The sequence below is a fragment of the Hemicordylus capensis genome, chromosome 2 (assembly GCF_027244095.1).
Source record: "Hemicordylus capensis ecotype Gifberg chromosome 2, rHemCap1.1.pri, whole genome shotgun sequence".
Lineage (NCBI taxonomy): Eukaryota > Metazoa > Chordata > Lepidosauria > Squamata > Cordylidae > Hemicordylus > Hemicordylus capensis.
In genome coordinates, this window is record NC_069658.1 from 260,131,810 (window position 1) to 260,192,962 (window position 61,153).

General features: G+C 44.6%; 1 protein-coding gene across 11 annotated transcripts; it reads right to left on the minus strand.

The window, feature by feature from the left end:
- Nucleotides 1–5,963: 5,963 nt before the first annotated feature.
- LOC128348251 (C-type lectin domain family 2 member D-like) lies at nt 5,964–57,631 on the minus strand. Of its 11 annotated transcripts, XR_008318034.1 has the most exons (9): nt 57,596–57,631; nt 49,653–49,829; nt 45,944–46,036; nt 39,834–39,965; nt 36,537–36,736; nt 30,576–30,679; nt 29,352–29,451; nt 8,333–8,455; nt 5,964–6,374 (listed from the first exon to the last, which is right to left on the minus strand). XR_008318034.1 is itself a non-coding variant. In XM_053304017.1 (8 exons), the coding sequence occupies exons 2-8, from the start codon at nt 49,735–49,737 to the stop codon at nt 8,432–8,434; spliced, it is 738 nt and encodes a 245-aa protein (XP_053159992.1). In that variant the 5' UTR covers nt 49,738–49,829; nt 57,596–57,631; the 3' UTR covers nt 8,212–8,431. The 11 variants fall into 11 exon arrangements, 9 of the variants coding, with proteins under 9 accessions (XP_053159992.1, XP_053159996.1, XP_053159988.1 ...); XR_008318036.1 differs by lacking the exon at nt 29,352–29,451; XM_053304017.1 differs by lacking the exon at nt 5,964–6,374 and having other exon boundaries at nt 8,212–8,455.
- Nucleotides 57,632–61,153: the final 3,522 nt, after the last annotated feature.

Consider the following 61,153-nt stretch of genomic DNA (forward strand, 5'->3'; position numbering starts at 1 on the left):
AGCCCCAGGAAGCGGACGCAGACACCAGCTGGTTTTACTCAATCAAGGATCCACGTTTATTTCAGTTAGTTAAACAGCAAGCTAGCTTCTAACTCATACACACACACATACTCACCTAGCCCCACTCCAAAGGTGATCAGTCTTTGAAAGGGGTGTTGGAAGAAGCGTAGAGGCCTCGCTTGGGATGTTAGTGCTTCTCAGGGGTCTTCTGGTTTCCTGCCTGACTTATAAAGGGAAGTTTCCAGTCCAGTTCCGGTTGGTACATTTGCAGTCCACTTTCATCTCTGTGATTACAAGACGTACTCATCCTGTCTCCTTCAGCTCTTTCTTCCCTTGCAACGTCACTGGCAGTCACTGGCAGTCTTCCCTGGTTCTTACCGATTCTTCAGGCCCTTGGAGTCTTTCCAAACATTGTCTGTGTTAGAGAGGGAGTGGGGGCTAGGGGCGCTCTTCATGTTGCTCACTCATGCGTTCCTCCATACATACCGTTTGTAAGTACTACCTAAGCATTCCAATTTGTCAAGATCACATGGCTCATTGGGTTACAGAAGTGAGCTAGTACAAATTGATACATTGTTTAAGAGCTTGCGGTTCAGCCTGTTATTTCAATATTGAACATTAATATATTGTTTCTTGTTTCTTTTCTGAGGTGTGAATTCTCATTCTATCATAGCAAATGAGATTTTTTTCAATTAAACAACTCTCATGACCCCACTTTCACTTTTTCACACTTTCCTTTACTATGAATAATATGAGGAAGTAATCAATTTAGCACACTTCACCTTATGAAGACAAACCTCATACAAATAAATTCACCAAAATTCACCCCTCTGCCCAATCACTCTTAAATTGGGGATGGGTGGTAGCCTCCACCCATTAGGCACTATCTACCAGCCCACCCCACTCCTTTGGGGCAGATCCACTTTCTGCCCCCAAACTGCCCCAAAGTCACTAAAACTTCAAAAATTCTCAAAAAATCACCCCTTTGTCCAAACCCCCTGAAATTGGGGTGGTAGCCTGCACCCATTAGGCACTACCACCCCACCCCACTCCTTTTGCCCAGATCCCATGCTATGCCCCCAAACTGCCCCAAAGTCACTAAAACTTTAAAAATTCACCAAAAATCAGGACTTTGCCCAATCCCCCTGAAATTGGGGTGGTAGACTCTACCCATTGGGCACTACCACCCACCCCAAAATTTTGCCCCTGGTCCCCTTTTTACCCCCCCGAATCGATTTGGATTCAGATTCGGATTAAATCCGAATCCGAACCGAATCAAGGGTGATTTGCGTGACCCAGATTCGGGCACAAAACAGAACAGGGGTGATTCGGTTCAGGTCCGAGCCGAATCACCCAAAAACCCAAATTGCACACCCCTATGCATCACTACTATCACAAAGCTAGCATAATTCTACATATTCCCGCACTTGATGACTGCTGAAACACTGGAGAAGCAGCCATCCATTTTTGGTGACAGCTGTCAAAGGGATTTCCGTCAGTTGCGCAGGACCTAGCACACAGGACCGACAAAGCAGAGGTTGAAATTATATGCAACAGCAAGTAAGTAGCAACATAAAACAGAAAGCTAAGAAACCCAGTAGAAGCGAACGAAACCAAGTGGGACTAGGGAGCCAAGAGGTCAGCCATGACCACCAGTCGTCACCGGGTCCCTCAATGTTATGTTGAATTGAATCATCCAGCAATTGGAGTTGAGATTCCAGAGTTGCATTCAAATAATGAAATACAAGTTTACAACCATTCTTAATCACCTTACAATAGCGCCCCTTCCTGGCTAAGAGGTAGTCCAAAGCCACACGGTGTTGCATCAGTTCTTGATTCAGTTCTTCGACCTCAGTCTGGATGGCACGAACAATGATGCCAGTAGCCTTAACCATCTTTTCCATACGACAATTCAAACCCAAAATGCTCTTTCTGTTTTCCTGGGTAAGGACCCCAGGGTAGGTTCCCAAGGTCAGAAGACTGGTAAATATACCTCCCGCCACCCTGGAACCCTCAGAGGTAGAAAGTTGCTTTCCCACAATAACCTCCCATATAGTGTCCTGCCTCACGACGGCGATGAGGCTCACTGTGGGAATGCAACTGAGAATGATTTTGAGGTAGTACAACCTGAGCGGGGAAAGTCAAATAACCAATAGCTGCACATTGATAGTTACCAGAGTGATAATTTGTAACCCACCCATTAAAGAAGAACCACAAATTGGGATCCCGCATCTGCCAACCCCCACAAATTGAACCCTTTCCCGAATAATAAGGGAAGAGCAAGGGATAGGTGGGATACAAATCTACAAATGAGGTTTCATTGAACAAGACACCATAAACATGAGAAGCATTCCGAGAACCCCACAGCCAAAAATAGTCAGAGCAGTAAGTGTAGTTTCCCAATTTATCCAGGAAAGGCTTAGCCTCCACATAACCCTGTATTTTTGGAATTCCAAGCACCAGTACTGTGACAACAAAACATAGGCCTTTGGTATAAGTGTTAAAGTGAATGCAGCACCATGGGACACTATTAAATTTAGCTGGAGTTTCACTGAAGAGGGTGCCTTCATGAGTCAATCCACCAACGATCACTGAAGGCTCTGTAAACAAAGAAGGTACGAAAGCAAAAGAGGAGACAGAAAGAGGAGACCCATAATAAATCTCGGCAGTAGGTCCATAAAGGTCAAACAAGGTTTGTGCATGTCGAAGCCACCAGTTGCTGAACATTGTGTTCTTATCATGCATAATATAAAGCAAAGTGGGATCATCTTTCTCGGGTTCATCTGAAAAATAAATCACAAGGTTTCGCATGCGCATAGATCACACAATTGATCTGGGGGAGTTCATTCTCTTTGCAGGGTATCCATATGCCTTGGCTTTTATAGAGACTCCCTCTTGCTCATTACCTTATCAATAATCAAAGGGTCTGATGACATCATCACAGATAAGACAATACCAAAGCCCAAAATAAACAAGAGATCAATTTAAACGAGTTCAGCTGTGTTACAACATTGGGACCTTAGAATCCTTCCTAATTTTCTGCTACTACTATGAATAAACACTGAGATATGCAACATCTTTATATATGAACATTGCTAGTCCAGTATTCCTGGTTCTACTTGCAGACTGTTCAAGGGTTAATTTACCCTATTTCAACTTTAAGAGAAGCACAATCATTTACAGAAGAATTATTCAGTAAATGACCAAAGTGTTACCCATCTTCAGAACATAAAAGCTCCCTTTTGCTTCCTCATGAAAGTGCTTCCAAAGAAACAACCTCATACAAAAAATTACAAACAAAAATCCTGAGTGTTTACAGAAAAATGGCCATAAACATACACTGCATGGTATTAACCTATTTTCAGCGGCTATTTATCTTACATTTAATCTTAATAGTAAAATATGCTTTAAATCTCTGGATAAAGACATTATGGGTTTCCAAACCCAAATCTGCTCCGCAAGCCCTTCTACACTTGCCGCCCAGGGTTCCATCCTGATCGTGAGCGGGGAGAGCGGGCTTAGCCCGCTCTCCCCGCTCAGCTCACTAAACCGGGTTTCACAGATCTTGAGACCCAGCTCCTTGTATTATTTAAGCCACAAACTCGAGTTTAAAATGCCAAAGGCTGTGTAAAGGCCTCCCTTTCCTTGACCACTTGTTTTCTATGTTGACTGCTAAAAGGATTTTGCCAATCTTTAATTCTTACAGATACACAGCAGCATGCACAGAGGCATCGGGTTGCTCTAAAGGTCGCCTGTGCTGTGAATCTCATCCTCACTGCAATTTTAATCTTGGTGGCAACTGGGGGTGAGTAACTGAGTCCTTAATATGGGTTTCCCCAAATGTACACATTTGTTTATGAAGTGTATGAATACAGCACAAGCCAGCAAGGAGTCACAATTAAAGCAACCCTTTTTCAGTGCTTTGTATGAGCCCCTGGTGGCGCAGTGGTAAAACTGCCGCCCTGTAACCAGAAGGTTACAAGTTCGATCCTGACCAGGGGCTCAAGGTTGACTCAGCCTTCCATGATCCTGACCAGGGGCTCAAGGTTGACTCAGCCTTCCATCCTTCCGAGGTCGGTAAAATGAGTACCCAGAATGTTGGGGGGCAATATGCTAAAATCATTGTAAACCGCTTAGAGAGCTCCGGCTATAGAGCGGTATATAAATGTAAGTGCTATTGCTATTGCTATTGTAGGATGTCAGAGCATTGATCAATATTCTAGCCCACAACTATGATTTGCCATGGCTGGTCTGAGGTCTCAGGAAGAAATGTCTTAGCTCCACCACATGTGGTTCTTTAAATGGAGATAGCAGGGATCCAGGCCAAAATCAGACTATTTTGCGGCCTTAGCACTCTCTCCCATTCTGTTGTCTGAATAAATTACACAGATTGGTACAGTTTCTCTTATTTTTCACAATTCTGTACTATTTATAATGACCATTAGCAACCTATTTTTCATCTCTGTATTGAAGAATTAAAATAACTAGCACAGTGAGGCTGTGCACACGAGCAGCCAAGCCCTGGCTTTGGCATCCCGGCAGTCCAACTTTGGAGCAGCTCATAGAGGAATGTGGTCCGTACATCCACCAACACACATGGATCATCTGGGGGGGAGATAGGTTCATTCCTGCCTCCCCCAGCACCACCCTCCCCACCAGGCTTCCTGCCCTGTCGTTAGGAGTGGTGCAGTTTGAATCTATTCAATTTGAATCAAACCAGTTCAGTTCAAATCTGGACTGGATTCAAACTGACCCAGCCTGGTCCAGTTTGGCCATCAAACCAGGCCTGAGCCAGTTTACAGGCTGGCTTGGGTAGACTTGTAAAGGGGAATCCTTGAGGACCCCCCTTTACAAATAAAGGGCATATCCTAATGGTAAAGGCGGTGGGGGGTAGCTAAAGAAAGCAGCCTCTGTTGGTCTCCATATCTTTAGAAGCAGCAGAGAATAGGGATGGGCTCGGACCGGTCTGGTGGGGGGTACCTTTAAGAGCGGTGGGAGGGTTTACTTACCCCTCCCGCCGCTTTCCCGCTCTCTTGCCGTAATGTTCAAAGTAATTGGGGCGGCAGGATATCTCCCTGCCGCCCCTTCCCCGACGTTGCTGGGAAAACCTCCCAGCAGTCCTTTGCGCGCACGCGCACACGTCACAGAGACATGAAGCGCACGCTTGTCTCTGTGAGCTCGTCTCCGTGTTGGCAGTTCCATGCACACCCCTAGCGGAGAAGTGGTGGAGGCAGTGGGGGTGGCAGTGCGGGCTCCTCCAAGCCCCCTGCCAGCTTCCCAAATGACAACCTGGGCTGGCTGTGGCCCATTTTGGGCCTCTGTGCGATTTGGGTCTCACAATTGATGGCCTCTGGGCATGTGCAGAGGCCTGAACCAGGCTACAGCTGGCCCAGGCTGAGATTTGGGAGGCCGGTGGAGGGTTGGTGGAGACTGTGCCGCCACTGCTGCTTCTCCGCCACTTCCTCTTAAAATATGAAGGTCGACAGAGGCTGCTTTCTTTAGCTAGCCCCCCACCCGCCACATTTACCATTAGGATTAGGGATGCCCTTTACTTGTAAAGGGGAATCCTCAAGGATTACAAATATATCCAAGCCAGCTCATGAGCCAATTCTTTGAACTGGGGACCAGTCTGGTTGGAAATAGGAGAGGCCCTCCCCTTTGGAGGGCCGATCCGAATTTGGACCGCCTGAACTGAGCCAGCTCAATGTCAAGCCTGGCTTGAAGCAAGCCGGCTTGCACATCACTAGTGGCCATGTGAATAGCCTTAATGTGTCTCAAATATAATTAAGGTGTGATCTCCACCCCTTGATATCCTACTTGTATGACAGTTTTACGTGGCTGGACTGTCCATCATTTGCCAAGTAAAAGGTTGGAGCACATATACTTGTATATTATAGTAGTAGTAGTAGTAGTAGTAGTAGTAGTAGTAGTAGTGATAGTAAGTATTAGTAGAAGAGGCGGCAGAGAAGCATCATGTTTTAGAAATCCTGGTGATGCCCTTGTATTCAAGGATAAACAGAATACATTTCACTCGCTCCAATTCTAGATCTGGCATATATGATTGAAAGGAATTAAATACAATGGCTGACATCTAGACTAAGTTACTCTGAAGAACTTAATTTCAATTCCTATATTACAGGAGTTACACTGGCTGCCAATAGGTTTCCAGGCAAAATACAAAGTACAGGTTATAACCTATAAAGCCCTAAACAGCTTAGGCCCACAGTATTTAAGAGAGCGTCTTCTTCTGAACGATCCCCATCGCCCACTGCGTTTGTCAGGGGAGGCCTGTCTGTTGCTACCTTCAAGTCGTTTGGTAGCCCCTCAGGGACGGGCCTTCTCAGTTGTCGCTCCAAGACTTTGGAATGTCCTTCCTGTTGACATAAGACTCAAGATTCAGGCCTTTTAACTTTTGTAGTTTTAAATATTGTAAATTGATTTTGTTTTAAGATGCTTTTGGAGTTTTAATTGTTTTATTTATTTGTATTGTTGTTTTATAGTTGTGAACCACCCCGAGACTTTGGTGTGGGGCGGTATATAAATGTATTAATTAATTAATTAATTAATTAATTTTAAAACATTTAGAAATAGAACTTCTGCCGAGTAATTTGGTCAGGATATCAATCTAAGCTCTTAGCCATAATCCTGAAACTGTTGTTTATTAATATTGATGTGGGCTTTAAAGTTTTGCAGATTAAAAGAGCACCAGATATCATTAATGGGACCAAATGCCTTCCTGACTCTGAACTGCGGTCACAGCTGAAGCATTTTGTGTGCAACGCTGCAGAAAACCAAGCAGCAGCAGGTAACCTCAGCCACTTGGGCATAACTCAGACAATATTGCTTAGTATCTGTGTGTGTACCAGCAATATCCAGCTGTCAGCCAATTAAGTATCCATGCACCCTCTTCTGGACAAGTTCTTGCAGCAGCATTTAGGACAAAATTTTAAAATGCAGGCCTTGCAGAGATATAGGCTTCTTCTTCTCAGCAAAGCCAGCTCAAGCTCTACTACTGCCCTTGAAAATTAACTTTGCTTCACTTGCTTAATGTATGCAAGCAGGGCAGGGAGACCATTATGTTTCCTCCTTGGGTTTTCCTTCCACATCACTGAATGGAGTATACTCATAACTTGCAGGCCAGTTTCTGAACATGGAGTGAAGAGAACATTCTGAGCCTACAGGCTGGCACCCTGACAGGATAGCAGGATCCCATTAGGGGAGGGTCATTTCTCACCGGCCTCTCATTCTAAGGAATGTCAAGTCTGCTGCATTAAATGGAGTGGGAGAAGGCTCCATTGGACTCAATAACACTACCTTCCTGCATGTATAGCTGCAACTGTGCAGAGACAGATCATGCCCTTGGAGTTTTGTTAACAAGGTCTTTCCAATAATTTAATTTTCTTCTGTAATTTTCAACCGTTTTTTGTATATCTCTTCTTTAGATAGATAGACAGGCTCTGGGCCTGAACCAGCAAGGCTCTGCAAGGCTCTGGAGACTGCTGAATCCTCTAGTAAAATAAGTGTTTGATGTGCAGGGGCAAGCTCTACTCTTCCATTGCTCAGACTGCAAGGGGCTAAGCCCAGAGGATTGGACTGAACAGCAAGGTCGGTCAGTACTGCTTTGCCAGAAACAATCACTGGCCGACATACTGCACAATGTTCAAGCAACAGCGTGCAATTGTGTAAGCCTGCATTTGCATAAACACAAAATTTGTGCGTGGTTATGTGATAGTGCACTCACCATTTCTAATGGACACACTACCACACAACTACATTGTACAATTTTTGCATTTGCACAAGAATGCTCTTGAATAAACACAAGATTATACGGCGTTATTCTAGCATTACGCAGTATGTCTGCCACTGTCAGCAGATGTCACCTCAAGTGGTCACCCAAATAGTTGCATGAGAAAGAACTGTGAAAGATGTGTCATGGTGATGGTGGATTGAGAGACTTGTCTGCTCACTTTCTACATAACTTTGGGGCCAAAACAGGGACAGAAATATGGAACACTTTCAGGGGGACAGTTAATGGCTCCAGTTGCCTCATATACATAGATATGCTGATTCACATCACTTTGTATTCCTGCTATGCATCAGGCTTTTTGTATAGACAACCTCCAGCCTCAGAGGTAAGATACCTCTAAATACCAGTTGCAGGGGAGCAACAGCAAGAGAGAAGGCATTCCCTCACCTCTTGCCTGTGGGCAAGAAGCATCTGGTGGGGCATCTCAGAGGCATCTGATGAGCCTCTGTGTGAAACAGAATGTTGGACTAGATAGGCTTTGGGCCTGACCCAGCTGGGCTGTTCTTATGTTTTTGGTTCACATACCTGTAGGAATGTCAGCTTGTCTTCTGGCCATACTTTTCCTGGCATGGAGGAAACATGATGCATAAAACTCCATGTGTGCAATTTCATTATATTAGTTTTCTAATTAAAAGCACAGCAGAATGGCTGGTAAAAAGAAGAAAGAGAGAGGTAGCAACCACAATTACTTGTCAGTTCAAAAACCCCTTTTCTAATGGTCACCTGCCAAAATCAGCAATAATTTATTTATTTATTTTAACACTTTTTATACCACCCCATATGCAAGTCCCTGGGCAGTTCACAATTAAGACATTAACACAATTAAAACAGTTCAAAATACAGATACAAACTCTAAAACCTAAAAGTTTACAACTATAAACTAAAAGCCTGACTAAACAGGTATGTCTTCAGGTTCCTCTTAAAGACATCCAGAGAAGGGGAAGCTCTAATTTCATTAAGAAACACATTCCAAAGTCCCAGAGCAACCCTAGAAAAGGCCTGTTTCATGTCACCAAGCTGTAGGTAACTGCAACTAGATCTGCCCAGATGATCTTAATAGGTGGTGGGGTTCATGAAGAAGAAAGCATTCTCTTAAATACCTGTTCAGGGGTTTATAGGTAATAACCAGCACTTTGTATTTCAATCAGAAACTTACTGGCAGCCAATGTAGTTCTTTTTAAATGGGTGTAACATGATCTATTTGGATAACCCCAGAGACCAAACTGGCTGTTGCATTCCATACCAGCTGCAGTTTCTGAACTTTGTTCAAAGGCAGCCCAACACAGATTGCATTGCAGTAGTCAAGTCTGGATGTTACTAGCATATGCACCACTTTTTAAATGCTGTTTATCTCCAGAAATGGACTTAACTGGTATATCAGCCAAAGCTGCTAAAAAGCCCTCCTGGCCACTGCCTCGACCAGAGAAATGAGGGAGAGGTTTGGGTCCAGAAGTACTCCCAGACTATGTACCTATACTTTCCATGGGGAATATAACTCCATCCAGAACAAGCAGATCTAAGCCACTTCCTACGTTCTGACTTCCCACAATGAGTACCTCCATCTTGCTTGGATTCAGCCTCAGTTTATTATCCCTCAGCCAGCCCATTACCACCTCCAGGCAGAAATTTAGGCCATTTCTTGATGAAATTAACGTGCAGAAATAGATTTGGGTATCAACAGCATAGAGATAACAGCCTGCACCAAATCCCCTGATGATTTACATTTTTATACTGCCTTTCATTAAAATAATCTCAGGGCAGTTTACAAAACATTTTAAACAATATAAAATCATAAAAACTACACAATAAGAATTAAAATGGAATATAAAAATACAAATCTAACTACAAGTTTTAAAAAATATGTACAATACAACCATAAGATGCAAAGCAGCAGCAAACCAAAACTCATTTAAAAGCCTGGGTAAAAAGCCAAGATTTTACTTGCTTTCTAAAAACTGTGATGGAGACTGGGAAGCAGATGCCCACTGGGAGAGCATTCTAATGTCTGGGGGCAATGACTGAGAAGGCTCTGTCCCATGTGCATAACAGGCAAGACTCCCTCATTGTTGGCACACAGAGCAGCCCCCACCCACCATGACCTCGTCGAGCAGGCAGAAACCCTTGGGAGCAGGTGGTCCCTCGGGTATCCAGAGCCCAAACCATTTAGGGCTTTAAAGGTCAAAAACAATACCGTGAATTGGACCCGGAATTGGATCTCTCCTAGTGGTTTCATGTAGATGTTAAAAAGCACTGGAGATAGATAGAGTTCAGTTTCCCTTCTGAACTGAATTACCTCTTTCTCAAATCCTTTTGGTAACAAAAGAGGACTGCCCTTGTGGAAAAAATGGGAAGCAGGATTGGGTTTATAGGAACTGTGCCCTCTGGTGCATGTTTTCTAATGTCAATTTCTTCATCCTTTAATAGCATCTCTGACTGAGCAGGGGAGGCGTAGCACCTCTGTGCACCCCTCTGCTACCCTGGGATATTCCCTGGTAGTGCGAGGGAAATGCAAAGGCACAGCTTTCATCTCCCTTGTTTTGGAGGATTAGCGAAGTCAGAATGGCACCTCCCTGTTGCACTGCCCTTCCCTCCCCCACCCAGGTTCTTCAACATCAGAATCTTCACACAGACTATGACTTGGGAATAAATGGAGAGTCTGCCTTTATCAGCAGGCATCTTCTTCATCAGCCAGCCACTGAGACCCTCTGATGTTCTTTCTTCCTCCTCCAAAGGAAAGCGCCTGAAATACAGACTAGGCTATCAACTGCCAGACAATAGGCCTGTCCACACAACCATCAATATCAGGGTAGGAGGCCTTGAACCTGGTTTGCATGGTGTGCGAACTCACAAAAATCCCTCCAATCCAGGTTGCTCAAAGCAGGGTAGCCCAGCTTTTTGTACCCTGCTCTTAACCAAGGTTGGAGGAGGAGACAACTCTCCTACCTTGCTCTTCTGGTCGTGTGGATCCACTTACTATTTCTAGGAGCTACCAGGAACTAGCAGAAACTAGCTGTGGCTACAGGGGCTGCCACCTGTGAATGTGCCACTCTGCAAAGCACACTCTATAATCCTATCTTTGCAGCCACTTCAGCAGGACTGGGCCTGCCTCCTGCTTCTTTGTGGCCTGAGTTGAACTGCAGGGGTCTCACTGCTGCACTGCAGCTTCTCCTTGGCACTCAGAACTCCTTTAACCCTTTACCTCCAGCACATACTTTCATTGCCTTAAAACACACACACACTCACATTCATGACTTTAAATCAGTAAGATTTAAAATACATAGATACAACTGTAAATAACCAATACTGAAAAAATACAGAACATCACAGAGCTCTTTGGAGTAGGAGTGGGATTTGACGGCATCTGTAATATAAGGCTGCTTTGGCCCTACTCACTCTCGGACGTGAAACTCTCAGACCAAACCACAATTGATAGAGACATGCCATTTTTCAGGTGGGTTCCAGACCTTTCCCAGATCACCAAATAAATCCAAAGCCCTGGAAAAGGTCACTATTTTCCCGGAAATCTCTCCCATTGAAAACAATGGGAAACGGTCCCTCTTTGAATTACACAAAGACTATAGTCACAGATGCCCCCTGGAGACCGGCTTGCAAACTGTTAATGTTGGGATTGTAAACTGCAAGCTCTTTTACTAGTAAAAATACAAAGTTTCTCTTTGCAGTGTGACACTGTATTCCTTGCAATAATTACTCTATGGAGGGTGGGGGTTAAAAAAATGCAGCCCAGTGTAAGGAAATACTATGCCTGTCGGTTTTCATCTCCTTCTATTTCTCCCTCCAGAGGATGCCCAGGACTGCAAAATATGCCCAGGGAACTGGAGGTTGCACAGGGACAACTGCTACTGGTTCTCTGAAGGAAAAAAAATCTGGAGAAAGTGCCAAGATGCCTGCAGAGCAAATAACTCCACCCTGCTTGTGATTCAGAACCAGGAGGAGATGGTAAAAGAAAGACCTATGAGAAAAGTCCAGCTATAGGGCATCTGATGAAGCAAAGCCTAGACCCGCACCCCATAAAAACATACAGCAAGGATGTGGAAGCATGTTTCCACATATGTAGAAAATGCAATACTAGATGGTCATCTGGGTAAATGTCCACAACACATAGCACTGTGATGCTTATCCAATCCTCATTGAACTGGCTGGCTAAGTTTCAGGAGGAGGATGGGGTGGGTAGGTATCTATATCAAAGGCCACTAAATTGTTATGTGTGTGTAGATGAACATGACTATAATTGGATAAGGACTGCATGAGTTTAACATCCATGAAAACTGATTGGTTGTAGTGGTCACACAATTATATTGTTTGTACACACACTCATCTAATCAACAATCCTCTTTGAATGGTGGGATACCAGTTGCATGCCGCTCTGTCTGCCTTCCCCCAGTGCACAAATAAGGTAAAGTGTGATCAGGGTGCTCTACATATTGGCCTGATTCACAACATCCTTATCCCTCAGAAAAGGGAGAAAGGTTCGATCAGCTCCATCTATGGGCATGATTCCTTTACACACACACAAAGGATGGAGGGCATGTGCTCAATCCTTTACTGCACTAAAAGGATTTTCAGCCAGGTCAGCGTCTGAACCAGCTCCCGAGAGCAATTCGTATTAATTCATCAATTGGTAATCAGGCTCTATGTGCTGAGAAGTAGAAAACCAGGAGAATGTGTATGTATTTGAGGCTTGATATTCTCCTGTACAACCCAAATGGATTTTCAAGTGGAGAACAGAGGGCAGCATCCAGGCTACTTAGTCATGATTAGTTTATCTCATTGATTTCATTGGTGCTTAGTCATGAAAGCATCCAAAGAAAAATGCAAACTAATAAGCATATGATCCTAGCAGCATACAAACCAAATTAAACGCCACTGAATTTGTGTTAAAATCAACTGAAACCCAGACTAGAGTTTAGGAATAAATCTTTACTCCAGAAGTAAATCATTACTCCAGGGGCATTTCTCTTGCAAAAACTTGCAAGTTAGTGGTTCTGTGACTTTGCCTTTTTAAAGACATTGTAACCAGCACTTTGTTACACAACATATAAAGAAATGTAGCCAGGCACCAGGTGCCGATTATTTTCTATGAATAAAAATATGTTCCAGGAAGAAATGCACCCCATGATCTATCTCAGTTTTTAATTTGGGCACAATTCAACTCCCACTGAATGTGAAAATCCTATTGGGGTACAAATAAACACCCAAAGCACCAATAGTGTAAGTTAAATTATGAGAGAAAAGCAGGTTAAGGCTAAATCCTGGTGGTACTTAATTCCATAATCAAGTAGACTGCTTTAGAGACTGCTTTATTCACTGTTGAGTAGGGGTGTGCACAAAATTGGTTTGCTGGGTTCAGTTTGAGTCCAAAGTAGACTCAAACAGAACCAGGTGAGTGTGTATCTGTTTGTTTCGAGTGACTCACTGGCGGGTCCGGCAGCCTTGAGGGGTGCTGGTGCACTTGTGGGGGATTGTTGGGGGTTCTAACAGACGCAGGGGTGTCTCCAGTCTCCCTCTCCCCCTGCTGGCCTCCCTCTGGTCCTCTAAGGGCTGTTTCAGCCCCTTTTCATGACCCAGGCCATGCAAATGGCCAGGGCACATGCTCAGTGGCCTCCAAAATGGCCGTCACCACTGGGGAAAGGGAGGGAACGGCCCCAAATGGGCTACAACAGCCCTTAGGAGACCAGGTGAGGCTGGCAGGGGAGAGGGAGACTGCAGAGACCCCCTGCGGCCACACCAGCACCAGCACCCCCCAAGGCTGCTGGATCCACTGGTGAGTCATTCTTTACAAAATCAGTTAGAACCCCCGAGCTGGATGTGGGGGGGGTTCTCGAGCTGGACCAGTTCGATGGCACATCCCTACTGTTGAGTAAAATCTAGCCTCCAAAAGGAGACATTGGTTAAAGCAGAGATTCATGACTGAACCAGTTAGGATGCAATCAGGAAACAGCTGTTCAGTAAATGGAGCCTGATGATGCCCAGGTGCTTATTACACAAGAGGGGTACACATGGGAGTTGTCTGATGTCCTACACTGATTGGTTTGCTGGTTAAGCATTGCAATAGTTCCAACTAAAACTGGAAAGCCTAGAAGTACTGGGACATTAACCAACCATTATTTGGACAGTGAGGGGGTGGTGTACAGAGAGGAGCCTGCTTGGAGGCAGGGCGATCAGCCAAAGGAACTGCTGTAAGACATTCACATGAGCCAGGAGAAAACCGGGCTGCCTCTTGGTCATCAGGTATTCAGTACCGCCCTGGAAAGATGACTGAAGACAGTAGAGGATCAGTCTCTGGGACAATGAAAGGCTCAGTACAAATGCACTTGTTGGAGCTCAGCAGAGGCTGCTTACAATGGGAACATTCTTAGCCCTGTTCAGAAATGTGCATGTTTTTGTGTGAATACGAATACATGACTGTACATGCATTCATTTTAAAAGTGAACCTGGATACAGCCCTCTCAAATGCAGGATGCAGAGACAAAGTGTGCTACTCTATGCAGAGTACAGATAGGAAGTGTATTACTCTCCATGTGTTAAACATAATGCGTGAATAATTGTATGAGTGTACAGAATATCTTTATGTGCACGCTGATAGTATGTGCATAGAACATAGCATTTGACTAGGGCTCAGGGCTCTGTGGTTGCCAGGAATCGACACCAACTTGATGGCACACTTTACTTCTTACTTGTCTGTTCCATTATAGACATTCATAAAGAACATCATCACAACAACCCAGACAAGTTATTGGTTGGGTCTTACTGCCAAGCAGGGTGAAGGGCAGACCTTGGAGTGGGTGGATCAATCCCCTTTCAAGGAAGAACTGTGAGTACCTCTGGATGGACATAGTTTTTACGCTTAATTTCTGCAATAAAGCTATGATTGCTATGCAAGTCCAAAAGATCCCACTAGTGTGGACTGAACCAACTTACTCCTGAGTTAATCACTCATACGAATTTTATTTTTTGGCTGGTGAATGACAGTGGCCCATGTTGGTAGCTCATGTCTGCTTGGAGGCTTTTAATTTTATCCTGTACTAGTCTGAGGTATGTGGATGCCAGTTGTGGTTCTGTTCACATGCACAGGCAAAACCGGGCTAGGAAAGCCCAGCCCAGTTTTGCCGTCGCGTGTGAATTGCCAGGAGCGCCCTGCTCTGAAACCTGGGCTAATGGATAGTGTGTTGGTGCTGCGCTGCTCTGCCCGGCTTTGCACAGCATCTACACGCAAGTAGCCACCTGACCAGCTTTGGGAGGCTCCCCATAATGCACTGCACACTCGCATGGTGCATTATGGAAGTTGTGGGGACTCCTGGCCCCAGAAACTCGATGGTGCAGCAGGAGCCACAAATCATCTGGGCGAGTGATCCACTCACTTAGCAAGGGAGAGAGGAAAGCATTTTGAGGATTTCTCCCCTCACTCCTTTGAGCCCTTTCTCTGAACATGAGAAAGGGCTCATTAACTTCTCTGTGGCATACATACTTCAGAAGTTACAGGGATACACCCTGGAATTGTTAACAGATTCTGGGTCTGAATAACTGCTGATCAACATCTTAATCTTTAATTAATATGAATTGTCGATGCCCTGGGATTATAATCAGCCCAAGAATATATAATCACCAAAACAGCCAGATGAGCCCAGATTGGTTTTTACCTGTGGTTACCATACAGGGAGTACAACTGAACATTGATTAGAAGTGATGAGACATCAGTTTCTAACCCATGGGGTACAGGGTTCTCTTGTTTCTGAGGTATTGAGTGTGGATTCTATGATAGCAAATGAGATTTTCAATGAGACACCATGAATCCACTCTAATATGCTATCATAGAATCCACACCCAATACCTCAGAAACAAGAGAACCCTGTACCCCATGGGTTAGAAACCCATGGGGGTGGTTGGCACCCTATGTGCACTATACTACCACTCACTCTGGGCCACCCCAGAGCCCCCCAATTGCAGTTATGGGGCTGCTGAAAGCTCCATTATAACTTATTATGAGGAAAAACCTTAAAGACGCGTAAACTTCAACAATTAACCAAAAATCAGCCCTCTGCCCAAATCCTTTGAAAAAATTCAGGTAGCTTCCCTGCCCCTAACCGGCACTACCACCAACCCCACACCACTCTAGGCCACCCCTTTTCCCCCGACGTGAAGCGATACACATTTCATTATATCTTCATTATATCTAATGGGGGAAAACCTTAAAGACATGTAAACTTCAACAATTAACCAAAAATCACCCCTTTGCCCAATTCCTTTCAAATAATTCAGGTAGCTTCCTTGCCCACCCTAGGAACTACCACCCACCACACTCCACTCTACGACACCCCTTTCCCCCCGATGTGAAGCTATACATTTGCTGCAATCCTCATTATTCTCTATGAGGAATTCAAAAATACTTTAACAATTCACCAATAATCAGAGGAGTGTCCAATTGCCTTGGGATTTTTTGGGTGGTAGGCACCCCTATATGTCTACCACCCACCCTGCTTTTGTGTCCCTAGGTGCTCCACAATAGGGGATATGGACTGGTTCGGGTCCCATTATACTCTATGTGAAAAATAATTAAAAATATTTCAAATATTCATAAAAAATCATAGGGGTGTCCGATTGCTTCAGGGTTTGCATGGTTTTTGGCACCCATGGGTGCTCCACAATAAGGAATAATGGTCTGGTTCGAATCCCATTATATCCTATGAGAAAAAAATAAATATATTTTTCAAAAATTCATAAAAAATTGTACGAGTGTCCAATTGCTTTGGGGTTTGGGTGACAGGTACCCCCGGGTGCCAGCTACCATCCTAGCTACTTTTCGAGATCCGAACCAGTCCGGTTTGGATCCGAACCGAACCAGGGGGTGGTTCGGACAAAACCAAAACCGAACCACCCCCTCCTGGTTCGGATCTGGTTCGGATCCGAACCGAACTGGGCGAACCAGTTTTGTGCACATCCCTAGAGGCGACTAGAGTACTCAGTATGCTATATAGAGCATCTCCGGATTCAACTCACCTCTCTATTCTTCCGTTCTCTCCCTCTTTTTCATTACAAGCTCAGTGTGCAAAGGAGGACATGCACAGAGTCAAAACGGCTGCAGTGGTGATTGCCACCATGGAGGAGGAGGTGGATAAGTGTGCAAGCACCCACATAGTCAAGCAGTGGCAGCTATTGCAACTGCAAAAAAAACACCAAAACCTGAAGTGGAGATGTGTGCACATGATGAGAGAGAGATGGGGTGGCATTCAGCACTCTGCCACAGGTGTGCTGAGGTCTTTATCTGCCACAGAATGAAGCTACATTCAGGGAAAGTGACTCTTGCGTGCATTGCAACCATCCAAGTCCCTCACTGGCCTTAATTGACTTTAGGTCTGCTTCACAGCTGCTGGACCACATTCCTCAGGATAGGTGAGGTGGTCCTTTCATGAAGCAAGGTGAGCTAGTCACCTCAGTAGCACATTATTAGAACACCAGCAGGGTGGCAAATTGCCCCTACTGTGTCACCATCAAAGCAGCTCTGAACCTGGCAAACTTTGCAAGGAACTGCTTTTCTCGCCTTCCTTGCAAAGGTTTCAAGAAGCAGGAGAGAACTGGAGGCTGTTAGCAATGTCCCTTCTCCCTGCCCCCCCCTGCACTTTCAAAGCGTACAGGGTTAGTTTTGAAAGGGGGCTGACTCCAACCAGCAGCATAGCACCAGGCAACATTTTGTGCCTCCCCTCAGGTGCCACAATACCTTGGGCCACCCCAGAAGACAGGAGTCACTGCTCCTGAGTAATCTCTTGCTGCTATGGAATTGTTAAACGAAAAAGTGCTATTTTCTTCATGTCAGAAACTGGTGATTCTACATAAGACTCCTCAGATGGTTTTCAGGAATGGGCACGTCACTGTATGAAATGTGGAACAAGCTGGATTTTGATAGCAATTGAATGTTGGGAGAGCTTTGCCCATATTTCCAGGCAGGGCAATTTCTAATAAATCAGCATTCCTTTTCAAAACCAAGATGATCAGTCAAGCTTATGGCTCCAGCAGAGTTGGGAGGATAGTGGCCAAGTTCTTAGGAGTTCAGTAGTCATTGCATGCTTTATATATCCATCTTCCCATTGGTTCACGATGTGGACATACTGAGAACATTTCTTCCACTTCCCAATTTTAGACTGATGCTAATACAAACATAGGACTTGTTTTCAATACAGCTTATTGCATCTCCAGCTTTTGCTGTGTTGATTTCCAGGGCTTGCATTGTCTTTGTACCCAACAGTTCATACATTTGAACAGCAGCAGTATTATGTGAACCCTATGCCTAGTCAGCAGTGGGTATCCTATGCGAACCCAAGTTCAAATCCCATTTCAGCCATGAAACTTAGTGGAAGACTCTGGGCCAGTCACTTATCTGTATAAATTAATCAATCTGCCAAAGCGGCAGTTCGGCAAGAGGCTTTGCACAGAGAGGAGCTCTGCTTTGCGAGCTCCTCTCTGCCTCTTAAATTGAGGGCTGTCTACGGCCGACAGCAGTCGGCCAGGGTAAGGGGGACTCGGCAGCTGGGAGGGAGGGTGGGCGGTCGGCGGCGGCGGCCGCGGGAGTAAATTTTTTTTTAAGGTTACATGGCCTCCGCTCCGCCCCCGGCCTCCATCTATTTTGGCCGAGGCGGCGGCTCTGTCGCCGCCTCGGTCACTTTCCCGCCGCCTCCTCTCCGGCTTCTTCGGGGCGGCCGCTTCTGGCTGCCCAAGATGGCTGCCGGGTGCCGGCGAGCGTGTCTCCCTTGCCCTGTTCTGCGCCTGCGCTTCGCGCAGGCGCAGAACAGGGCAGGGAGGCACGGACACACGCTTGGTGTCCGTCCACGGACGGACACCAAGCGTTTTATTAGAGAGGATGAGTTGTGGTTGGATGCTGTCCATCCCAAGTGAAAATCCAGAACTTTCCCGCATGCAGCAGGGGAAAAGGTTTGACACAAGAATGAAAACAGCAATCTAATTCAGACTAAAGAGCTTCTCTTCTCTTTTCTAAAGAATTTCCTTTGTGTTTCAGATTTTCTGTAGTGGGCCCTGCTGCTGAGAATAGCTGTGGGTTGCTAAAAGCTGATAAGGTTAACTTTGACTCTTGTGATTCTTTATCTCGATGGATATGTAAGAAAGTTGCTTTCTCAATCTAAGTCAAGACACTGTGGCAACTGTTGGAAGTAGCAACCATCTCCGACTGAACAAGTCCAGAGGGAATGATGCCTCTCAAATAGAGCTCCTGTGTGAAGTTTTAATTTAATATCCACAACGACTCTGCTGCCATTCCAGCTAGAGGTAAAAGGCCACATTGTGGCAAACTCCCTTGGTGTGTCACTCTCTTCCTGTAGTGTTCTTATTCCTGGCATAAGCATCGGGCTGACTACAGATCCAATTTCTTGGTATGTGGCAAAGGGAGGCAATGGCAATATCGGTGCTCAGAAAAGCACAGTCTCCTCCTCCTCCTTGAACCTCCAACCTGCAACACAAGCAACAGAGGCAGGACTGTCAAGCCAGGCTATGAATTCCTTCTCAAGATGCACCTGTTTCCTCAGGCTTTTAATTAGTTTTATATCATAACTGTTTTGATCATTTTATCCTGGTTTTTATATTTGTTGCATTTTAACTTATGTACACACCACCTAGGGATGCACATGGCAGACAGTATGGAAATGCGATAAAATACGTAAATAAATAACTGTTAACACGTTCAGTTTTATTCACATTTGTGTCATTAAGAACATTTTTATTTACATATTAGCTCAGGAAGAAGGTATTTGTCAATCACAATCTTTCCAGACACCTGGCCAGTCTGAGGTGGTTTCTTAACAAGACAGTCAAAGATTTTGTACTTATCAGAATCCTCATGATAAGAATTCTGCTGTTGTGAATTGTTACCATGCTTATCTTGATCATTTTAAAACTTGTCATGCAACTCAGATGCGGCTCGTGAACACGCCTCCGGTGGGGGGGGGGCAGTGGGCAGCTTCTTTAAGTGTAAACACAGCCAGTGCTCTGAGCCATCCAGCAGCCCCCGTGGCGGGGAATCACCTCCACCACTCACCTGGCTCCCACGGAGGCGAGCCCCCACCAGTGGCCAGGTGAGTGGAGGAGGCGATTCCCCGCCACGGGGGCTGCTGGGCAGCACAGAGCACCGGCTCCATTTACAATTAAAGAAGCCGCTTGCCGCCCCTCTGGAAGTGAGTTCACAGGCCGCCTCTGATGCAACTAGGTTTCACATTAGAGTTAAAACTGCTGCTAACTGGGCCCAGAGGCAGGTTTTTTAAATGGTAGCTCTTTAAAATTTAGCAGATTAAGCACTATTGTCTCTATTCAACTCAGCATAGCCCCTCTCCAGTAAGCTGCTGTTGCTGGCAGAGTGTGTGTGTGTGTGTGTGTGTGTGTGTGTGTATGGAGGGAGGGAGGGAGGGAGGGAGAGAGAGATTGTGAGGCTCTTCACATGAGCAGTGTGAAGAGCCTACAGGGGGTTTGCAAGGAGAGTGGGCTTAACCCACTCTCCCCGCAGACAATCAGGCAGCCCTCCCTAGGTGGCCAGATTGGCTGCCCCGATGATTACCGGCTCCATCATGGAGCCGGTGGGGTGGGGGCAGCGGGATTCGGCGGCCTCCTGGCCCCTGGAAGTCCCATTTGGGGAGCATCCTGACACCAGCAGGCCTATTGTAGCCTACTGCATGGGAGACACACGATCCCTTTTGGGGAGCCTCCCACGGTGACACACGATCCTTTAACATGGTTTTGGGGGGCTCTCACATCCAAAATCTGGGTTAAATGGTGGGCTCCATAAGCGGGCTTGCCACCACGCTGCCACTGAGAGCCGCGCGGCTCCCAGTGCTGCACACAAGCAGCAGGAACCAGGCTGGGCTCCCTTAGCCCGGTTCCTGCTGCTCATGTGAATAGCTTCTGTGAATCCTTTTGGGCAGAGGTGGCCAGTGAGGGCACTGAAAGGTACCTATAAAAGACATTGCCTTTCATACTCCCCCAGGCCAGATGAGTGCTGCAGGTGGGGCAGTGGCTGCGCGGGATGATGGGTGGGGTGCCGCTGATCTCAGCACCAGGTGCTGGCGTATGAAGGGTAATGTCTTTTAAAAAGGTACCTCTCACTGGTCACCTCTGCTTTTGGGACAGTGAACTATTTTCTCATACCTTTTACTATGTAAATGATTGAGAATTTCCTTTGGTTGAAAAGCAATATATAAATATTTTTAGTGTATATATTACTCACACACACACAGCTATTCATGCATCTGATGAAAGTGTACGTTATGTTTGTTAGTCTTCAAAGTGCCATAGGACTCTTTTTTGTTAGTTCTGGAATTGTGTTGAATATTTAAAGTTCACAGAATTATGACTCCGCCCTTGCCCCCAGCTACTTGAATTTATGTTTGGCAAGGATTAACTCAAATTTAAATAAACAAAACTTAGACCATTTTTAGTTTAGATTATTATGATTATGTTATAGGCCACTTTTAACATCCAATGGCAAATACAATTGCTTTTAAAACAGTAGATAAATAGAATGGTAAAGTACACTTCTTTCCTTCCATATTTACGGGGGGGGGCATGTATAGTGGCACGTAATAATGCACATGTGCACACTAGGGGTGTGCATGTTCTGGTGCACCCCCGGTCCGGCATGGGGGGGGCTGTTGCTTTAAGCGGGGGGGGGTAGTACTTCCCCCCCCGCCGCCGCTCTTCCCCCTCCGCTGCTGTGTCATTTGAAAAATCTTCTTGGGGCGGCAGAGTTCCTCTGCCGCCCCTGCCCCCATCGTTGTTTGTAAAGCCTTCAAAGAGACGAGCACTAGTGGCATGTATGCGCCTGCGCGGCGCGCACGCTCGTCTCTTTGAAGGCTTTACAAACAATGATGGGGGCAGGGGCGGCAGAGGAACTCTGCCACCCCAAGAAGATTTTTCAAATGACACAGCAGCAGAGGGGGAAGAGCGGCGGGTGTGTGTGTGTGTAAGTACTACCACCACCCCCCCCCCGCTTAAAGCAACAGTCCCCCGCCCATCCGGACTGCTGGACCTCCGGACCGGTCCGGCGGTCTTTTGAATTGTGCCGGACCGAACCATGCACACTCCTAGTGCACACACTGCCTTGATACTGTTGCCCAGAACAAAACTCATTCCGCTCACTGATGAAAAAAATTAAAGGGAACACTGATTGAGATTATTTTAATGAAAGGCAGTATAAAAATCTAATAAAATAAAGAAATAAAGTGTAAATTGTTACTGAAACTATAGGTAGGAGGTCAAAGGTTAGGGGAGCTTAACTGCTAGGGATGCTGAAGCAACAGTGAGACCACTGCAGGAAGGACAGAGAAATCCTGCTTAGAGAGAGAAGACAGAGAAAAGTTGTTAAAGATCAGTTGAAGGATAGTTGGTCAGATGGTTAAGAGGGGAGGCTTGGAGGAAAAAAGGTGTACTGTCCAGAAAAAAAGGTATACTGTCCTAGAATGAGAGAAGTAGGGCTTAAGTAGAGGCAGGGGGTAAATCAGCTCTCTCTGTAAGAAAGCCATTGCCTGTGTAAAGACTTAAGAGTTCTCAGAAAGGAGACAGATCAGAAAGAAAATATCTAAGCAAGCCACCTCAATGCCAAGGGGAGGGGGGACAACGAACGAACTACAACTGTCTGTTATCTGAGAAAAACTACCATCTCTGTAAGTTGTAAATTAAGAATTTTAACAACACTCTGGAACAAATATGCTTCTTTACACTGAAACCTTGTAACCATCTTGCTTTAAGAAGTTGGAGCGATTCCCACAATCAGGCAAAATCGGCCTATGGGAGCCTAGTCCAATTTTGCCTGATCGTGGGAGCCACCAGAAAATCAGGAGAGTCACTTCGCTCCAGAATGCATGGAGTTTACTCAAAACCACAATACTAGAAGCCCAGTTAGCAAGTATACCCAAAAGGAGGAAAAGTATCACTAAGTCCAGGAAAGTGGCAGCATGGTTAACAGGTAAAGTCAAGGAAGCCATAAAGGAGAAGAAGACTTAATTCCGAAATTAGAAGGCCTGTCCAAATAAAGAGAACAGAAAGGGACACAAACTCTGGCAAATGAAATGCAAGGTGACAATAAGGGGAGGTAAAAAGAGAGTTTGAGGAACGTTTAGCTAAAATCATAAGTACATAAGAAGCAAGAAACCTATCAGGGAGGCTGTTGGACCGTTAGACAATGAGGGAGTGAAGGAGGATATGGAGGTTGCAGAGAAGCTAAATGAGTTCTTTGCATGGCAGAGGATACTGAGCATATACCTGTTCCTGAACCAGGCTCTTTGAAGATAGAGGCTAAATAACTGAGTCAGATAGAAGTGATAAGAGATGATGTTCTAAATTGTCTGGAAAAACTGAAAACTAGTAAATTGCCAGGGCCGGATGGCACCCATCCAAGAGTCCTGAAAGAGTTCAAATGGCAAATTGCCAACCTCCTTGCAAAAATAGATAACTTATCCCTAAAATCAGGCTCTGTACCAGAGGACTGGAAAGTAGCCAATGTAACACCGATATTTAAAAAGAGATCCAGGGGGAATCCGGGAAATTAAAGGCCGGTTAGCTTAATGTCTGTTCCAGGCAAATTGTTGGAAAGCATCATCAAGGAAAAAATTGTAAAGCACATAGAAGAACAGGCCCTGCTGCGAGTGAACCAGCATAGCTTCTGCAAAGGGAAATCTTGTTTCACCAACCTTTTGGAGTTCTTTGAGAGTGTCAACAAGTGTATGGATAAAGGTGAATTGGTTGACATAGTATACCTGGACTTCCAAAAAGCGTTCGACAAAGTTCCTCATTGAAGACTCTTGAGGAAACTTAGCAGTCATGGGATAAGGCGACAAGTACATGCGTGGACTGCTAATTGGTTGAAAGACAGGAAACAGAGGGTAGGTATAAATGGAGAATTTTCACAATGGAGGGAAGTAAGAAGTGGGGTCCCCCAGAGATCTGTACTAAGACCGGTGCTATTAAAGTTATTCATAAATGATCTAGAAGCAGGGATAAGCAGCGAGGTGGCCAAATTTGCAGATGACGCCAAACTATTTAGGGTAGTGAAATCCAAAACAGATTTTGAGGAGCTCCAAAAGCATCTCTCTAAACTGGGAAAATGGGCGACAACGGTTCAGTGTTGGCAAGTATAAAGTGATGCACAATGGGACGAAAAACTCCAACTTCAAGTATACATTGATGGGATCTGAGCTGTCGGTGACTGACCAGGAGAGAGATCTGGGGGTCATGGTGGAGAGCTCACTGAAAGTGTAGACTCAATGTTCTCTGCCACAAGATGTGGTGACAGCCAACAACCTGGATGGCTTTAAGAGGGGTCTGGATAACTTTATGGAGGAGAGGTCTATCAACTGCTACTAGTCGGAGGGCTATAGGCCACCTCCAGCCTCAAAGGCAGGATGCCTCTCAATACCAGTTTCAGGGGAGTAACAGCAGGAGGAAGGGCATGCCCTCAGCAACTGCCCGTGGGCTTCCAGTAGCATCTGGTGGGCCACTGTGTGAAACAGGATGCTGGACTAGATGGGCCATGGGCCTGATCCAGCAGGGCTGTTCTATGTTCTGTCAAGGTGCTATCAGCTTTTATTTTGATCAACGACCAGAACAAAAAAACAAAAGAAAAAGACATCATAAAATGGCAATATGCAACTTGCATGCAATATAACAAAACTTGGCCACAGAATTAGTACTCATAATATCAAATTTAGACAATAATAAATCAAGATAAAAGTCATCTGAATGGCCAGGAAAAGACTTCAACCAGGGTGAAATAAAATCTAAATGGGCATCCCTGTAGAGGTCACAGTAAAGAATAAAATGTGCAGTAGACTCAATAGCACCTGAGCCACAAGGGCAGAGGCGCGACGCGTAAGGAGTCCCCTTGAACCTTCCCTTAAGAATAGCTGTTGGAAGAACATTAAGATGTGTGAGAGTCAAGGCACGCCTAAATTTAGGAAATGTTATGTTACTTAGGTAATCAGCGGGCTTAAGATTGAAGAGCTGGTTACCTATATACAAACCTCTTGGTATTTTGGAGGCTTCAACCTGTAGGTCAGTATCGATTATTCGCTGTTTAATGACCTTCATAGCTGTGGTAAAGCTCATCCTAACAAGTTCTTCAAGTGGAATCCCATAAAGTTGAGATTTTATTTTGAGCAACCGTTTCCATTTCGAATCAAAGGAGTCGGTCATAGTGAGAGGGACTAATCCCCCTTGTAAGAACTTCAATTTTAACCAGAATAGGAAAATACATTTCCAATAAACCGATTCCAAAGTATAAAGGCCTGCCTCCTGTCTAATAGCGGCATTTGAAACACTGTTTGGGACCTGGAATATGGATCTAAGAAATTTCATCTGTATGGCCTCCAGAGGTGAAAAATTGCAAAAAGGGCCCAATTGTGCACCATACATAAGCTGTGGGTGTAATTTAGCTGCGAAGAGTTTAATGGCAGCAGGTATATTTGCAGCGCCGTTCGTGAAGTAAAAAGATCTAATTGAGTTGGCCGATTGTTGTGCATTCTGTATAGCATAGTTCAAGTGGGCCTGACGGTCTCCCGAAGCATGGAAAACTATACCAAGATATTTAAATATTTTAACTTGTTCAATTAATTGACCATTTATTTTCCATGCATGGGGCTTAGGACATTTGGCAAATACCAGTACTTTAGTTTTCTGGTAGTTTACCTCAATGGCCTCCTCTGCACAAAGAGAGCTGAGTGATGCAAGCGCCAGCCTTAGGCCGACTGGAGTCAGTGACAGGAGAACCATGTCATCGGCATACAGCAAAAATGATATATGTTTATGTGCCAGTTTGGGCGGATGAATAGAAGGAGCATTCATATGGGTTACTATAGAGTTAATATAGATGTTAAACAAGACAGGGGCTAAAATACACCCCTGTCTGACTCCTCTATGTGTGGGGATTTCAGCAGATAAGTGACCCCGTGCACTACAACGAACTCTTACGGACGTATTTTCATGTAGCTTATAGATTAATAATAGGAGATGCTTATCTATAGATAAATCCCTCAACTTTGCCCAAAGGCGGCCCCTAGAGATGGAATCAAAAGCAGATTTTAAGTCAATGAATGCCGCATAGAGGGCAGAGCCAGGTTTGCAAGTATATTTCTCAGCCAGGTGTTGGAGTATAAAAGCCTGCTCAATGGTCGATCGGCCTTCGCGAAATCCGCCTTGTTCAGGAGCCAGGATGTTATAGGCATCAATCCAGTCAATCAATTTTGTCAGGAGATGTTTCGCATATAATTTAGAAATAATGCTCAAAAGGCTAATTCGGCAGTAATTTGCGGGATCTTGTCTACTTCCTTTTTTATAAATTAAAGCAACCCCCCAATCCTGAGGAATTTTGGCAGTATTGTCGATGAATGAGAATAATGAAGCAACAGGAGCCCACCAATCTAAGTTAGAGCGTATAATCTCAATAATGATGAGGTCGATCCTGGGAGCTTTACCGGGTTTAGTTTGTTTGACAAGGGCCTCAATTTCTGAGCATGTAACTGGGTTCCAATGGGAAAGGTCAGAAGTATTTAATTCTAATTAGCTTCTGTGGAATCAGTTTGACTGTAGAGTTTATGGAAATGACACTCCCATAACTCCGTGGGGAAAATAAAGGTCGGCGAGGAGGGAACTCTCACGTGAGAAGAAGAAATCAGTCACCAGAACCTTGTTTGATTCCTCGATTTAGCCGCATCAATTAGTTCAGACCATTTTTCTTTAGTAGATTGAAATTTCTTAAATTTCAACAATTTCTTGTATTGATGCCTCAGTTTAAGTAAGTCCTGCGAGCAGAGTACAGAGGCACCTTCAGCATGGGATTTAAAGGCCTGAATGAGGGCCCTCTTGGCAGCACAGCACTCGGAATCAAACCATGAATGGGAGGGGGCTCTATGGCACTGACTAGCTGGAGGACAAGAGTTGATGAGCATCGGTGAAAGAAGACTAATTAGGCTATCATAAAGATCTAAGATAGCTGGAGAGGAAATCTGCAATCCTCTCCCAATTAGGGCATCTCGCAGGGAGATGGCATCCTGAGAATTTAGGAGCAAATTTACTCAATTAAGCAGGAAAGGAGACCATCTCGCTCGCTGGAGTATAGGTCCATCATTCCTGCAGAGGTCTTGTCTGCAGTCTAACCTAGCAAGGCCTTTCCAACCAATATTCAGAAGCAGGGGGAAGTGATCACTCTCTGGTCGTTTAACAACTTGAAAATTCCTAACAACTGAGGCCAAACCGGAGAAATAGCCACATAGTCAATTAAGGAAGGTCTAGCTCCCACCCAGTATGTAAACTCTGCGGGGAAATCAGTGGGGACCGTTCCATTAAGAAAGTGCAAATCCAACTTATTAAATGACTGGAGTAAATTTAAACCAGAGGCATTAGCTCTAGAATCTTTAGAGCATCTAACGAGTAAAGGGAATGGAGGTTCCACAGTCAGAGGGTAACAATGAAATTTGGCATAAAGAGCACCATCATCCAGACCAATGTGAGCATTGAAGTCTCCCGCCACTACATAATGTAAGTCATGCTGTGAAATCTGGATATGAGAAATGAATGCTTCTAAATTTAGCCAGATCACCCTAACAAGAGTGTGTGAACCTAAAGGTGGAATATAGATATTTATCAACACTAAATTAAAATTCCCAGAAGTAAGTAAAACAGCTAACGCATATGTGTCAAGGGAGCCAAGGTAAGTCAATTTGCATTTAAGAGATGTAGATACAAGGACCGCAATACCACCCTTCGGTCTGCCCCTGCCCCCCTCAGCCTTGGCCGCTAGTAGAAAAGATGTATAACCAGGGAGAAGAAGATCTCCTGTTAACCAAGTTTCCTGGATCATCAAGATGTCAAAATGGGAAACAACAGTTGAAAAACCCGGGTCACGACATTTACTGTTCCAACCACCGGTATTCCAGGCTAAGATCGATATCTGTTCTGGCCCAGCCAGAAGTCAATCAGTTGGAATCTGGGTAGCCACGGGGGTAGAGTTAGGCTCAGGTTCACATAACGTGGCATCAGTGGCCAGGGGTTCTGGCAGCAAAGAGCAATTGGGAATATTGGTTGGAGCAGATAATCTGCAAGTGGAGATAGGGTCATCTTGAGGAGTTGGGATAGTTGGAATGCAAATCAGACTTGCGTCATCATCAGATGAAAGAGTAATAGGATCTTCTATCATTCTTAGTGTAGCGGGAGAAGGGGAAGATGGGGCGATTGCAGTATCAGCAGAGTTAGCGGTAACATCCTTAATAGTTGGAAATGAGGGACCATTATCGTTGTCATCCAGGAGAGGCCTAGCACCAGTCTTTTTTAGAGCTTTAACAGGAGAAGAGTGCTGTTTAGAATCCAGCAAGGAAAAAATTGCGCAAAAATTGGGGTCATTTGCCAAGCCCGCCCAATGGTCTTCCTCAATTTGGCCATTATCTTGTAAAGCCATGTATGCCAGTTTCAACGTGTCCACATCCATAGGAACGTCAGCAGATAGATGGTTAACAGGAGAGGAGTTCCCAGCTATGGAGAGAGAAGCAGCTTGACTTTGTTTACTCAGTTCAGCCAAACCGTCAGCTACCTCGAGCAAGGACTTTGTTGTATCCGATAAGGGAAGAATATCAGCATAGTCCTGTAATGCAGAAATAAGCTTTGGAGCAGCATAAAAGGTTAAAGTTTCTGCCTCAGTTCCTTTCTCTTGGGAGGGAGTCTTAGTTGAAAGTACGCAGGGAAGCTGACCTTGAGGAATGGAATGCGAAGTTATCTTAGGCCCGGGTGTTTTACTGCTTAGCTTTGTTCTCTTGAGGCTGTAAGGCCGAGGGCGAGGTGCAGAGAGTGGCAGGTGTGTCTCCCTCACAGCTAGAGGGTTAACAGTAGAATTTACAAAACATCTCTGGGTTGAAATACTGAATCTGGCCAGGTACTCTCTTGATCAAAAAAGTAGCTCTGGAAAACTGGAGTTCCTGAATGTAAGTAAAATCCTCTGATTATAATTAACATCTGGCAAGTGTTTGTATTTAATGAGGTCATAGCTTGAGATAGAACGGGCAGTTAAGAGGCTTATTGAGTGAAGGATAGAAGTTTTGTGTACCCAGTTATGACGGTTACATGGCTGACGAGCAATAGAGAGCATAACACAATTAGGTTGAAGTCTGAGGTTAGCTTTGTTGTCAAGTAAAGGAAAGGAGATACGATTCAATGGCCCATTAGCCGGTGAAGCTATCTTTGTTTTAGTATTTGCCTTCACGGTGGGAATGTGAGCAAGACTGGCTCTGGGTTAAAACAAGCTTCATGATCTCACCAGTCTTAGATTCCAGTCTCTTTAGTGTCTGTGGAATGTATTGCAGCATGCCACAGTTAAATTGCAGAATTGAGATAGTAGAATGTTTTGATCAATGCTACACTGCGTCTCCTGTGAGGAGCCATTCGGGGGGCGGGGGTCACCAGAATAATCCTCAACAGCAGCTTCTGTGGAGGCACAAATATCCTCTAACGGAGCAAATCTGTTTTGTAATGGAATGGAAATCAAGGAACTCACAGATGGCCGGAAAGAGTCCAACTTCAGCAGCTTGGAGCGTCTCTTTGAAGCCGGGACTGAAGCAGGGAGAGCAGCTCCTGAGCAATTCCTTCTGCCCATCCTGAAGGGCTAAAATAATATCCCAAGTGAGATAAAAAGTAGAATAAGAAATATAACAAGAAAAAGCAATAGTCCTGAGAGTAAAAACAATAAAATAGTGAGGGGATAATCCAGAAAAAGAGGCCTTTACAGGGGAAAAAGGCAAAAACTGGAGGATCTGAGAGGAGTCAAACTATCCCGCTATGTTCTTCTTATGGGCTCCATCCAAAGAAAGTTAGTCATGATTAAATCCCAATGAAATTAAAGGGTTACAGTCACAACTAATTTGACTTACTTGCTGACATCCAGACTAATGAACTACTGGTACAGTATTATGATTTCCAGACTAATGTGAGTATGAGAGGGAATTTTCTGCTATCTCCCCTTCCTTCCTTCCCTCACTGCCGGTGTCACCTGAAAATATGTCCCTGAAGGCTGCATGACTCTAAGAGGCCTATTCTTGGGTGGCACGGGCTGCTGCTGAAGGAAGGGCGATTGCAGAAAATCCCTCCCAGCTGTGTTAGTCTGCAAATCATCCAGCCAAAGTGTCCCTAGTCTTTAGGACAGCCAATGTTTTCAATGGTGCTTAGAAATGACTATTTTTGGATACAACCATTTGAGGCTTCATCTTTATGGCTAAACTAACAAGTACTGTAAGACTTATGGCAAGAACATCAACATTGTTTTATTTTATAATCAGATAGGCTCCTTTTATTGAATTTTGTAAAAATAGTTATTTTCTTGTTTGATCTACAATTGTTAGCTATTTTCTGTTATTTGACTTGCTTTATATTAGCATATTTAATATAGCAGCATATTTAATACAATTTTCTTCTCAGCTTCCTTAATTTAAAAATCCTTTGCCTCACATTCAGCTTAATTCTCTCTAATCTCATCCTCCTCCAATTCAATACTTTAAAAATTGATATTAATCCCTACATAAGATTTCCCCTAAAGCCACTTTAGAACAACTTTCAAGTAAAACAATATGGACAATCATGGACCCCGTTCCCTCCCTCCTGAGCTTGTATATGTTTTTACATCAAGTGTTTCTGAAATTGACTCACTGTCTGTCTCAAACTAGAGTTGCCACGCTGCTCCCGCTTTACAATTACCATCCCAAAGCCCTGAAGAACAGGAACTCACGTGTTGTTGAATTCTGTCCCATCTGCCCATTTCCAGGCTTGGTTGGAATCCTTCTTGAGGCCAATCCAGTGATCAGCTTTGCCCTTGTAGCGCAGTATGAACACCTTCGAGGCACACAAAAGTAGGTTTAGACCAGCATGTTCAAAATCATTCTTGATCCTTGTTATGAACCTCAGTGTATACACAATAAAAGGATTCATGCCTGCACAGACATCAGTTCAGGAGGATGACAAGCTCCTCATGGCACTCCAGCTCCACTCCCATGTACACAATGCATCCATTAGTAAAAGCCAGTTGGAGTCAGTGTTCCCCTAATAGGAATTCCCAAATGTTTTTGACTAGAACTCCCAGAATTCCCAAGCAAAAGCCATTGCAGCTGAGGACTCTGGGAGCTGTAGTCACAACATCTGGGAATCTCTGTTAGAGGGAACACTGATCGGAGTGCATATCCTCTCAGTTTTAGGTTTAGACCAGCATGTTCAAAATAATTCCTGTTCTATCCCCTATTTTCCAGTAATGTGTGTTACTGATTAATGCAGAAGTCTTCAAACCTACACTGGATGGGAGAGGAGGCAACAGGCCTCACACAGAAGCTTTTAATTCATTATAATTAAAACAGAGAGCCAACATAGTGTAGTGCTTAGAGTGTTGGACTAGGACTGGGAAGACCCGAGTCTGAATCCCCATTCAACCATGAAACTCACTGGGTGACTCTCGGCCAGTCATGTATCTCTCAGCCTAACCTACCTCACATGGTTGTTGTGAGCATAAAAATAAGCATGTAGCTCTGAGCAATTTGGAGGAAAAGCAGGATATACATGTAATAAACAAATAAATAAATAGGAATAATGTTAAAGGAATACTAAAGCAGCCAGAAAAGCAAACAAAAAGCAGCAAAATTAAAGCCAATGGGCCTGCAACAAGTGCAGCACTAAATACCAAAACTTCAATAAAAAGCTTTACAAAAGAGTGGAGCATCCACAACCTTTTTAAATACAGCTAGTGGGAAAGGGCTAGGCAGATTTTCCCAGGGAAAACATTTCAGAACTGCAGCATCACTACAGAAGACATCCTGTCCCTGGTCCTCACTAAACAGTTGTCAGATACAGGCATATCAATCCCCACCCCACCAAAATAATGCAGAAGGGAAATTTCCCAAACATTGATTTGTTACAAAGCATGTGAAGCAAACAAAACAATGGCAAAGGGAGTGGTTACAAGCCCTCAGGCAAAAGGGGAGAAAAGAATGGGGTGGAGTGGGATGACCAGTGGCACAACTCTCTCTTTCTTCACCAATCCAGATATTTCCCCACAATACTATAAGACTCAAATATTTGCTTTTAATTGAGAGTATACTCATCACTAGCCACCTGGCAAGCCGGGCCTGGTGCTTGCCACACTCAAACTTAGCTCAGAATTGTTTGATGGTCTGCTCATTCGGGCCTTGGTATGTCTTCTACTTAAACTGTCTACTTGGTCCTATTTAGCAGCCACAACAAGGAGTTTGCCATTTGTAAACTGGTCTCATAAAGATTCTCAGTGAAGGTCCCACATCACAGACCTTTCTCCATTCCCCCATCCCATCTCAGCTGGCTTACCCTGAGCTCACTTGCCCTCTGCTGGTTATATGCTGTGTTTGACTCAGTTATATGATGCTCATCACCTACTGTACATTGCACCAAATACTTAATTAGCACAAGTGGACTAGACATACAAGTTATGCATTCCTCCCCACAAAGTGGCATGCATAACAAGTTATCAAGAACTATCAGTTATTTTAAACCAAGAAAGGAAGCGAGAGGTCTGAGAAAGGATATAAGAATGGGTTGTATGCTTCATAAATCAGAATAAATGTTGTGTGCCTACCTCAAACCGAACTACTTTTATATGGAAATATGACTGAGATCTTGGGGAAAGCTCCAGTCTCTTTAACTGTTGTGTAGAAAAGAGAATCTTAGAAATGCAGCTACTTGCCCTTGTGGCATTATCACCAATAAGCTGTACCTACTGAAATTCCTTATTCTAATGAAGTCATAGGAGGCCCAGTCCTCTGATCAAGAGTCTGTTGCAGCTAGTCACCCTAGTACTATTCCAGCCTGTCTTGTGCATCATATGTGATCAAAAAACATCCCAGCCTCTCTGTTGCTCTATTCTCACATTATGTTCAAAGCATGTACAAACTGTGTACAGTGGTTCCACATGCCATTATCCACATAGTAACCATTCACTAACTGCAACCCTGCATTTAAGGAAGCCTCTACCCTCAAATGAGTGAACCTACAAAACATGCACATGTGTACAGACACCTACCTGTACACGGGGTGTGCACGGACTGCTTGTCATCCGTGCACCAAAGTGAACATGTTTGGTTGAACTGATCAGCTCGTTCACAATCAAAGCACTCAAACCAGCCCAGTTTGTGGTGGTCCGGTTCATGGGTGAACCGGCCCTGCACATCCCTTCCTGTGCAGACATGCAGCATAATGTCTGATTAGGGCTGTTTTCCCCTCAAGCTTGCATTTCACTATCCACACTAAGTTATTTCTATAAATTGGCAAACAAAATGGTCCAGGAGCCACGACGGACAGTGTGTTTATGTCAAATTATCTCAGAGCAAGTTACATCAGGGCTATTTTGTGCTTCCTGTAGGGACAGTATACCACTATAGCACTTTAGGAAATTACAGCATCAACCTTTAGAGTTGGAAGGGTCCTTGGAGGTTTGTATGTCATCTGCAAAACTGATAAGCATCCCCGCTACTCCCTCCTCCAACACATTTATTAAAATGGATCTCTGCAGCACTCCACTTGATACCTCCCTCCAGGATGACATGGAGCCATTGATGAGTACTCTCTGGGTACATTTGTTCAACCAGCTGTGAATCCACCTAACAGTAGCATCAACTCAGGGATGTTCAACTTCTGCCCTCTTACAGATGCTGGCCTACAACTCCCATAATCCCTGGCTATTGGCCACTGTGGATGGGGATTACGGTAGCCCAAAAACAGCTGGAGGGAAGCCTATTGTAGGAGACTTTGTCAAATGCTTTGCTGAAATCAAGATATATAATGTCTACAGCAGTGTTTCTCAACCGCTGGTCTGTGGACCGGTGCCAGTCCTATTACTGGTCCGTAAGGGTACTGGTCCAAATTTAATCTAACTCCCTTTTAAATCATAAATATACAGACTTAATTCCAGCAATAAACTTCCAACATTCAGTTTAACTCTAACTAATGAAGCCCCATCTAGTTGTGTTGTATCCTAATAGCTGCAGTTAATTCCTATTTGTGTCTCATAATGTAAGTTCATTGAACTTCACACATTCTTGCAGTTTTAGCATTATAGACAGGAATAGTAGTGTGCACGGATCGGTTCGGAGGCCATTCTACTGGCCTCCGAACCGGTCCGGACAAGGGGTGGTTTTAGTTCGGGAGGGTTAGGGTGGGGGGGTCCATTAAGGGCGGGGGGGGGCTTTACTCACCCCTCCCGCGCTTTGCTGCTTCGGCGCCATAATTACTTTAAAAAATGCGCCGCAGAATCATTTGCCGCTCCGGGGCTCCTTGACTTCAAAATCGGGCGGCAGGATACTTCCCTGCCGCCCCCAAAGCCCCCTCAAGCCATTTGAGCTCTTTAAATCTCGCCCCGGACCGAGTGCTAAAGCGCTCGGGCGGGCGGCGGGGAGATGTCCGTCCGTCCGCCCGCCCCCTTCCCTGCCTTCTGCGAAGTGCAGGGAGCCTTCTGCGCGCGCGCGCGCGCAGAAGGCTCCCTGCTTCTGCGCACGCGCGCGCGCAGAAGGCTCCCTGCACTTCGCAGAAAGCAGGGAAGCGGGCGGGCGGACGGACGGACATCTCCCCGCCGCCCGCCCGAGCGCTTTAGCACTCGGTCCGGGGCGAGATTTAAAGAGCTCAAATGGCTTGAGGGGGCTTTGGGGGCGGCAGGGAAGTATCCTGCCGCCCGATTTTGAAGTCAAGGAGCCCCGGAGCGGCAAATGATTCTGCGGCGCATTTTTTAAAGTAATTATGGCGCCGAAGCAGCAAAGCGCGGGAGGGGTGAGTAAAGCCCCCCCCGCCCTTAATGGACCCCCCCACCCCAGTGCCGAGCCGCAGGTCCGCGGTCCGGTGCACACCCCTAGACAGGAACAACACACTAGCACAAACCAGCAAGTTTCCTTCACAGTGAAATCCTCTAATTCAATAAACCTAATAAACGTATGGGTATTCTTTGTCACCCCAACCTCCCCACCACCACCCAAACTTGCCTGTTCCTTCCTTCCTTCCAGCAGCCACACTGCAGTGCTAAGGAGGCTCTGGGCTGAGGGGAGCCACGTCCACTACCATCCTCTGCAGACAGGAACATAGGAAGCTGCCATATACTGAGTCAGACCATTGGTCTATCTAGCTCAGAACTGTCTCCACAGACTGGCAGCAGCTTCAACAAGGTTGCAGACAGGAATCTCTCTCTCAGCCCTATCTTGGAAAAGCCAGGGAGGGAACTTGAAACCTTCTGCTCTTCCCAGAGTGGCTCCATCCCCTGAGGGGAATATCTTACAGTGCTCACATGTAGTCTCCCATTCAAATGTAACCAGAGTGGACCCTGCTTAGCTAAGGGAATAAGTCATGCTTGCTGCCACAAGACCAGACTTTGGACTTTCCCGGTGAGGACCCAAAGTTGGGAGCTCGTGGCCTAGCAAATGTTTCCAAGACTCCAGCAGCTCAGGCAGGAAGACTGTGGCACAGTGGGATGGGTGGTACACCAACAGAATCCCTGTACTGTCTCAGACATCCAGTCTCAGGAACAAACACTCAAAATTCCGGGATCGGACCTCTGGAGAGGAGAATGGAGCTATGATAGATAACTGTGACTCCCCCTCTTCGACCCTCAAGATGTACCTGTTGCTGGATCAGGAAACCTGGGATTGACCCTACCCATCTCATACAACTAGGTTTCCGTCATATAAGCCAGGACAGCATGTTCATTCAAGATAAGATCCTGGATGGCTGATGTCTTTCTATTAACGTACCTGGCATTATACAATAGGACCTTCAAACTAGAGGGTACATTGCCAAAGCACCCCAGCAGCCATGAGTTGGGGGAAGGGCCAGAAGGCAGAACAGCCCACAATTTGATGTCTCCCATTTGTCCTATGCTTGGGAATTATTTGCAATTGTACGTTCAGTATCTCACTTTTCAGAATCTCTCAATTCTCTGATTTCCCCCCATAGGATTCCTATCCATAGATCCTACCTAGGCTTTTTCTGAGCTCAATAAAGGCAGCTTTTCTGAAATCTAGGATGCATGTCTGACTTACTGAAGTTTTCACTCCCCTCGATATCATGAATTCCAAGACGGCGTGGTCACTTTCCCTCAAGGTGCCTCCCACTTTCATTTCATCAACCAATTATTCCCTGTTGGCAAGAACTAAGGCCAGGATGGCTGACCCCCTCATTCCATCTTTCACCTTCTAAAATATGACGTCAGCAAGGGAGATCAAGAATTTATTGGACTTCTCACTCTTAGCAGAATTAGACTTCCAACAGATATCAGGAAAATAAAAGTTTGCCATTACTACCAATCCCTGCCTCTTTGAAAAATTGGTAATCTGTCTAGGGCAAGCTGTGTCTGTGTCTTCCCACTTGGCTAGGTAGTCTATAGTTAACTTCGACTATGGTATCACTTTTATTTCTCTCTCCTTTTATTTTGACAAAAGCACTTTCAGCTGGTCTTCCATGCTCAGATGGATGGATTTCTGTGCAGGTGTATACATTCTTTATATGTAAATGCAAATCTCCTTCCCATTCTCCTGGATCTACTACTTTTGGAAATGTTATATCCTTCAAGCACTATATTCCATTCATGAGTTTCATTCCACCAAATTTCAGTGATGCCTATCAGGTCATATTTGCCTTCTTGTGAAATTTTATCATGTACCTATGTATTGTTCCTTGTGTGTGCCAGTCTCACCTTTTCTGGCTCACTTTCAATAACTGCCAGGAAGGAGCCAAGGGAACTGCAAAAGCTCTGCCCAAAAGTCCAGTTTCTTTCTTCCTCTGAGAAAAAGTAGCAATTCCTTTCATAGCCAATCCAATCAGTTGGGCATGCTGGACCATACAGCACAGGAACATCCATATGAGGGCACACATCATCAGTTGTCTTTGACGATGCTAAAAATATAAGAGAAGGAAAGCTTTTTATTTATTTAAAATATTTATACCCCACCCCTCCAGTACACTACTGCTCTGGGTGGCTCACAACATTAATAAAATAGATACAATATAAAATAAAATAAGACTAATAAAGTTAAACAAATTAAGTTAAACAAGTTAAAAGACCAGGCTAAACCACAATTAAAATTACATTAAAAATGTTTCAAATTAAAAGTTATCAGCAATGTTCAGCTTTCCACTGAACATTGAGTATGTCTGTTTATAGGGATCAGAGTTCAAAAGCATCAAATGGATGATCTTGCTCAAACCATTTCTATCAGGAAGAATACCTCAAATCCAAGTGCCTCCAAGAGATTCCAGACCAAACCTTTACGGAAAATATTCAGGGGAGGGGGCATTCACAGTTCTCTAAGAGAAGCTTAATCTGTTGCTGAACTGGGATGCTGCAGTAGAGCAGAGCATTGGGTCGCCCTTGCAATGATCACAAATGTTCCTATTTCACAATAATTATTACAAGCCTATCTACACAGTCATCCCTCGCCCATCGTACTGTACAGTCATCCCTCGCCTATCGCTGTTTTCCCAATCGCAGATATAAGTATCTGCATCTGGGAAATTGTGACCGTCTTCATCAACCACGACCTGAGTATCCATGGTTTGGCAATTTACACACACACTAGGGTTGGGGGGGTCATTTCCAGGGGTGATTCAATTTTCCACCTTTGTTTCATTCACTTTGTGACCACAATTCCCCTAACCCCCCATTTGCTATTGAAACCAGTGGCTCGTCTACCATGAATTTGCCAACCGCGAGGGTTTCTAGGAATGGAACCCTCACAGTTGGCAAGGGACAACTGCATTACTAAACCCAGTAATTAAACAGAATAAAATGCAGACTATCTTGCCTCACTAATCTTTGTGGATTCATATGTTAAGGTCACTCTGTTAGAACCAACCCTGGCTCTTTACCCAATTCTGATTTACTAGCAGTAGCCAGACATATATTCCAGTTATAGTTGAATGCTATATGGTATGGAAGAAAAATAATAGATTGGAGGCCATGAAGGAGTTCGACAATGGAGAACAGTGAACATAGCAACTGTGGCTTATTAAGACTGAAACAGTGATAGCCAGAGAAGAAAAATTCAGAAGCAGAATTGTAGGGAAGACAATGGGGCAGGATGTGATATGGCCACATGAAGCAGCCACTGAAACAAACTTATCAGGATGTGAAACCTCTACTTAGTCATTAAGACTGAAATACACATCATGGCAGTTTGGATCTTTTCCCATCTCCTCTTCCTTAAAGCAGCTTCCACCATTAAGATTTGCAGATACGGGAACATATTTATGGTCACTTGACACATTAGAGGGGGGAAATGCAAGTACATCACATGTAACCTGTAACACACAAGACACCAATTTGCCCCCCCCCTGCAAGTACGCCATGGCTAAATTCAGACATAACACTAAATCATGGTTCAGTGTTGGAAAGGTGTGTCTCGGGCTCACACATGAGGGAAGGAAATTTGAAGCTTCTGTTAACAGTTTGCAACAAACTCCCGTTTCTCATTTTGTCCAAATATGGGGAAAAACTGATTTGTACACACCATAGTTGAGATAACCAAGTAATCATGGTTTGCTACAAACCATGAACAGAAGTTTCCAATTTCCTCCCCATGTATCCAAGAAAAGGGCAATGCTCATCCTTCTAATGCTAAAGCATGGTTTAGCATTACATCTGAATTCAGCCTGTGTACACTGTAGAGGAGGACTGTCTCCTTCGGCAAAGACGTAGTGGCTGACATGACGTGCAGTGAAACGCTGGTGTTACTGACCCACTGGGGCTGCTGCAAACCAGGAAGTCCAGCAGGGTTGTGCAGCTCCTTCAGACAGTGACAAGCACTTGCGCTCTGGAACCTCCAAGCTCCTCAGTGTAAGTACCGGCAGACTGTTAAGAAGCTGTGCAATGGTCCAGTTGCTCAACCTTGCCATGGCTCATTTCCAGTGTGCAGCAGCCCCAGCAGTAACACCAGCGTTTTGCTGTGCATCATGTCAGCCAGTGTTTCTGAGGCATTGCTCGTGGTAACACCCCCAAACACAGATCCCAAATCCTATCAGGACTCACATTCGTGCCCCAGAAGGTGCTGTCAGTGTCTGGGTTTTATTTACAGGTCAAAGTACAAATTAAATGCAAACATAAACATCTGTGTATACACACACACACACACACACACACACACACACACTAGTTTGCAATCTGAGCTGTAAATGCAGCTACAGTGACCAAAACTACTCAGTACTCCAGATGCAGCCAAACCATAGAATTGTACAAGGGCATAATAATATTAGCATTTTTGTTTTCAATCCCCTTCCTAATGGTTCCTAGCATGGAATTAACTTTTTTCACAGCTGCCGCAGACTGAGATGACACTTTCAATGAGCTGTCCACCATGACCCTATGATCTCTCTCCTGGTCAGTCATTGACAACTCAGATCCCATCAGCGTATATGTGAAGTTAGTGTTTTTTGCCCCAATGTGCATCACTTTACAGTCAATCAATCAATCAATCAATGCACACACATTGCCAGATGCACACACAAGTTCCCAGGTGCACACACGAGTTGGGTACCTTATTCTTGCATTGGATGTCTCCCCTGTGATGAAGGGGCACTACTTGTGTAGTGTCCTCTTTTGCCTTTCAGCCCTCTTCACTCATCCTGGCCAAATGCATGCTTGTCAGCAGAACAACAACAGATGCTTCTCTACGACTTCTTCCAGTGCTAGCTGACGCAGATTTTGAATCCAGCAAACAGGCAGATGGAGGCAGTCAGATAGTTCCCTCACATCTTGGCCAGCAGAGGGAGACACCATGCAGCTGGCTCCACCCACATTATCTCAAGATTCAGAGGCTTATCACAATGGGAATAAGCCAAGATGGAAAAAGCCAAGAGAGGGCAGCCCTCACAGAGTTACCGATTAATGTTAATTGAGCCACAGAAGCCAAACTGCTGGAACCAGATTGGGGTGAATGTGTAGCAACACTGGGGGTTACTTAGGAACAAGCACCAAGAATAAAGTCAGTACACTCACCTGGTTGCCGTGTAACAATGAGGAAGATGATGATGATGATGATGATGATGATAAGAAGGAGGAGGATACAAATAATGATATGTAAGTTTCTGAGTGATGAACAGATTTTAGAACAAAAATAGAGTTGGCTCCCTGAAAGGAAACAAAACATATATGATGACAGGAATAATGTCCAGCAAAACGTAAGGAGAATGTATATTGATCTCACCTGGAATTGGTGTGTTTCTGCATTGACAATATGAACATAATGCCTAAATAAAATCCGTTATGATGATAATTTTGGTTGCAAATGCTTTGCATAGTGTCAAAAAAACACAACACAACCCACCCACCAAAGGAAACACAGCTTTATGGAAGTGAAATTGCTGGATTGGTGCTGAATTGAAGTAGGATTGACATTTTATATACTGGCTGGATAGGGAGTTTGGCCCTTCACTTCATTTTAGTTTGAAATGTTTGATTTTGGACCGATTGGTTTAAAGGCAATCCAGCAACATCAAAAATCAACAAAGAATTGGGAATGAAGGACTGTTCATTCCCTGTTGGGAAATGCAGTCGGGAAGTACAGGAAGCCAAATTTAGGCTGCTAGGTAGCATACTGAAGTCCCGGACCCCCAGGGTAGCATTCTCTGAAGTGCTACCTGTTCCACATACAGGACAGCGAGTCAGAAGGAGCTGAGGGGTCTCAATGCGTGGATGAGATGTTGGTGCCGGGAGGAGGGGTTTAGATTCGTTAGGCATTGGGATATATTTTGGGGAAAGCAAAGCCTGTACAAAAGGGACAGACTCCATCTGAACCACGATGGAACCAGACTGCTGGCACTTAAAAATCAAGAAGGTCACAGAGCAGCTTTTAAAATGATGCCTGGGGGATTGCTGGCAGGAACTGGGTGGTATCTGCTTCAGCCAGCAAAATCCCCTAAGGTGTGAGGGTGAACATGTTTTGGATAAACCAGAAGGGGACAGAGTAGAGCCAGGAGTTGAGCAGAAAGAAACACAGGACAGCTTGCCAAAGAGGTCAAATGATGGTAAGGGGGATAGCACACGCCAACACCAGGTGAGAGACACGGCATATAGGTGTACATATTCCATTGCCAGAAGCCTCCGATCCAAGACAGATGAGCTGGAGTACTTGGTTGCTAATGAAAACATAGAAATAGTGAATGTAACAGAAACTTGGTGGAATGGTGAGAACCAGTGGGACACGATTATTCCTGGATATAAACTCTATAGAAGGAACAGGGAGGGTAGGATTGGGGGAGGAGTGGCACTGTATATCAAAGAAGGGATAGATTCTAATAAGCTAGAAAACCTAGGTGGACCAGAGTCCTCCACAGAATCATTATGGGTAACATTATGAGGACTGAAAGGAGATGTGTTACTAGGGACATGCTATCGCCCTCTGGATCAAAGTGCTAAGAGTGACCTGGAGTTGGAGAAACAAATAAGAGAGGCATCAAAGAGAGACAGGGCAGTAATAATGGGTGACTTCAACTACCCACATATAGTCTGGGTAAATTCACATTTAGGTAATGACAGAGAGTCCAAATTGCCAAACGTGCTAAATGACTGTGCCTTAGAACAGTTAGTCACGGAACCAACCAGCGAGATGGTGACTTTGGATTAAGCTGAGCTATTTTGGAAGGGCAGTATATAAATCAAATAAATAAATAAAATAAAGCTTGAGTAGTGCCCAGGACCTGGTGTAAGATGTCAGTTGCAGGACCATTGGGTAGCAGTAACTATAGCATATGTGCAAGTGGAGAATTGTCAAAGAAGAGGAAACTTCTCAAAAATGAGGGTACTGGTCAAAAGGAAGTTGAAAGGGAAAGTCAGGATAGTTAAATCACTCCAGAAAGCATGGAACTTATTTAAAACCACAGTACTAGAAGCACACTTGGAATGTATACCAAGAAGGAGGAAAGGTACCACCAAGTTCAGGAGGATGCCAGCGTGGGTAACAAGTAGAGTCAGGGAAGCTATAAAAGGGAAGACGACTACCTTCGGAAAATAAAAGTCCTGCTCAAATGAAGAGAACAGGAAGGAACAAACTCTGGCAAAAGAAATGCAAGGACACAATAAGGGATGCAAAGAGGGAGTTTGAAGAGCATATAGCTAGATGTCAGGGGCGTAACTATAATAGGGTAAGGAGAGACAGTTGTCTGGGGGCCCACTGCCTTGGGGGCCCCCCCAGAGGCAAGTCACATGACTGACTCCCCCAGCCGCACACCTGCCCGGGCTTCCTTTGGTTGTATTCATCCTCCGAAACTGATGTGAGTGTTGACCTGGAGCTACCAGAACAGCATGTCTTTCTCTAGTACCATTTAATGACTTGCATCATCCACAATTTACAAAATAATTTAGGATGATGTTCTATTGTGGCATATTGCTCTGCTTTTTGTTACCACTATTCAGCCTCATTTAAGATTTCTTTACTTCATGAGCTGAGCTTCAGTGGGGGGGGGGCATTTTAAAATCTTGTCTCTGGGCCCACTCCAACCTTGCTACACCCATGTTAGAAGTGTCAAGGGAAATAACAAAACCTTCTTTAAATATATCAAAAGTAGAAAACCTGCCAGGGAGGCCGTTAGACCCTTAGATGATGAGGTCATGCAAGGAATTATTAAGGAGATCGCAAAGAAGCTGAATGAGTTCTTTTCATCTGTCTTTAAGGTGGAGGATACTGATAATTTACCCTCTCCAGAATTGAGCTTTTCAGGTTTAGCGGCTGAATTTAACTGGGCCAATTTGAAGTGGCAAGGGAAGATGTAGTAAACTGTCTTCAAAAATTAAAAATTAATAAATCACCAGGGCCAGATGGCATCTACCCAATAGTTCTGAAGGAACTCAAATGTGGAATTGACAATCTCCTAGCAAAAATATATAACTTGTCCCTACAATCAGGCTCTGTACCAGAGGACTAGAAAGTAGCTAGTGTGACTCCAATTTTTAAAAAGGGATCCAGGGAAAATCCAGGAAATTACAGGCTGGTCAGCTTAACTTCAGTGCTGGGTAAATTGATGGAAAGCATACTTAACGACAAAATTGTTAAACATATAGAAGAAATGGCCTTGTTGAAGGAGAACCAGCATGGCTTCTGCAAGGGTAAGTCTTGACTAATTAACCTGTCTGAATGTCAACAAGCATGTGGATAAATGGGAGTTGGTTGATATAGTATATTATTTATTCATACATTCGATTTCTATACCGCCCTTCCCAAGATGGCTCAGGGCAGTTTACACAGAGAAATAATAAATAAATAGGATGGATCCCTGTCCCCAAAGGGTTCACAATCTAAAAGAATCATCAGACAGACACCAGCAACAGTCACTGGATGTACTGTGCTGGAGCTGGATAGGGCCAGTTACTCTCTCCCTGCTAAATAAAGAGAATCACCATGTTAAAAGGTGCCTCTTTGCCAAGTTAGCAGGGGACTAACTACAGGATATACTTGGGCTTCCAAAAAGCTTTTGACAAAGTTCCTCACCAAAGGCTCTTGAGTAAACTTAGCAGTCATGGAATAAGGGGACAGGTTCATGTGTGGATCAGTAACTGGTTGAAGGACAGGAAACAGAGGCTAAGAATAAATCGACAGTTTAACAATGGAGGTAGGTAGGGAGTCTCCCAGGGATTGGTACTGGGACCAGTGCTGTTTAACTTGTTCATAAATGATCCAGAAGTTGGGGTGACCAGTGAAGTGGCCAAATCTGCAGATGACACTAAACTATTTAGGGTAGTGAAATCCACAACAGATTGTGAGGAGTTCCAAAAAGATCTCTCCAAACCAGGGCAGTGGACAACAAAATGGCAAATATGATTCTGTGTAAACAAGTGTAAAGTGATGCACATGGGGGCCAAAAACACCAACTTCACATATACGCTGATGGGATCTGAGCTGTCGGTGACTGACCAGGAGAGAGATTTTGGGATCGTGGTGGACAGCTCATTGAAAGTGTTGTCTCAGTGTGCGGCAGCCGTGAAAAAAGCTAATTCCATGCTAGGAATCATTAGGAAGGGGATTGAAAATAAAACTGCTAATATTATAATGCCGTTCTACAAATCTATGGTGCGGCAACATCTGGAGTACTGTATACAGTTTTGGTCACCGTATCTTAAGAAGGATATTGTAGAACTGGAAAAGGTGCAGAAGAGAGATCAGGGGCCTGGAGCACCTTCCTTATGAAGCAAGGCAACAGCATCTGGGGCTTTTTACCTTGGAAAAGAGGTGACTAAGGGTCTAATATGATCGAAGTGTATAAAATTATGCATGGAGTGGAGAGGGTGGATAGAGAGAAAATTTTCTACCTCTCTCAGAACACTAGAACTGGGGTCATCCCATGAAACTGAAGATTGGGAAATTTAGGACTGATAAGAGGAAATACGTTTTCACAAAGCACATAATTAATCTATAGAATTCTTTGCCATGGGATGTGGTGATGGCCACCAGCTTAGATGGCTTTTAAAAGGGGCTTAGACAGATTCATGGTGGACAGGTCTATCAATGGCTACTAGTCTGGTGGCCATGGGCCACCTCCAGCCTCACAGGCATGATGCTTCTCAATACCAGTTGCAGGGAAGCAACAGTAAGTGAGAGGGCATGCACATACCTCTTGCCTGTGGGCTCCCCAGAGGCATCTGGTGGGCCACTGTGTGAAACAGGATGCTGGACTAGATGTGCCTGATCTAGCAGGGCTGTTATGTTCTTATAAGAACAGACGTGTCGAGTACTTCCAGTAAAGGGGCAATGGGGTGGCAGGGAGGTACGCTGCCGCCCCAACAGACTTTGAGGAAACCAAGTGCCAGAGGGGGGAGCAACCCTCCCTGCCCTTAAAGGCAGACATACACCCCGCCGCTACCAAGCCTTCGAACCAGCATGCATTCAAACCTGTTTGTTGACCCGTAAAAGGACCTCTGAACAGATTCGTGCATATCACTACTATAAAGTAGATAGCATTTCTCCTACACTTTCAGATGTTGGAAGTATTTCATACAGGGTTAGCAATATTTACATCAAACTTCTAAAGTAGCCCATTTTAATATTCCACTGGGCCAGTTCAGATATAATGGCCCCAGTACATGTGATTATGCAGGTGGTGCACACAGAGAGCTTCTACTGTGATATTCATGGAGGACATCCCAAACCCCTCCCATGTATAGGAGTCACTCGAACGAATAGCCTTCCCACATGATAAATGGGAGGGGGCACTTGGAGGTGGCCAAGGCATCCTGCACAGACATTGCAACAGGCACGGTCTTGGCATACACCTTGCATAATCACATGTGCTGGGCCTCTATCATTCAAACAGCTCCTGAGTTATACACTTTGTCCAATGGTTCAAGAAGTGTACAAGGCATACAGTATGATCTATTGTTATCTCCATATTTCCCCCAAGGTGGTGGGTGGGGGGAAAAGATGCTAAAACTAAAGCCCTGTTCACAGATTATGTTCAACTCATGTACAATCAGGGTTTACTGTATGCACATACAGATCTATAAACTGTATGTGAGTACAATCAGTACATACAATTACTGATTCATTATGTTCAATGCACATATTGCAGTACACTTTCTATATGTGCCCTGCATTTGAAGTGTCTGTACCCAGGTTCACTTTTAAAATGCATAGTCATGTACATATGTACAGTCACCTGTATGTATGTACAACATAATGTTGAATAGGGCTTAAGGCAACCCTGAAGTGTGAGCCACTGTCATCACAGAATGGAAATCCAGTGAACATGGTGGGAGAACTCAAAACTGATGAGAGGTGTTCAATCAAGGAAGTCAGCTAAACCGGTGGTGGCAATGGAAGTCACAATATGAATTATATAATCCAAGAATTAGGCATGTAAAACACACTTCTGCTATTTATAGATAGGGAATAGAGACAGAGATAAATTAACATGAATTATCCCCCACACGCACAGCGGCAGCACTATGTCCCCTCTCTCACCAACACATACACATAGCAACAGCACGTCTCTCTCTCTCTCTCTCTCTCTCACACACACACACACACACACACACACACACACACACACACACACCATCCCTTCCCAGACTCTCCAAACTCTCTCTACTCCCATCCTCCCTCTCCCTCTCTCACATACATGGCATTGCTCCCTTCCTCCTACTGGCTCTTGCTGCTGGAAGACCGTGTGGTCCAGGGTCAGAATGTTTTCTTCTGGGCAGCAGGCACCACCCTGGAAAATTAAACATGCAGATCAGAAATGTGATGGGCACTTTGAAACTTCAAAAGTATAAAAATAAAACAATGGATTTTCACCTAACCAATTAAAGGGAGTTCCCTGCAGTATCTGAAATTTTGACATAATCCAAACTGATCAAATGAGAAATTTAAGACTGTTTCGGGTAGGCAAAAATATGCCCACAAGCAGGGGACCTCTACAAACTTTTTAAAAATATCATTAAACCAGTAGCAGGGACAGACCAGAGGTGGCTCGTGTCCAGCTGCCATGTCTGACGTCAGATGTGGGGGTTAGCCATGCCCCCTCATCTGACATCGGATGCGGGGGGGGGGCGTGGTCTGGCTCCTGAATGGGGCAGCGCGGCCCTGTTCGGGAGTTAGATTCAGGCCAGCATTGCATTTGCAGCGCAGCCAGGAGCGGCTCTTCCCTGCCTTTAAGGGAACACAGGGATGGCCATTTATTATTATTATTAATAATGTGCATGGCCGCATGGCCCCACTCGGAGGCTAAACCAGCCCCCCCCATCCAATGTCAGATGCAGGGGGTGTCAGGGCCACAAGGCATGGTCCCTGGGGCGGGGCGTCCCAGGTTCTTTGAACCCAGTTGCCCAATAGTGGCTACGCCTCTGCATTAAACTATTATAACTTAGCCATTCTTCATGGGATTTTTCTGAAATTCAGCAGGATTACACCTTACAGCAGATAAACTCCCCACACCAAATTTCATACTGAGAAAAATCTGTCTTGATTTTATTACAGATAAAATTTTCAGACTTAAAAAGTGAAAGAATGCTGAAGATCCCACCTGTCTCAACTATAGAGCCGTTTCTATGGTTGCATAATCAGTTTTCCAGCATCTGCACTGTTAGACTAAAGTTTTCTGGGCACATATAATATCTCAATATCTAGGGTCCAAAATACCCAAGACATTACCTCTTCTGTGCTCTGTCATGATTCCTGAGAGCAACTTAATGTTTATCATCTTTGTCCCAAGTTAGTACACTAACTGCATTAACAGAAATGTCATTGGTAGATGCGTCATAATAGGAACATAGGAAGCTGCCATATACTGAGTCAGACCATTGATCTATCTAGCTCAATATTGTCTTCACAGACTGGCAGCAACTTCTCCAAGATTTCAGGCAAGAATCTCTCTCAGCCCTATCTTGGAGAAGCCATGGAGAGCACTCGAAACCTTCTGCTCTTTAGTCATGTGCACCGGACCGCGGAGCTGCGGTTCGGTGCTGGGGTGGGGGGTTCCATTAAGGGCGGGGGGGGGCTTTACTTACCCCTCCCGCCCTTTCCCGCGTTGGTGCCGTAAATATTGTAAGAAATCCGGGCGGCAGGATCCCTCGCCGCCCGCTTCTATTACCAATTATGGCTCTGCTCCTCTGAATTTTAAACATCGGGGGGCGGCAGGGTGCTTCCCTGCCGCCCCCTCGAAGCCCCCTGCTGCCGCTGAAGCCCCTTTAAATCTCGCCCGGACCGGAGATTTCGGTGGAGAAACTGCGCTCGGGCGGGCGGCAGCGAGACGTCCGCCCGCCCGCCCGCTCCCTGCCTTGCCGAGTGCAAAGTGCAGGGAGCCTTCTGCGCACGCGCGAAGAAGGCTTCCTAGTTCCTTCTTCACGCGTGCGCAGAAGGCTCCCTGCACTTTGCACTCGGCAAGAGGGAGCGGGCGGGCGGGCGGACGTCTCGCTGCCGCCCGCCCGAGCGCAGTTTCTCCACTGGAATCTCCGGTCCGGGCGAGATTTAAAGGGGCTTCAGCGGCAGCAGGGGGCTTCGAGGGGGCGGCAGGGAAGCACCCTGCCGCCCCCCGATGTTTAAAATTCAGAGGAGCAGAGCCATAATTGGTAATAGAAGCGGGCGGCGAGGGATCCTGCCGCCCGGATTTCTTACAATATTTACGGCGCCAACGCGGGAAAGGGCGGGAGGGGTAAGTAAAGCCCCCCCCCGCCCTTAATGGAACCCCCCACCCTAACCCTCCCGAACCAAAACCACCCCTTCTCCAGACCGGTTCGGAGGCCAGTAGAATGGCCTCCGAACTGATCCGTGCACACCCCTACTGCTCTTCCCAGAGCGGCTCCATTTCCAAAGGGGAAGATCTTACAGTGCTCACACTTCTAGTCTCCCTTTCATATGCAACCAAGGCAGACCCTGCTTAGCTATGGGGACAAGTCATGCTTGCTACCACAAGACCAGCTATCCTCTCTGAATTCTGAAACATTTTTCATCTCAAGTTTTGCCCAAGTTTATAAATCATTTACTAGGATGTGAGCATTCAGTGGGACTGATTTCCAAGTAACTGTGCTTAGCATTGGACTGCACATGTCTTCCAGAAATAATATTGCACAACTTTGACTGCCACTGTTGAACCAGAAAGAGGAGTGTGAGCATTTGTCAGATGATTTATCAAGTTTATTTTTGCAACACACTGAGAACTGCGGCTTTAAGCTGAATATTTCCCCAAATACAGCAGGATCTATCTTATAATTAACAAATATCCCTGAGCATACATTTCAGAGTAGAATCCATGTTAGCCTGATGTAGCAAACACAGCAAAGAGAGTTCCTGCGGCATTATAGCATCAGGTTAGTAACAGCTTGCCTGAACAAATAAAGTTATTCATTACAGATACAAGAGTGGTCTGGTACTCATATAACTTCCTGGAAACATGCAAATATGTGAGTTGTGAAAGAATATGCTAAGATGGAGAATTATGGAACTGATGATACCTCCAATATATACCTGACCATATGTGTGTGTGCATGTGTGTCTTTACCAGTCACAGAAAGCTTTTGTAAGAAATACTACATATCAAAGTGATGCTTTGCTGGTCTACAGGGTTCTGGCCAAAGACTAAGGTGGCATTTTGGTTGTTAGTCCCTGCCAAGTCCAGCAAGAGCAAACTGATTTTAGATTATGATTCTGCTTCTCCCCAAAAGGACCTGAAGCAGCTATGCTTTCATATAGAAGTCTTTAAACAGGAAAGACTTCTATGGCTTGATCCAGATATGCAAGCAGCCATGTGCATGGTCTTTAGAAACACAGCGAAACTGAGGATCAAGAAGATACCTGACACAGTCCCTTATTCTTTGAAAAGGATTATTGGAGAGGCAGGCCTGATTCAATTTTCAAAGCTCATACTGGCCTCCTACACAGATGTGCGCATGTGTGAATCAGGCCCCTCCTCCCAAAAAAGCCTTCTGCTAAGATCCTCTGATTTGCTGTATTAAGTGGGAGAAACAAAGTTAGCTGCTTAGGGCATATACTCAAGATTAGTTACCACCCTGACTGAGAGTACAACAGTAGTTCCCTCAATGTTTGCTCATGTGTAAAATGAAAATAAAGATTTGAATAAGTATTAGTGATTTTGAGTACAGAACCTTAGATATTCAAAATTAATTAATGCACACTAGAACGGTATGATCTTATTTATAGGATACAAGGAGCACACTGCCTAAGAACACCCAGTGCACAAGAGAATCAACACAGGATGCTAAAGTGTCAAGATTCAGTAACCACTGGCATTTGGCTTTGTGTGTATACATACATGTTGCGGCCAGGTGCCCCACAACCTGTTGCCACGGCTCCGCATAGACTTTCCAACTTACATCGTTCTGTTCTCTCAGGAGCCTCTATCTCTCCTTTTTCCTCTTCTTGCAGCGTTTCCACAACAGCAGTATCTCGAGCTTCCATTTCTCCTCTCTCATTGCTGCCCAGAGACAGAAGCCCAAGCACGAAGGATCAGCTCCTCTCTCATGAAGTACATTGCAACATTTACACGTAAGCTGTTTTCAGAAAAAGATGGAAAAACAGTGTGTGAAAGGGATATTTTCCCATTCTGAATAATACTACCTACACAGTTTTCAACTGTAGTAGCAAGGGGGTTATTTACATCATACAATGTCCTTGTGGGCTATTTGTGTTTTGGTATGACCACAAGGCAAATAAAAGTGAGGATAATAGAACACAAAAGCTGCATCAGAAATAATAAAATTCAAGCTCCCTTGGTTAAACATTTCATTGAATTTCAATATCCAGTACAGAGCCTGAAGTTTTGGTGCATAGAACAGGTCCATAACAGGAGAAAGGTTGTACATACATGGTTGTCATGAAGATAATTATACTGGATTCACACATAAAGAACACGGTCCCTATTTGGCCTGAATGAGAAAGTTAATTGGTTTATAGGTTAACCATTTCAAATATATACATGTTTTGTATTATGATCTATTTCATGGGAGTGAGGTACTTAAGTGACTTGCCTAGGGAGCAAGAGGTTGTTAGTTCAAATCTCCGCTGGTATGTTTCTCAGACTTTATGAAACACCTATATTCCATTTCAAATATATACATCTTTTGTATTATGATCTGTTTCATAGGAGTGAGGTACTTAGTGACTTGCCTAGGGAACAAGAGGTTGTTAGTTTGAATCCCCACTGGTATGTTTCCCAGACTTTGTGAAACACCTATATCGAGCAGCAGCGATATTGGAAGGTGCTGAAAGGCATGATCTCCTACTGCGCTGGTGGAGGCAGTGGTAAACCCCTCCTGTATTCTACCAAAGAAAACCATATGACTCTGTGGTCGCCAGGAGTCCACACCAGTTCAATGGCACGATCTTTCCTTTCTTTACCAGATGCTTTCAATTCATTAATGGAAAAGGTCAGGCAGAATCTATTTAAGCCATTAGAATTCAGTTAGTAAAGAAAGCTGAAGGGAGAAACCAGTGCCAATTTAATCTCCATGTTGGGGCTTGAGACTACCAGTAAAAGTAGAATCTTTCAGATACTAAGTATTATAGATTATCCTCAGGATAATTTATATTCTGACAATGTTAGTATTGTGTGAAATATTAGTCCTTAATAAAGTTCATTATTGTGTATATTTTGGTTAGTTTTGTTTTGTGTATATAGCTAATTCAGTTAATCCAATTAAGTTTGGTTAAGAGCATTCATATGGAAATGCATATAAACATTGTATTTGTGGTACCAGACTCTATTAAGATACACTATTTTGATGATATAGTGGTGGTGATATACATCACCAGACAAGATATTAAGACAACTTTAATGTGTAAATAAAACAATTAAAAACAAAGATCTTACCAAACTTGAGCAAACGTGTTTCAGAGTTAAATCATTCTCAATGCTCTATCTCAAACAGCTGGAAACTCTTGAGATTAGATACAGCAACTGAAACTAAATAACCAATACAAAAAACAAGGGGTGGGGGAGGAGGTGATAACACTACAGAACAATTTTTTAACCTGTTTATAGATCTCTTCATAGGCCTCTTTCATTTCTTTTATAAGCCTCTTTAATTTCTTCCCTAACATTAATAGTTGGCTGCAGCTGTTCAATATACATGGCTTCTTTAATCTTACGCTTAACTGTATTACCTTCTATAGCCAACCACCTTTGTTTGCACAACTCCTCCATGTTTTTCCTTCATATGCTTTGCCCAGGGTTTCAACTGGTTTTTATTATATTGCATGTCTGCCAAATGCTCTTTATACCTTTTCAGCAGGGGTCTTTCTGTCTTCCCAATGTAAAATTCCAGACAGGCAATTGTATACACCTTTCCTTCCTTCTCACAAATCATACAACACCCCGCCCCCTCACATTTACTATCATAAAGCCTAGACCTTACACTATTTTGTATAATTTGTCTAGCTTTATAATGACCTTTTGTTAAATATTATACTACATCTCTCTCCATGGTTATATTACAATGATATATTTTTAAGATTGCCATTGATGAAGATGCAGTCCAGTCAAAACATGTTTGGAAATCAAAAGATTGATCAAGATAGTGGCAAAACTAATCTGACACTTTGTCACAATCCAAAAACGACATTGAGACTACATGGGGACATTTGTCAACACTCCTCCCATTCATCAAGGACATGAATTATTGGATTTAATATTTTCAGTTGGACACATGGAGACTATTTTAATGAAATCTTATTGATCATTTCCCACCAACTTTATAGTAGTACATAGATATATATTTTATTTGTATTCATTATATTTAATATAGTCCAGATAGTTCTTAACCATACAGTTTTACTAAAACATTAGCACATAGTATTTGGATTCTTGATGTCCTGTTGGTTTTTTTATCCCTTTCCAAACATAATCATAATATAATAATCCCTAGCATGGAATTCATGGCTGGTTTTTTTTTATCCCTTTCCAAACATAATCATAATATAATAATCCCTAGCATGGAATTCATGGCTGGTGTTTTTTTTATCCCTTTCCAAACATAATCATAATATAATAATCCCTAGCATGGAATTCATGGCTGCCTCACAAGGAGCTGATGTTTGCTTTCAGCAATCTTTTTTAAAAAATCTACAAGCCCTCAAGATCTCATATGAGAGATCATATAAGATCTCATATAATCTGAAGAAGTCCTTTTGGGTCCGTTTTCACCATCCTGAATAATTTGATATCATCTACAAACATGCCACTTTACTGCTCACCCATAAGGGTGGGTTTTTTAATGAGCAAGTTAAATAGCACTGTTCCTAATAGTCCCCAGAACACTGAGACTGCCACCACCGCATATTTACTTCTGTTGCTAAACTGCTGAATCACACTTGGCTTCCTGCTCTTTAGCCATTTATTAATCCATTAGATAACCCAGTCTCCCATAACTGGGAGACTTTTCAACAGAGTTGCTTCCTGTCCAGCCTCTAGCCCCCTCAAACGCAGCTGTCTCTTCTTCCTGTTTGAGAGACGTGGCATGCAGAGACTCGTTCAATGGGGGGGGGGGGCTCCCTCCTTACCAAAAGGACAATGTATCAATTTGATCACTTCTGTTCACATCGGAGAAGGAAAAAAGCGCTGCAAACTCTCCACCTCCCATCCACCCTGACAGCAAGTTGTAGGCTGGGCTCCCCTTCTTTTATTAGGGCTGTTTTATACTCCAGCATCATGCAGTGCACCACCACCACTGCTAGATGGGAGTGACTATTTAGTATCTTCGTTTTGTTTGCAATATGAAATAATTCCCAAGTACAACACACAACGGCTGTAATGACTTCAATACACAGTTGCTAGTTACAGGAAACGCATGGAAAACTGAAGCATAAAAAACGCATTAACACTCGAGGAATAGCAGCTTCCCTTACTCCAACCCTGCCCAGAACCTCGTGCCCCGCCTACTTCAATGGGATACATTAAAAGTCAGCGAGCACAAGATTGCTTAAGCCAAAGCAGTTATCATTCAGACTAAATAACTGCCAGCTTGCAACACAAAGAGAGCCACCTCGAAGGCGTTTCCGCTGCTTCCATCTGGCTCAGAGGGACGGAGACACCTGCCTGTGACTCACCCACTGTTTCAAAGAAAAGGCTCTTTGGATATCTGGACCCAGCACACACTATAAAAAGAAAACAAGTTTCCAGGCAAATCCTCTAACAGCACAGTGTAGCGAGGACTTCTCCTGCTTCTCAACGACCCCTTCCCTGTAGGGTTTTTTTTGACACGCTAGCTTTATTTTGTCCCCTTATTGTCCCCTACGACATCAGGTTTCACTACTTCCTCCTCCTTTCCGATTAAACTTCCGTGTCATGTCTTCTGAGTTTGCTCATGCTCAGTCTCCCTGTTTGTAACCCCTCAGTTGCCCATACCTTGAAGAGACTCTTGCCCTGTAATGTCAGAAAGAAACTCTTACCCTGGAACAAGTTGCATCAACATGAGACGTCTTGAATTACATTGTTAAAAATTATGTTTAAGATTTTTGGAATGTACATTGTTAAAATTATGTTTAAGATGTTTTGTCTTGGGCACAGATTCAGCTATTAGAGGTTTGGTAATTAAATGAAAAATTACATTGTTAAAATTATGTTTAAGATGTTTTAAATGGTTTTCTGAACAATGTCATTCTTTATCTGTAAAACATTTTTAAAAATTGGTGCTTTGGGGAAATGGGCAAGCCTAATCAATTGTGCAGCTTTGCTTGACTGCATCTGTAACATCCCCTTATGAGCAGGTGAGGAGCTGTCATTGTGTGGGATTGCAGCAGAGGCAATGCTGTTTGCACTCAGAGGTCCTGAGTTCCAGTCCTGGACTCCAATCAGTTTCTAGGGACCATGCTTCCACTCCTGGGCTGAGACCTAGCAGCTCCCACTCCAACCCACCGCTTTTTAACTCCAATGGGTGCTCTTTTCTGAAGGACTGTCAGTGTTCAGCACCCTCTCATACTCCACCAACCCCACAGATATCAGCCAGGTGGGTTGGCTTTTCTGATGGGTGCTGTTCTTTGATGCACAAGGCTGTCAGTTTTCCCTGTCAGATTGCACTACCCCCAACATATTGGAGAGGAGAGCTGGTCTTGTGGCAGCAAGCATGACTTGTCCCCATAGCTAAGCAGGGTCTGCCCTGGTTGCATCTGAATGGGAGACTCGGTGTGTGAGCACTGCAAGATATTCCCCTCAGGGGATGAAGCCACTCTGGGAAGAGCAGAAGGTTTCAAGTTCCCTCCCTGGCAGCTTCTCCAAGATAGGGCTGAGAGAGATTCCTACCTGCAACCTTGGAGAAGCTGCTGCCAGTCTGTGAAGACAATACTGAGCTAGATAGACCAATGGTCTGACTCAGTATATGGCAGTTTCCTATGTTCCTATATTTCTTGGATACAAGTTCACCTATAAGAGGTGTGGTTATTCTCAGTTAGAATTACACACAGAATAGATTTACACAAGAAGTGCTTTAATTGCTGTCAGTCTTCCCAGTGGAGGACATGCAGACTGAATGCACAATAAGGTCCAAACTGCCAGCAAAGGACTAAACCTTCACAACCACTCAAAAGTAAGGTGTTTGAAATCACCCTGGTTGGAGTCCAGGACTGCAACTCAGGACCTGTGCATGCAAAAAGCAGTGCCTCTGCTGCAATCCCACACAACAAAAGCTCCTCACCTGCTCATAAGGGGACCTGACAGATGCAGTCAGCAAAGCTGCACAACTGATTAAGTTTGCCCATGTTCGCACAGCACGAAACGTTCTCAGACAATGTCCAGATTACTAAATGTTACCAATATTAATAACAAAACCTCCAATAGCTGAATATGTGTCCAATAAGTTCTGTTGGGTTCACAATCTCTAAAGCACCTTTCTTATGAGGCAAGGCTACAACACCTGGGGCTTTTTAGCTAAAAAATAAAATAAAATAAATGCAGGGAGACATTATAGAGGTCTATAAAATCTTGCATGGTGTGGACATTGCACTCAAACGTAAGCCTGTCTGACATGCACAAGCATGTGACATGTGCGCGCACGTGTGCCAGGTACTTCTGGCCACATTGTATACATTCAGGAGAATGGTGAAGAATGACCACTTTACCCTGGCCTTTGACTAGAAATGTAGTGGTTCTTCCCCTCTCAGGCACAGTATTTTTAACTGTAATTGTGATTTTATGATGTTGTATTTTAATTGTGTTTTATATTGGTGTTATTGTAACCCACTCAGAGTCCTTTGGGTATAGGGCAGGCTAGAAATGTAAGTAAGTAACTAAATAAAATTTGGAAGAAAAAAATTCTCATATTTATTTATTTATTATTTATTTTATTTGTATACCGCCCTTCTAAAAATGGCTCAGGGCAATTTACACAGAGAAAGAAAGAAAGAAAGAAAAAAAGAAAGAAAGAAAGAAAGAAAGAGATGGCCTGCTTTGTGTAAAGAGTTTAGCATCTGATCTCTCTTCCCCCACCCATTGCAAATGTTTCACTCCCACCCCTCTCATCACTTTCAGGGCTAACAGCCCTCCTTCCATCTCTTTCTCTGAGCCCCTCCTCCCCAAAAGAACTGGAAGGAATTTTGGTGGTGGGAAGGCTTCTATCATGCTCTATAAGTAATCTTTGCTGTGGGGTGCAAGGGTGACAGCAGAAGCTATAGGTGGAGGTGTCGCTTGTGTTTGTATCTAAATGTAGATCAAATACATATGGGACCAGGCACCTCCATCAGGAAAGGTTGTACTGGCTGTCCAAAAGGATGATGATGAAGGAGATGGCTGGAGTTCCTTCTTCTTGCCCCCTTGCAGTGCAGCTCATGGGAACTCTTTATGCACCAGTCAGCATTCTCTAGGCAACCATCCTCCTCTGCTGTGAACGGTTAGGCAAATCCTTCACCCAATTTCATCTTGGAAAGGGGGGGGGGAGTAATTTTCTTTTTAAGGAGAAAGAACAAAAATCAGGGTTGCCAACTTTTATATTTTCTGTGCTTTTAATAAGCAGTCAGGAATTTAGCAGTTTCTTCTCCCAATAGTGCATCACCCCTGCCAGAAAAAAAATTCCAGCTGATGAATTATGCCGGAACAACTAAAAAAGTTGGCCACCCTGCTTCTATCATTGGACATCATTTTCAAGATCACTCGCTACTGATTCATTCTCCTTTAGGTAGGTAGGAAGGAAGGAGGCAGATGAGTCTTGAGGGGTTAGAAAGTGACAATTCAGACTGCAAACAATTCTTTTCTGTTAAATAATCCGTGGGGGAGGGACCTCCTGCAAGTAGAAAACTAGCATGCAGGGAATGAGTGCTAGGCTCAAACCTTTCTACTTGATATGCTCCTCTTATATTTGCAGGGAGTGTGTTGACATGAGTGAGCTTTTTTAAAAACAAAAACAAAAAACGGTTTTCCCAGTCAGCAGCTTCACGTATTCCGCCCCCCATCCTCCTTCACATGTAATCCAGGTTGATTACCCACTTGAATATGTGACGTGAGAGAGAGAGAGAGAACTGTAAAATCTCGATTATTTCTTTCTGCTTTATCTTTCTGCCATAACCATCTGCCTGTGTCTTCTTGTATTCGTAGTGGCACACAATGCTGTGCATGGTGGCTGAGGCAGGTGAGGAAGGAGACTATTTGAAAAAGTAAGACTGCCACTCACGCTTTGCAGCAGGCGCAGCCACGTGAATGAATGGTGTGGGAGTGGGAGGACTAGGAACTCCACGTGGAGTTGGGCAGCAGCACGTGGCTACAGATCTCTATAGCTCTACTAGGGGCTCTTCCTTACTGCCCCACCACCACAACCCGGCCTTCAAGTATGGTCTATAGCGCCCCTCCACCACATTCAGTTAAAGTTATGTTCTCTGTTCTAGATTCAGAAGGGGAGGCACCAAAGCCATACTTCACCTAAGGCGCCCAAAGCTTTAGGGGTCGGCCTCGGCCCTGCCCCATACTACCAGTTTCGCCACACCACTCGCCATGGGGTCTCTCTCCATACATCTCCGCAGATACGACAGAGAAAGACAGAGTATCCCACACAGAAGCGTATTAAAAAGTGCATTTTCTTCGGATGCAGAAACTCGGGAGTTGAGCACCAATTGGTGAGAAATTGCATAATGGAATAATGCAGCCGTACTGGCTGCAACGGCACCTTACTGTCTCCCTACTGAAATCGCGGTGAAAACCCTCTCCGAATGGAAGGCGCACCCCAACCAACCTTTCATTCCAGGCTCCTGGTTATTTGCTTCATCATAGTAAATGTGTTCACCTTCGATCATAAAATGTTCTCTCTCACACTCAAGAAAAAGAGAGCGAAAGAATTACCTGGCGCGGTAGAAAGCCACGACGAGTCTTTCTCCGTTGTTCTTTTATGGCCAAAAGAGCTCGACGTTTGTTAACCCCTGCTCAACGAGCCCGCAATTTCCCTCCCCCTCCAATCAGGATCGTTTATTTTTTGCGTAAATGCTTTCAGTTTTAAATAAGGAACTCTAGTTTTGCCATGATGCCCGTCCCCAACGTACGAGAGCCGGCTATGCTTTTCTCACATCAGTTAGCAACGCCAGAAAAAAAGAGCAGATACTGAAAAACAACAATCAGGTTCTGATACCGTCAGACTCTCTGTGAAGTGAGGAAAATTATTAAACCTCCCTCTGCTTCCCCAGAGGGCTGATATCAGGGTGGAGAATAATGTCCCCAAATTCCACAGTAGGAGCATTTGCCAGGACATTGTAAATCTGGTAAGCAGGCAATTGGATATAGTACAAAAGAACTGCTGAAGTTTCCGAAATCACAGGGGGGGAGAGGTCACCAAAAGAACGCCTACGGATCGGATCTGTCTGGTTTAACTTTTTCTTTTTTTTTAAGGTATACCTTATCTTGTTGAAGAGTGTGGGAGATACAAGGAACCAAAGTAGATGTATTTCATATCTGAGGGAAATATGACTAAAATAATGCTATAGTAAATACTATATTTGACTGTAGTTATTTACAGATTATAATTTATTTTTGTATCTCCTTTCTATTTATTTAGAATATTTATTCTTTCCTTTTCTACAAAAAATTTTCAAAGGGGTTTACATGGCAAAAGCAATGACGGTTCTTTGTTTCAAAGAAGTTCACAATCTAAAATAAATGAGAAACAAGACAGACAACATAACAGAGGAAGGAGAGACAGAGAAAACAGGGGAAATATGCAAATATTTGATATACCACACATGTAACTAGGCTTCATTGTATTATCATACTGGTTCTTGCCAGGCCAAAGGAGGAAGCTTCACTGACCTGCTTCTCCCTCTAGGAACATTTTTAGACAGGGCTTTTACCGCAGTTTTACTGTGAGACTTTACTGTGAGTTTGAGTTTGAGCAAAAAAACCAAAACAAAAAGTGGATTTTTTTACCCCAGACATAGATTGGGCCAGGGGTGTAGCAAGGTTGAAATGGGCCCAGAGACAAGATTTTAAAATGCCCCCCCCCTCACTAAAGCTCAGCTCATGAAGTAAAGAAATCGTAAGTGAGGCTGAATAGTGGTAACAAAAAGCATAGTAATATATATATACACCTATGTGTCACAGAACATCATCCTAAATTATTTTTTAAAAGGTTTTGTAAATTGTGGACAATGCAAGTCATTTAATGGTACTAGAGAAAGACATGCTGTTCTTGTAGCTCCAGATCTTAACACTTACATCAATTTTGGAGGATGAATGCAACTGAAGGAAGCCCGGGCGGGTGCGCAGCTGGGGGAATCAGTCATGTGACTTGCCTCTGGGGTGGCCCCCAAGGCAGTGGGCCCCCAGACAACTGTCTCCCCTGCCCTATCATAGTTACGCCCCTGGTTGGGCTAAGCGCTAATGTGTTATGAAAAACCCAGATTGTGTGTGGAGTGTTCCCGGATAGCTTGCAGGGACTTTGTCTTCAATCTGGATGATATGTGATCGCACACCTGCCCTTCCAGGAGAACATCGGTGCCTGGCTGCTGGAGGACACAGCTATTTTTGGAGTGGAGGGTCCAAATGGCAGTTGGTTCTTTTGTGGTTGAGGAGAGAGTCTTGGTTTCCTGCCTCACCCTCAGCTGCATCCAACTGAAAATGGGTTAAAATCCTCCCTCATGTACTTAAAATATTGTTTAAAAATACAGATGCAGGATTATATCTTTGTTGACTGCAGCCAAGGCTGGAATTGCATATTATATGTGTTTGTTTATAGATTAAAATATGTATAATTTGCCCTTCGAAAAACTATCAGAAAAACATACAAGAGTTTAAACAATAAATACAATAGAACACAGGACAAAACTGAGTGGAAAAGTAGCAATAAACCATAATTCTGTAAGAGTTCAGTGGAATATAAAACAAAGTCAAATAGACACTTTTTTGTCTGGCACCAAACATTTCCCTCTCCCTGATCACCACCAGTGTTGCTGTTGAGGCTGCACTTTCAGGTGCAAATCCAGAGCCTCTCACAGCCCTCCACCCCATCCCTAGTGTGTATGGAAGTCCCTGGCTTGTCTCTGGAGAAGCACAGAAAGAGCTTGAAAAGATCTGAGCCACAGAGCGGATGACTTTTTCCTTCCCTCCTCCTGCTGCTTGTCAGAGAACCTGTTCAGGCTGAAAGGCAGTGAGTGGTTTGCCAGGTGAGCCACAAGTCAGAGGCTGTTCCAGTGGTTGTTGATGTCTGTATTTTTGTATAATATTTGTAGCCAGGGGTGTATCTATAATTGAGTGGATGGGTTCAAAGAATGCAAGCCCCACCCCAGGTCCTGAGGGGGGGGCCCAGCTCCACCTCTCCCTATTTTCTTCATTATCTCCCTCTCTTTGAGGGGCCGTCTTGGAGAGGGGCAAACATGGGCCCCTCTCCCCTAGCTATGCCCCTCATTGGTAGCATAGCATGCCAGGTTCATCCTCTGAAGCTGGTCTAAACTACAACTCCCAGGCTCCCTTTTGGTGCCTCAAAGGGCTTTGCTCCCAAAATGTTGCTGAAGAATTTTCTTATATCTGTGGCTGTAACCTGCAAGATACAAGTTAGGTCACAAGTCCAGGACAGGGTGGTCATTGTTGGATGTGCTAAGCCACAACCTTGAGTTTAGCTAGCCAGACAACCCACTCTTCACTCTCACTTTATGAGGGGCCCTCATAAAGCCATTATATTTTCCCAAAAGGCCATTACCCATAAGACCATTACCTAATGTCAGGCTCATGTGGTATGGTGGTTCTTATGAGCAATGTATTGCCGTGAAATGTTCAAACGGTGACTCGGCAGCTGAAACAAATTCAAAATGAACTAGCTGAACCCGCACAGGCAAAAAGGTTCACTTCCTTTTGGGGGTTAGTTGGGAGAATTTGTTTGGCTGGTACTCCCACAGCTCTCTCGCTCGCTCTGTCCCCCCCACAACAGCACTCTCGCTCGCTCTGTCTCTCCCCCTCCCCACGCCCCTCTCTCGCTCACTCTGTCTCTCCCCCTCCCCGCGCCCCTCTCTCGCTCGCTCTGTCTCTCCCCCACGCCCCTCTCTCTCTCGCTCTGTCTCTCCCCCTCCCCGCGCCCCTCTCTCGCTCGCTCTGTCTCTCCCCCTCCCCGCGCCCCTCTCTCGCTCGCTCTGTCTCTCCCCCTCCCCGCACCCCTCTCTCACTCGCTCTGTCTCTCCCCCTCCCCGCACCCCTCTCTTGCTCGCGCTCTCTCCCCCTCCCCGCGCCCCTCTCTCGCTCGCGCTCTCCCCCCTCCCCATGCCCCTCTCTCGCTCACGCTGTCTCTCCCCCTCCCCGCGCCCCTCTCGCGCTCACGCTGTCTCCCCCCCCACCTGCCTCTCTTGTTCGCTAGAGTCTGCGGTGCCAGGCCAGGCCCGCCAGCGTGGGCCGGCCAATTCTCCTCCTCCTGGGTGTGCCAGC

Coding starts and splice junctions, on each gene's coding strand:
- LOC128348251 (XM_053304013.1), bottom strand. CDS start 49,737: ATGGAAGCTCGAGATACTGCTGTTGTGGAAACGCTGCAAGAAGAGGAA. Junction 36,737..39,833: donor CATTGTTACACGGCAACCAG/GTGAGTGTACTG, acceptor TTATATTTTTAG/CATCGTCAAAGACAACTGAT. Junction 30,680..36,536: donor TTGAAAGTGAGCCAGAAAAG/GTGAGACTGGCA, acceptor TGTGCCTCGAAG/GTGTTCATACTGCGCTACAA.